The 72,089-nt window shown below is 35.9% G+C and overlaps 1 protein-coding gene and 2 pseudogenes across 1 annotated transcript; 1 reads left to right on the top strand and 2 right to left on the bottom strand.

The window, feature by feature from the left end:
• Positions 1-5,573: 5,573 nt before the first annotated feature.
• LOC106824873 (olfactory receptor 2T27-like) lies at positions 5,574-6,509 on the bottom strand (annotated as a pseudogene).
• A 21,946-nt stretch (positions 6,510-28,455) lies between these two features.
• On the bottom strand, positions 28,456-29,417 carry LOC123289500 (olfactory receptor 14A16-like; annotated as a pseudogene).
• A 27,180-nt stretch (positions 29,418-56,597) lies between these two features.
• LOC106824874 (olfactory receptor 11L1-like) lies at positions 56,598-57,569 on the top strand. The gene has a single exon (XM_014831394.1). It carries the CDS (start codon positions 56,598-56,600, stop codon positions 57,567-57,569), a length of 972 nt encoding a protein of 323 aa, XP_014686880.1.
• Positions 57,570-72,089: the final 14,520 nt, after the last annotated feature.

Genomic DNA, 72,089 nt, shown 5'->3' with positions numbered 1-72,089 from the left:
TTGCTAGTGATTCTTTCTCCAATGGAGACTGAATTTGAGAATGACTTATATCATCATCTTGATGATGTCAGTCTTCTCTAACACATAATTATCTCTAGTTTCTTAGAAAAACTAAATTTATTTGAATGATTAAACCTTTAAATACTCTTACTTTATCCCTGTCGATAGTCTCTTGTGGTATTAATCAAGGTGTTAAGCATGCCTATCACAAAGGTCATGTTTTTCAATGAATCAGAAATGCATATTAATTAATATTTCTCTTATATTTGTGTTATAAGTAATTATCACTTTAATGTACTATTCATACATTCATTACTCAAGAGGATAATGAAAGCATTATACTTTATTATTTTTGTTGAAAGTTTATCTTATTAAGGAACATTTTAACAAGACAATATAAAAAGTCATATGAGTTTTGCAATGATTCTAAGATGTGGCAGATTACACTTTCCAAGTGCAAGTACAAAATTATTTTCCATCCTACATGCTGTATTAGAGTCGGCTACTTTTCCAAGAAGAGGTGAAGCCTATGTTCTCACAATTAAAGTAGAATTGATTTTATGACTGTCTTGACTATTAAAGTATGGCAAAAATTATTCTGAAACTAGTATTTCTGATTTGTATTCTTAGGATAATTGCACTTTTAACCCAACCACCATTCTGTGAGGAAGCCCAACTAGTCCAAAGGGAGACCCAAATGGAGAGGTATTAACATCCCAAGCCTCCAGCTCCAACTGAGCTTCAAGTCAACAGCCAGCACCAACCTGCCAGCCATGTGAGTGAGCCGTCTTGTAACTGGAACTTCTAGACTCCAGTCAAGTTGTCCCATCTGATATCAGGTCACATCTGACACGAGCCACCTACGCTAAGCCCTGTTCAAATTTCTCATTTATAAACAAAATAAATAATTATTGTTTTACTTCACCAATTTTTATTAGTTTGTTTCACAGCAATAGATAACTGAATCTAATTTTGTACCAGAAATGGGAAGATGCTGAGATAAGACTAAAACCTGTATCACTGGCTATTGAATTGGGTTGTGGGAAGAACCTGTCAGAGCCCCAAGGAAACTGTTAGTTAAAGCTTAAAAATCTTGAGAAAAGTATTAATATTAGCTCAAAGGGTCTCAAGGAGATTTTTGATTAGAGCCTAAAGAAAAACAAAGTCAAAGTTACTGGAAGCCGGAAGAAAGTAGACTCCTATTATGTAGTGATGCACTATACTTTTTATGTGGTAACACAGAAAACAGGGGTTATACTGAGTAAAATTAATGATCAAGCTAATGGAACTTTCATGCACAATATTGAGAGTGCTACCTGACTTCTCGCTACCTCTGATGAACCAATGGCGAGAGAATTTGAAAATAAACTATTAAATATGTGAGTCAAGGTTTTACAGGTTCAAAAATAAGTTTCTTGCCTCTCAAGATGGCAAACAATTCTCAAATAAGAAAAGATCTCAAACCAAAAAACAAATACATAGGCCAATTGGAACATAGAAACATATATAAGCAAAGGCCCTCTAGAGAGTTATGCCTTTCAGATCTTCTCTTTAGGAGAATTTCTATAAATCTTAAGGGCATATTTTCCATAGCAGCTTCACAGGGAGCCCAAGCTAAAGACGAGTTTATCTTAAAGAGATTTGTCATTGTATTCTTGATATAATGGAGTGGATCCCTATGATATTAGTAGAAAATCCACCTAAATTTTAAGAGAATAGTTATAGTTCCCAGGTTGGTCCAAAAATGACAGAGAGAACACTAAATTAAGAGAAATCTTTGGATTTCAACATTTTGTGTGCAAGAAGACTGAGGAAGCTATGTAGTTGCAAACTGTGTTATTATGAAAAAAGGAAGGAAGATCTTGGCTGGGACCAAAATCACAGAAGCTGAACCAAGAGTTAAATCGATGGAGCCAAGAGTTTTGGAAAAATTTTCCTGAGAGCAGTACTAGACCCTAATAAGAAGACTAGCAATTTATGCTAAGTTGGATTGCAGAATTTATATATGTATTAACCATATGTTTTCTTTTTCTATCTTCTGATGCTTTGACATCTAGGCCCTCCCTGACCATGGAACCCCTCCCAGGGTTTGCTAATTTCCAAAGACAGAAAACAGCTCACCTGTGAATGCATCACTTATATGCAAACAAACAAATAAAGAACCCATACACCCAGCCACCTTCTTTATTGGGCTTTCATACTCCAGGCCACTACTCACTTGCCCTAAATACCCCAGGCCCAGTTACCAGACAACTAAAAACAATGTTACATCTTGGAGCTTACTGAAATTATCCAAATTAGACAATGCTAAGCCTACTTAGCCTCACTTGTCCTTTCCTTTCCAATGAAACACAATAAAGGCTTTTGCCCATGTTTTCTCCTCATTCCCTCTGCCACCTAATTGACTTTGCTACTTCCTCATGTGACCCTCATGGAATGTCATATCCCTTTCTCTTGTTGTCTGTGAGCATAACACATTACCTTTTCCATGGCAGACATCTCCTGATCTTTGCTTCACCATACCTGAATAATAATAAATCCATATTTTAAAATACTGTGGACCAAACTACCACTTTGCCTCTTGTTTACCCTCTTTTTGAATAGGAGTGTCTATTGTGGTCACCCTACAACCACTCTCACTGTGGGTTAAATATGTGTGTCAAGAGAGGGGATGGGTCACCTTCCCACTCTCTAATTTTCAGCGAATATAGCTAGAAGTTTATCAATTTGATTGACATTTTCAACAACCAACTTTTAGTTTTATTGACATTTTTGTCTATTTTTCCATGTTAAGTTCTGCCTTTCTATGAATGAGACTATAAAATTCAATTACCTTGTTCACAGTCAAAGCCTGTTGTTAAAATTCCTTTTCTTCCAAAGATGATAAAATAGGGTAAAACAAAATTACAAAATAATATATAAATCATCATAAGATAGATTGATGTCCAGAGCAAAAATAAATAAAACTCACCTAAACAAAAGGAAAGGGGTGAATATGAATGACTTCAGTGAATTTCCATAATTAGCTATAAGAGTCATAAAGAATCACTTTCCATCTGCATTATTTTACTCATGGATGAAATTTTTTTAATGTCTGCAGAAAAAATGTGCAGTACATTGGGGCCAGCCTGGTGTTGCATCAGTTAAGTTCATTCTCCTTTGGCAGATGAGGGTTCGCTGGTTAGGATACTAGTCATGGACCTAGACATTGCTTAACAAGCCATGCTATGGCAAGTGTCCCACATACAATGTAGAGGAAGATGGGCATGGATATTAGCTCAGGGTCAATCTTTGTCAGCAAAAAAGAGGAGGTTGGGTGGTGGATGTTAGCTCAGGGCTAATCTTCCTCCAAAAAAAAAAAAAAAAAGTGCTGGTCGTTTAGGAACAGTGGCCCACATAAGGGTTCTATGAGGGTTATTATCCTAAAAACTCCATATGCATTCCCTTTGTATTCAACCTCTTAGTCCTCTTCAAATCCCAGGAAATTGCTGATATGTTATCAATGGCTGTCAATTTGACTTTCCTATGTCATATAAGTGGAACCATGCAATATACACTTTTTTGAGTCTGGCTTTTTTACTTTGCATAATGCATTCAACATTCATGCTTCTTGTTACATGAATGAATAGCTCATTTTTTTGTTGTTGATGAATGTTATTCCATCTTATGACTGCAGTAAAGTCTGTCTACCCATGCATCTGTTGGAAGACAATTTGGTCACTTCCAACTATGGACAATTATGAATAAAGCTACAATAAACATTTGTGTCAAAGTTGAAATTTAGTTATTTGATTTAAGAGCTTAGTTTTAATAGCCTGCTTGTTTGAGTAATTGATGTCTAGGTTCATATGATGGACTAGATGGGCCAGCTGAAAAGTCTATTCAGCAAATAAAAGGATAAATTATTTGGAGAAAGATTAAATTCTGTGGATTCTCTATGGGTTTTGGTAAACAATAACCAGAATTCAACTGTAAATTATTACATATACCAAGTCATATATGATTTAAAACTAAGGAAACAACAGACGTTAGAAACTAGATCACGGGTAACTCAGATATTGAAGTGAAAAATATAAGAACTTCAAAAACCTTCCAATCAGTAATAATTTCAAGAAAACGGAGACAGAAATACTCTTAAACAAAGAAAAATTTCATTAAAGAATGAGCTTCTATAAAAATAAATAAATTGATGTTCTAAAATTGTAAACTACAATATCGGAAATTGAGTTCTTTGGGTGTGTTTAAGGAAACATGCAAACTTCTGTACAGTATTTTCTATGGGATGGAAATAATCTGTTGCTTTGAGGTTTATTAGAACTTAATGTAAGCTAATATGAATATCATGCCATTCCAATTTAAGATTTTTTAATACCAAATCAATATTCTTTATAATTATTTATAAATGTAATGTCTGTTACCTCAAAACACAGTTTACATTAAACTACTCACACAGTAAAAGCCGTGACCTTGTGTGTATAATCTGGTAAATGATTACTTGTTGTCATACACCATTGTAACAACATATAAGCAACCTTAAGCATGATGCATTATGAATCCAGGAAAGTGATGAGTGCTGGAGAATAGGGAAAGGAATGAGATAAGCAGGGTTCTCTTCAGCTTTTCAATTCTATCAGTTGGATTTTCCCTTACAAAAAAATAGTACCTCAAGCATGGTAAGATGTTAATATTTTATAAACTGCTTTATACTATTTTTATATTTATGAACAAAATAACGTTTAATTTTTAAATTGCTAAATTTATAAGTATTTTCAGGAAGGCATCAGCTAACTGTAATTATATAAAATTACAGTCTCAGAAGCCACACTGAATAGACTTATAAAATTATAATGTTGGGCTAATTCATTAGCTTGAAAAATATAAATATTAATGTACCAAAAATTAAAAATGGTAAAAATTACTAGGAACAAAGAAAAATATTTATCTTATATCTTAAAAATTATATGAATTCTTCTTATTTCTATTCACCTATGGCTATCTATAGTCTTTAATTTAGAAGAAAAAATAATATAGCTACATAAATTGTATGTACTAAATATAAAAATAATATATGAGATTGGACACAGGAGGATTATACGTTAAGATTTCCTGGAACAAGTCATCTTTGATCCTTTGGCCAATTGAGATTTAGTAAGGGACATTAAGAGTAAATAGACAAATGAAAGCAAATGCAGATATGATGATTTTTAAAGAAGAAACATCTATCAAGGTGTTAGCTGTAGGATGACAATAAGTTTTGTACCATACCCCAATACACTGGAGTTGTCCAAGAAGATGGAGATCATTTATGTCTGTACAGATGTTATCATCAAAATCCATGTAATTTCTCTAAAGACTAATGATAAGTAAAATGTTATTGTTGTACTCAACTGAAGTCACCACTATGGAAGAACGACTCCATTCCAACAAACAAATGTCAATCGACGTCAGTCCTAATACCTACCTGCTCTCTTATGAGGTTACATTTTCAGTACAGCAGTCCAGTGACCATGGCAGCTTTTAATATAGAGGATGGAGCATTTCAGAAAGTGACAGCATAGAAACAGGGCATTTTCTCACTTGCAACACCTTCCCATGCACTTCCTCAGAGCCCCTACCACTTCTTTGTTCCTCAGGCTGTAGATGAGTGGATTAAGCATAGGAGTCACTATGGTGCCAAGCACAGTTCCAATCTGGTCTTGCTCAGGTGTATGGGAAGAGGTGGGTGTCATGTATATAAAGATGGCCTGACCAAAGTAGAGACTCACCACTGTCAGGTGGGAGGAACATGTGGCCAGGGCTTTGTTCTTGCCTTTGCAAGTGTTCATTCTGAGGACACAGAGGAAGATGAGAGTGTAGGAGGCCAGGATGAGAATAAATGGGACCAGGAGAAATACAATGGTTGACAAAAATTTCACCATCTCATAGGCTGATATGTCCACACAAGACATTCTCAGGATGGCTGGCATCTCACAAAAGTAATGATTAATCTCCCTAGAGCCACAGATAGGAAAATTCATTGGATAGATAGTGTGTACAAGGGCAGCAAGGGCTCCCCCAATTCAAGCTGCAGCAGCCATCTGGAGACAGACCTTTGGGCTCATGAGGACTGTGTAACTCAGGGGATTACAGATAGCCACATAGCGGTCATAAGCCATGAGAGTCAGCAGGATGCATTCAGCAGGGCCAAGGGTCAGGAAGAAAAAGAGATGAGTGGCACAGGCAAAATAAGAAATGTTCTTCCTCCCTGTGAAATAGTTGGTGACCATCTTGGGGACTGTGCTAGAGATGTAAGCCAGGTCTATGAGGGAGAGCTGGCTGAGCAGGAAGTACATGGGGGTGTGGAAGCGAGAGTCCAGCCAGATGAGGATGATTAGTATGGAGTTTCCAGTAAAGGCAATAGTGTAGATGAAGAGGATGATCAGGATGAGGAGATAAGGATATCTGAACCAGGGAAAGAGCCCTAGGAGGATGAAGTCTGTTGCTGTTTCATTCTTCTGGTCCAGGTCCATATTTTTATTCAAATGCTCTATTCATACTGAAATATTTGCAGAAGGAAAATAATATAACAAGGGTTGTAATGCTTTGATAAAATAATTTAATCTCTTGGTCAGCATCATTATCTCTGTATATGTATGGCTAGGTCTCTATAACAGTATATTCTCATGAAAGAGAAATTAAAAACTCCATCAAATCAAAATTCCTTTACCTAGGAATTATCAATGTCATATCCTACAGTTGGTTTGATTTGGGTAAATAAGTATTTAGTCCCTTTTACAGCTAGTGATAACTAACTTGACCATTAGTTTCCTCATATATTTGAATTTTTTAATGAACTCTGGGCTGTTGACATTCTTATGTCTTGCATGTTGCTTTTCTTAAATTCCTATTCTACCCACCTCCACCCCAGAGGATCTCTTGAACTTCTCCTGAGGCCCTCTCACAGCTGTACTCAAGAAGTTATAGTTGTCAACCAAATGAAATAGGCTGTTCATTCTATTTTACTTACTCACCTTGATAATTCTTATTTTATTCAATTTTTCCTTTTGTTCTTCCTTCTTATCTTAGTTTTAAACTTTATATTTGCATTTCAATAATTTTCTTATTTAATTAACAACCTAAAAGACATCACTCATATTCCTCTATCCATTAATCTTTCAGTTACTGTTCATTATCTGTGGAATAAAAACTCCTTCAAAATACACTTAACATGTTTATTAAAGTCCTGCAAATCAATTCTAAGGTCTCACGTTTGTAGGAGAGGTATCTTTCCACTGATGACAAATGAAGACATGTATTTTCATTTATGTGATGACAAATATCTCATAGTAACTCAGTCTTGAGATCATTGAGTTGATTTCCGTTGTGAACCCTGATGATTCACATGCAATGCTTCCTCTCTTTTCAAGCAACAGCAACCAGAAATTTTGCTTTCATTATCAATTATATACGTGAAATACTATGTTGTATCAAATCATATATCCTCATGCCTTACTTTATTTAAGATAATGAAATCTAAGAACCACTCTAAAATAATTTTTCTAAGAATGGAAAAAGGCTGACCCTGGTAAAAGAGTGTGAACAGATTGCTTCCATCCATAACTCACTCTATTCTTATAAATGCCTTTACATACTTCTTCTGGAGAAAATTTTCAAGGAAAGGAGCACAGTTTTCATGATTCAGGATCCATGTAATGCTTCTCCCAGCCTAGCATGAAGTAATCCCAAAAGATGTACTGCTGGAGGACAAGACTGTCTCCCCTCATGTCTGTGTAGTGGAGGAAATACTAACAATAATGATAATTACAATAACAGTAGTTAACACTTATGGTGGGCTTACTAAATGCCAGAGTGATTTGCATGCACTAACTAAGTGGCACTTCATATGGGCCCTATGTGCAATCTTGAGGAACTGAGACAGAGAGGGATGTAACAATGTGCCCTCACTATGTCCCTTGTCAGGCAATGGCTGAAGATATGAGGACTCAGGCAGTTTAAAACAGAGCTTCCCTCCATCAAGACGTTATTCTACCTCTCTAGTGATTTATATATTTATCTAAACTACTGAAAATTTATTGTTTAATTCCTACCTCTTCTAATTGTCAAGTAAATGTACTCACTGTGAGAAGCAATCTTCCTTTTCATGTGGTCTAAACTTACCTGTTCTTTCTTTTCAAAGATTTCTGTCTGAATTTTTGATGTGGAGGCTGGATGAAAACAAGATTTAACTTCCTGCATGCAAGCCAATTGTTTTATTAATGGATAAAATCATTTTCCCTCCCCTGCCTCCAGTTCCCTAGTCACTGCTGCCTGGAGAACTTCAAGTATCTCTGCCACTCCTTTTGCCCCATGGCTCTTTTGCATTCAGTTAGTCAGTTCTTGTCCTGAGAAACCTAATTTCTGACATTTCAAGGTCCCCCAAAATGGATTAATTACATTTCTTCTCCTTTCCTGGGTTAGGCCTGAGGGGAGCATGTGAGGACTCAGCATGGTTTTCTGGACGGATCAGGTCTTTCTAAAGCTCAGTGTACCGCAGAACTGGGGACGCCTTGAAAGGTGTCTCATGAGACACTGTCCCCAGACTGCAATTAATTATAGACCGGGAATAAGAGCAGGGCTTTGAAATCTCCTATAATTGATAATCACTGTCCAGTATTCTGTGCTTTTTATTTAAGCAATGAAACAGTTGGGAGGTTTCTCAAAAAATTAAAAAATATAGCTACCATAGGATCTATCAATTCAATTTCTGGGTAATAAATCTGTAGGATATGAGATCATTATTTATAAGAGATATATTTATTTCCATGTTTGATACAGTAGTATTCACAATAGAGAAGATATGGAAACAAACTGTCAGTCAATGGTGAAATTGATAAAGAAAATGCTTATATATATTATTTTATATTCAGGTATAAACCAGTGATTCAATATTTGTATTTACTGAGAAATAATCACTACAATAACTCTAGTTAACATCAGTCAACATACAAACTTACAATTTTCTGTGATAAGAACTTTTCAAATCAACTCTCTTTGCACCGTTCAAATATGCAATCCAGTATTATTAATTACAGTCCCCATGCTGCACGTTACATCCCCATGACTTGTTTATTTTATAATTGGAAATTTGCACATTTTGGTCCCCTTTACCCACTTCACCAGCCCCTCACAACCAGCCTCTAGCAACCAGAAATTTTTTTATGTATCTAGGACCTTCATTTTTCAAACATTAAGTGAGATCATACAATATTTGCCTTTGTCTAATATATCTTGCTTAGCATAATGCCCTCAAAGTCCACTCGTGTTGTCATAAATGGCAAGATTCACTTATTATGGCTGAATAATATTCCGTCCTATATAAACTATATGTTCTTTATCCATTCATCCATTGGTGAAAACTTCAGCTGTTTCTATGCTTTGGCTGTTGTAAATAATACTCCAAAGATCATGGAGGTGCATATACCTTTTTGGGTTAATATTTTTGGGGTTTTTGAACAAATAACAAAAATTACAATTGCTGGATCATAAGGTTATTCGATTTTTAATTTTTTGAGGAACCTCCATTCTGTTTTCTGTAGTAGCTGCACCAATTTGCATTCTCCCCAATAGTGCACAAAAGTTCCCTTTTCTCCACATCCATGCCAACACTTGTTATTTCTTGTATTTTTGATTCTAACAGGTGTCGGTTGATATCTCATTGTGGTTTCTATTTGCAATTCCCTGATGATTAAAGATGTTTAGCATCTTTTCACATACTTTATTTCTTCATTGGTAAAATGTCTTTTTAGAAATGCCAATTTTTAATTGAGTTGTTTAATTTTTGTCATTGAGTTGTATGTAGTTTTATATATTTTGTATGTTAATCCTTTTTCATATATATAATTTGCAAATATTTTCTACCATTTGGCATGTTGCTTTTTATTTTGTTGTTGGTTTCCTTTGCTATGCAGGTTTTTAGTTTGATGTAGTCCACCTGTTTGTTTTCGCTTTGATTGCCTCTTCTTTTGATGTCAAATACAGAAAATTATCATGAAGACTGACGTCAAGAAGCTTCCTAGATCTATTTTTTTTAGGAATTTTAAGACTTCAGGTATTACATTTAAGTCCATAATTCAAGTTATGTTTTTCTTTGGTATGGTGAAAGCCCAGGTCCAGTTTTATTCTTCTGCATGTAGGTGTCTAGATTTTCCAACACCTTTTACTAAAGAGACTTTCTCTATATATTCTAGTCTGTTTGTCATAAATTAATTGACATTAAGTGTATAGGTTTATTTCTGAGCTGTCTATTCTGGTCCATTGATCAGTGTGTCTGTTTTAATAACAATGCCATATTGTTTTGAATACTACAGCTTTGTAACATGGCTTAAAACAGATAGCATAAAGACCACAGCTTTATTATTTTTTCTTACAGTTGCTTTGGCTTTTTGAAGTCTTGTGTAAATTCTTACAAATTTTAGGATTGATTTTCCTATTTCCGTGAAAATGCCATTTGGATTTTGATGGAGATTGTATTGAATCTGAAGATTGCTTAGTGTAATATTTTGCCACTACTTTTTTTTCCAATCCATGAGCACATTTATTTGTATCTTCTTCAATTTCTTTAATTAATGTCTTATAGATTTCAGTGTACATATGTTTCACCTCCTTGGTTAAATTTATCCCTAGGCATTTTACTATTTTTGATGCAATTGTAAATGAAATTTTTTTCTTAATTTTTTGCTGATATCTCCTTTTTGTTTGTTTCATTTTGTTTTCAAGGTAGATTATCCCTGGGCTAACATCTGCTGCCAATCCTCCTCTTGTTGCTGAGGAAGACTGGTCTTGAGCTACCACCTGTGCCCATCTTCCTGTACTTTATATTTGGGATGCCTCCCACAGCATGGCTTGCCATGCGGTGCCATGTTGGGTACCCGGGATCCCAATGGGTGAACCCCAGGCTGCCAAAGCAGAACGTGCACACTTGACAACTGCGCCACCATGCTGGCCTGTGATATCTTCTAATTGGTGTATAGAAAAGCAACAGATTTTTGTATATTGATGGAATTTTTGCTGAGGAAGATTCTCCCTGAGGTAACAACTGTTTCAAGCTTCCTGTATTTTTGTGTAGGGGTCACTGCCACAGCATGGCTGATGAGTGGTGTAGGTCTGCACCTGGGATCCAAACCTACAAACCTGGGCCACCAAAGGAGAGCACATAAAACTCAACCACTATGCGATGGGGCTGCCCCTTACTGATTTTTTATTTTACAACTTTGCTATGTTTGTTTATTAGTTCTAATAGATTTTTTTGTAGAGTATTTATGTTTTTTCTCCATGTAATATAGTGCCATCTGCAGGTAGAGACAACTTTGTTTCATTTTTATTTGGATACCTTTTTAATTGTCTCCTTCACTGGCTAGGATTTCTAATACTATGTTGAGTAACTATGTATCCCCTTATTTTATTTCTGATCATAGAGGAAAATTGTTTAGCTTTTAACCATTGAGTATGGTGTTAGCTGTGGGCTTGTCATAAATGGCCTTTATTATGTTGAAGTATATTTCCTCTATCCCACTTTGCTGAGAGTCATTATCAAAAAAGGATGTTGGATATTGTCAAATGCTTTTCTGCATCTTGACATGATTATATGATTTTTATCCTTCATTTCGCTAATGTAGTGTATCACATTCTTTGATTTCTGATGCTGAATGATATTTGCATCCCTGGAATAAATCCCACGTGATCAGGGGTACAATACTTTTAATGTATTGTTGAATTGACTGTGCTAATATTTTCTGGAGGATTTTTGCACTTACATTCATCAGGGATATTGGCCTGTAGTTTTCTTTCCTTGTGATATCCTCACTGATTTGGGGATCAGAGTAATGCTTCCTTCATAAAATGAGCTGGGAACTATTGCTTCCTCTTCTAGTTTTGACTTCGAGAAGGATTGCTATTTATTCTTCTTTGAATGTTTGGTAGAATTCACCAGTGAATCTGCCTGTTCCTTGATTTTATGTGTTGGGAAGTTTTTGATTACTGATTCAATTTCCTTACCAGTCATCAGTCTTTCACATTTTCTGTTTCTTCATAACTTTGTCTTAGTAAGTTGTATGTTTCCTGAAATTTATTAATTTCTTCTAGGTTGTCTACCTTGTTGGTGTAGAAATGTCAGCATCATGATGGCATAAGAGAATTCTTTTTTCTTTCCTTTTTAGTCCATAGTGAGTAAAATATCTACAACCCAACAAATGCTACAATCAACCAAGGTGCCAAGAACATACAATGGAAAAAGGAAAGCCTTTAAACGGTACTGGGAAAACTGGAAAGCCACATGCAAAAGAGTGAAAGCAGACTATTATCTTAGACCATACACAAACATTAACTCAAAATGGATTACATACTTGTATCTAAGACCTGAAACCATAAAACTTCTAGAAAAAGAATCAGTCTTAGAAGCATCTTTTTGTATATGTCTCCTCAAGCAAGAGAAACAAAAGAAAAAAGAAATGAATGGCACTACATCAAACTAAAAAGCTGCTGCACAGCAAAGGAAACCATCAAGAAAACAAAAAGATAGTTTAGCAGTGGGGAGAATATATTTTCAAATTATATATTCAATAAAGGATTATTATCCAAAATATTTAAAGAACTCATACAACTTGTCCAAAAAAAGAATGAACAACCCAATTAAAAAATGGTTAGAGGATCTAAACAGATTTTTTTTCCAAGGAAGACATATTTATATACAGATGGTCCTATGCACATGAAAAAATCTTCAACATCAGTAATTATTAAAAATAAAAATCAAAACCACAATGTGATATTACCTCACACCCATCAGAATGACTATTATTAAAAAGAGAAGAAACAAGTTGTGGAGAGGATGAGGAGAAAAGGGAGTTCTCATACACTGCTGGTGGGAATGTAAATTGATGCAGCCACTGTGAAGAGAATTTTGGAGTATACTTAAAGAATTAAACATAGAAGTACGATATAATCCAATTTTTCCATTTCTGGGTATTTATCCAAAGAACACAAACACTAATTCTAAAGATATATGCATCCCTATGAGCATTGCAGCACTGTTTACAATAGCCAAGAACTTGGAATCCATCTAAGTACCTATCAAAGGATGAACAGATAAGATACAATATATATATTGCATGTATATACAAACATATTCATGTAACATATAAACACAATGAGATACTACTCAGCCACTCATAAGATGAAATGTTGCCATTTGCAACGTGTATGAACCTTGAGAATATTATGCTAAGCTAAATAAATAAGAAGGAGAAAGACAAACACCATATGATTTCACTCATATGTGGAAGAGAAAAAAAAATAACAAACAATAGATACAGAGAAAACATTGGTGGTTACCAAAGGAGAAATCGGATAGGAGGAAGGTGAAAGGAGTAAAGGGGGGCATTTTTATGGTGACAAATTAAAACTATACTTTTGGTAGTGAACACAATATACAGAAGTAGAAATATAACGATGTATACCTTAAATGTATATCATGTTGTAAGCAAATGTTACATCAATGAAAAATAAAGTTTGTTGGCATGTGATTATTTGTAGTAGTCTCTTATGATACATTGTATTTCTGTGGTATCAGTGATAATGTCTACTCTTTCATTTCTGATTTTATTTACTTGAGTCCTCTCTTTTTGTTCTGGTGAATCTAGCTAAGTGTTTGTCAACTTTATCTTTGCAAAAACCAACTCTTAATTTCATTGATCTTTTGTATATTCTTTTTTATTCTCTATTTCATTAATTTCCACTCTGATATTTGTTATTTTCTTCCTTGTACTAAAATTGGGATCCATATTTTTCTTCTATTTCTAATTCCTTCAGTGGTGAAGTTAGGTTATTTGAGGTTTTGGTTCTTTCTTTCTTTTTTTTTCAGGAAGATTAGCCCTGAGCTAACTTCTGCCAGTCCTCCTATTTTTGCTGAAAAGCCTGGCCCTGAGCTAACATCTGTGCCCATCTTCCTCTACTTTATATGTGGCACGCCTGCCACAGCATGACGTGCCAAGGGGTGCATGTCCACACCCAGGATCAGAACTGGCGAACCCCAGGCCGCTGAGAAGCAGAACGTGGGAACTTAACCGCTGCACCACGGGGCCAGTCCCCGAGGTTTCGTTTCTTCAGGTAGGCATTTATCACTAAATGTTATTCTTCAGACTGATTTTGCTGCATCTCATAAGTTTTGGTGTATTTTGGTTTCATTTTTCTTAAGGTATTTTTTTTTTTGCATTTTATTTTACTTTTTCATGCAGTAACATTGGATTATAACATTATATAACTTCAAGGTGTGCATCGTAATATATTGAATTCTGTGTAGATTACATCTTGTTCACCACCCAAAGACCAATTACAACCCATCACCACACACATGTGCCCACTCACACCTTTCACCCTCCTCTCTCACCCCTTCCCCCTCTGGTAACCACTAATCCAATCTCTGTTGCTATGCATTTGTTTGCCATTGCTTTTACCTTCTATTTATGAGAGAGATCATACCATATTTGACTTTTTCCCTCTGACTTATTTCATTTAGCATAATACCCTCAAAGTCCATCTGTGTTGTCACAAATGGCCATATTTCATAATTTCTTATGGCTGAGTAGGATTACATTGGGTATATATACCACACATTATTTATCCATTCATCCCCTAATGGGCACCTATGTTACTTCCAAGTCTTGAGTATTGTGAACAATGCTGCAATGGACATAGGGATGCATGTGTCTTTATGCATTTGTGTTTTTGTTTTTGTTTCTTTAGATAAATACCCAGCAGTGGAATAGCTGGATCATATTGTAGACCTATTCTTAATTTACTGAGGAAACTCCATACTGTTTTCCATAATGGCGGTACCAGTTTGCACTCCCACCAGCAGTCTACAAGAGTTCCCTTCTCTCCACATCCTATCCAACACTTGTTTCCCATCTTGTTAATTAGAGCTATTCTGACAGGAGTGAGATGATGTCTTGTTGTAGTTTTGATTTCGTTTCCCTGACAGTGAATGATGAACATCTTTTCATGTGCCTATTAGCCATCTCTATATCTTCTTTGGAGAAATGTCTGTTCATATCTTTTGCACATTTTTTAATTGGGTTGTTAGGATTTTTGGTGTTGGCGTATATGAGTTTGTTTATTTTGGATACTAACCCCTTATCTGATATATGTATGGTCTGCAAATATCTTCTCCCAATTGTCAGATTGCCTTTTCATTTTTTTGATAGTTTTCTTTGCTGTGCAGAAGATTTTTGGTTTGATATAGTCCCATTTGTTAATTTTTTCTATTGTTTCCCTTGCCCAGATTTCTTCTTATTCCATTGGTTGTTCAGCATCCTGTTGTTTAATCTCCAAATATTTGCAATTTTCCAGGGTTCTTCTTGTAATTGATTTCTATTTTCATATCAGTGTAAATAGAAAAGGTACTTGATAAGATTTCAATCTTCTTATATATGCTAAGACTTCTTTTGTGATCTAACATATGGCCTATCCTGGATAATGCTTCATACACACTTGAGAAAAAATGTATATTTTGTTGCTTTTGGAGGGAATGTTCTGTATATATGTTATGTACATCTGGTCTAACATGTGCTTTAAGGCCAATCTGTTCTTATGAGTTATCTGTTGGATGATTTACCCTTTGAAGAAATGGAGTTATTAAAGTCTCTCACTATTAGATTGCTGTCTATTTTCCCATTCAGTCTGTTAATACTTGCTTCATGTACTTAGGTCTTCCTATGTTGTGTGTGTATATATTTACAAATGTTATAACCTCTTTTTGGAATGATCTGTTTATTATTATGTAACACATTTATTTGTCTCATTACAGTCTTTGTTTTAAAGTCAATTTTTTCTGAAATTATTGTATCTACCTATACGTTTTTGTTATTATTTTCCATCCTTTCACTTACAGCATATATGTGTGCTCACATCTGAAGAAAATCTCTTGTAGGCTGCATCTAGGCTGATGTTCTCTTTTTATTTATTCAATGACTGTATGTCACTATGTGGAAAATTTAGTCCATTTACATTTAAAGTAATGATTGATATGTATGTACTTATTGCCATTTTATTAATTTTTATGGCTATTTTGTAGTTCCTCTGTTTTCTTTCTTCTTTTTTGTGGTTTGATGACTCTCTTTAGTGGTAGGCTTAGATTTCTTTCTCTTTGTCTTTTGTTTATCTTCTATAGATTTTTGCTTTGTGGTTACCACCGGGCTCACATATAACAACCTATTTTTGTAATAGACAATTTTAAATTCAGAGCAACTTAAATTTTAACACACCTTAAAGATTAAAATTTACTTGCCCCTCTCCGCATTTTGTTTCTGATGTCACAGTTTACATATTTTCATCTTGTGCATCCCTTAACAAATTTTTGTAGTTACAGTTAATTTTACTACTCTTATATTTTAACATTTATAATAGCTTAATAAGTGATAAATCCATCACATTTACAACTTTAGATTATTTTGTATTTTACTGTATATTTACCTTTACCAGTGACATACACTTTCATATATTTTTTTCTGTTACTAATTAGTGATCTTTCATTTCAGGGTTAAAAATTCCCTTTAACATTTCTTGAATGGCTAGTTTAGTGGTGATGAACTCTTTTAAGGTTTATTTGTATGGAAAAGTCTTTACCCCTCCTTCAATTCTAAATTTCAACTTTGCCAGGTAGAGTATTCTTGGTTGGAAGTTTCTTTTCCTTTCAGCGCTTTGAATATATTGTGCCACACACTTCTGGCCTGCAAACTTTCTTCTAAAAATTCTGCTCATTGCCTTATGGGGGTTCCTGTGTACATAACAAGATGGGTTTCTTTTGCTGCTTTTAATGGTTTCTCCTGGTTTGTAACTTGTGACATTTTAATTATGATATGTCTTGGTGTGAGTCTCTTTGGGTTCTTGGATCCCTGTAATGTGAATGTTAGTCCACTTGATGCTGCCCTTTAAGTTTCTTAAGCTACCTTCACTGTTTTGGTTCTTTTCTTTTTGCTGCTCTGATTGTGTAAGTACCACTGCCTTGTCTTTCAATTCACTGATCCAGCTTTCTGCAATTTCTAGTCTACAAAATTTCTGCTGAGAAATCTGCTGATACCCATTTGGAGCTTCCTTTGTATGTAACAAGTCTCTTTTCTTTTGCTTCTTTCAAAATTATCTCTTTGTCTTTGATTTTATGCATGCATTATAATTATCTCAGTAAAGGTCCTCTTTCAGTTGAATCTGCGTGAAGATCTATGAGCTGCATGTACCTGAATGTCTATACCTCTTTTCAGATTTTGAAAGTTTTCAGCCATTACTTATTTAAATAAACTTTCTTCCTCTTTCTTTTTCTCTTCTCCTTCAGGGACTCCTGTAACACAAATATTATTTCAGTTGGTGGCATTCTTAAATCATATAGGCTTTCTTAACTCTTTTTCAAACTTTTCTCTTTTCTTTTTTCTTCTGACTAGGTGATTTCAAATGACTTGCCTTGAGTTCATAGATTTTTTTCTTAGGACTTTCTTTTCATAAAGAGTTCCCAGAGAACTTTCTTTTTTAGGAAGATTAGCCCTGAGCTAACTGCTGACAATCCTGCTGAGGAAGACTGGTCCTGAGCTAACATCTGTGCCCATCTTCCTCTACTTTATATGTGGGACACCTACCACAGCATGGCTTGCCAACTGGTGCCATGTCTGCACCCGGGATCCACACCAGCAAACCCTGGGCCACCGAAGCGGAACATGCAAACTTAAATGCTGTGCCACTGTGCCGGCCCCCATAGATTTTTTCTTATGCGTGATCTAGTCAATGTTGGTGCTTTCTATTTCATTTTACATGTCATTCATTGTATTATTTAGCTCGAGAATTTATTTTTTTAATTATTTTGAACTCTCTGTTGAACTCATTTTGTGTACTGTTTTCCTCATTTTACTATGTTGTCTGTCTGTGTTTTCTTATAGCTCACTGATGTTATTTAAAGCAATTATTTTGAAGGCTTTGTTTTGTAATCCATAGATCTCCATTTCTTTGGGGTCATTACTCGGAAAATTACCTTGCTCTTTTGTTGATAGGATGTTCCCACACTTCTTCATATTCCTTATAACCTTGCATGGACATCTGCAGATTCATCGTGGATTCACCTCTTCCAGACTGTACAGACTAGCTTTTTTCGGGAAAAACACTTACTTATGAGTGGGTATGATGGCTCCAGCTCTGGGAAACTGCCAGCGGCATAATCACCGTGTAGCTCTGTCACCTGAGGTCACCGTCAGCAAAGATTGCAAGAGTCCTCAAAGTTCAAGGCAGCAGCTGTTTTTCAGCAGCTGCAAGGACTGTTGGAATCATCAGTGGTGAAAGCTGCCAAGAACCTCCTGATCTCTTTTTCTCCCACAGATGCTGTCATGGTAGAGAAGATCCCTCTTGGCACTGAATCCAACTTGCAGTGCCCTCACAATTGTGGTGACACTCGTGTCTGATGCATAGATGCATGGGCATCTAGAGCATGAATGCTGAAAAAGTGAGAGCAGCTCCATGGTCCAGGGCATGGGTAGCCTGTAGCACTGTGGCTCCAGTGCTTGAAGCATGGCTGCACATTGAGCATCCATGAAGCCAGGAACAGAAGCATGGGTGCTCATGGAACAACAGTGACACCAGGGCCTAAGGAGCTAGATAACAACAGTGACTTTGCTGATTCATACATAAACATTCATATAGCAGCCATCATATCAGGGTTTGGAAAATAGTTGTGCATAGAGTGGTTGCAGGGCCAAGATCTGGAACACAGTTGCATATGGAGTGACAGTGGCTGTGGAGTTTGGGACATGCATGGAGTTGAGTGGATTGACAATTCTGGTCCAAGAACAAACAATAGAAGCTCCTTTGGGGGGGCACACAATAGTGGCTCCCTCTCTGAGGGACCTGTGGAGGCACTAGCTATCAGTAACCTCAGTGGTAAAAGTTTCTCATGTCCTCTGTGGAGCAGGACGCTGGGGCCCATGTCAATGAATGCTACAGTGCCCTCTTCTGTGAAAGCTACAGAAAGACTCTTGTGGAGGCTGTTGTGGTCCTCTGAGGCAAAGGCTGATGAGGTCCTTTCTACAGCAAGCCACTAGGGACTACAATGGCTCTTGCTTTATGTCTGATACTGATAGCACCTGTTACTTTACTTTGTTCCTAGATGTCTCCAGACATCTCAACTGAGTTTGTCTTGCCGGAAATTGTATGTGTGTGGTTATTCTGTTTGTTTTTTTCTCCACTATGTTGCTATAGATTCTTAATTCTACTCTTTAGCCCTGCCAGGGCTATTTTCATTTCAGGATGGCTGATAATTGTGGAGTTTTTTTTTTTTTTTGTGATGAGATAAAGGCTGGTCTCTTTTCTGACATCACTTCCTATAGTAGCTACATTCTATAAAGTCATTGGAAAACTAAATTAGTGGATATTGAATCATGGCTCCTAGGAAAAACACAGTTAGTTTTCTGAGAGCCTCTGGGCCACAAACATTTTGTAAATTGATCAATATATAATCTTTTATCATATGTGTTTTTGTTAAAAGACACATTATTTAATGTATCTTGTTTTATTAACATTAAAATCATAGCTTATAGCACTATAAGTCATACTTGAATGAAGCTTATTTAAAACACATTTTTTTTCAATAAGTAATATTCAGCCTTCTTGTGCTTAGGAACACTAGATAACACTGCAGCGCTATGCTAGGGGCTATTTTAAAGAGCTAAATTATCAATAAAAAGCAAAAATACAATGTGAAAAATTATCACGCTAAATAGACCACAGACAAAACACTTGTTCATTGTATAAGAGCTGAATTAAGATGGCAGAGCATCATCGTGTTTGACATCGGCTAGGAATGTGCATATTGGGCACTTAAAATTTTCACTGTTCTGCACATCTATGAGTGACTGTAAAAATGCCATGAGAATTGATTTTAAGTTTTAGTATGTAGGAAATACATGCTTAATGAACTTTCACCTAATGAGGATCAACTGTGAATACAATTGATCTTCCACATGCAGCTTCCACTTTAAAATAAGAAATTATTTTTAAATACAAAATTAATTTTCAAATAATTAATAATCAAAATTAAATTTCAAATTTTCAAACATAATTTCCTTCATAAACTCTATGTCTTCTTCGGAAAAACATCTACTCAGACCCTCTGCCCATTTTTTAATAGGATTGTTCATTTTTTTTAATATTGAGTTGTATGAGATTTTAAAATTATTTGGATGTTAATCCTTTATCACATATATGTTTTACGAATATTTTCTCTCATTCACTAGATTGCCTTTTCATTCTGTTCATGATTTTCTTTGCTGTTCAGAAGGGTTTTTTTTTAATGTAGTACTAGTTGTTTATTTTTGCTTTGGTTGTCTTTCCTTTTGGTTCTCAAATTCAAAACATCATCACCAAGACCAAAATCAAATAGCTTACCATGTATTTTTTTTCTAAGAGTTTTATAGTTTCAGGTCTTACATTCAAGTCTTTCATCCAGTTTGAGTTAAATTTTGTGTATGGTGTAAGATGGTGATCCAGTTTCATTGTTTTGCATGTGTCTGTCCAGTTTTCCTAGTAGCATTTATTGAAAAGACTGTGCTATCCTCATCATGTATTCTTAGCTCCTTCTCACAGATTAATTTACTATATATGTGTAAGATGATTTCTGGACTCTCTATCCTGTTCTATGGATGTGTCTGTCTTTATGCCAGTATCATACTGCTTTTGTTACTATAGTTTTGTAATATAGTTTGATATCAGGGAGCATAATGTCTCCAGATTTGTTCTTCTTCCTCAAGATTGCTTTGGCTATTTGGGATCTTCTGTGGTTCCATACAAATTTTAGAATCATTTGTTCTATTTCTGTTAAAAGATGGAATTTTTATAGGGATTGCAGTGAATCTGTAGACTTCTTTTTATGGATATTTTACCAAATATTGATTATTCCAGTCCATGAACAGGGGATATTTTTACATTTATTTTTGTCTTTATCAATTTTGTTCATTATCATCTTATAGTTTTCAATGTATAAGTCTTTCACCTCTTTGGTGAAGTTTATTTCCAGGCTTTGTTCTTTTGTTGCAATTGTAAATGAGATTGGTGTCTTAATTTCTCTTTCTGGTAGTGTATTAGTGTAAAGAATTGCAAAACATTTTTGTATATTGATTTTGTGTTCTGCAAATTTACTGAATTTATTAGTTCAAATAGTTTTTGGCAGAGTCTTTAGAGTTTTCTGTATATAATACATTATCTGAAAATAGCCACAATTTTTGTTTTTCCTTCCCAATTTGGATGCCTTTTATTTCTTTTCATGTCTAATTGCTCTGTCCAGGAATTCCAATACTATGTCAAATAAAAGTGGCAACAATGGGCATTCTTGTCTTGGTGCTGATCTTAGAGGAAAAACTTTCATCTTTTCATCATTGTATATATGTTAGCTATGGGCTTGTCATCTATGACCTTCATTATGTTGAGATATTTTCCTCTATACCCACTTTGTTGAGTTTTTCCTCATAAATATATGTTGAATTTTGTGAAATGGTTTTTCTGAATCTATTGAAATAATCTTATGACTTTAATTTTATTAATGTGACATATCAAATTGATTGATTTATGGACATTAAGCCATCCTTGGAATAAATTTCACTTTATCATGATGTGTGATCTTTTTTATATGTTCTTGAATTTTGTTTGCTAATATTTTGTTGAGGATTCTTGCATCTAGGTTTATCAGGGATATTGGCCTATAATTATATTTCTTGTTGCTTCCTTTTCTGGTTGTGGTATAAAGGTAATGCTGGTCTCATTAAATGAGTTTGGAACTATTCTTTTCTCTTTTATTTTTTGGTAGAGTTTGAGAAAGATTGATTGTAATTCTTTAGATATTTGGTTGAATTTAGCACTGAAGCTGCTAGATTCTGGACTTTTATTTCTTTGGATGTTTTTGATTTCTGATCCTATCACCTTACTAGTTATCAATCTACTCATATTTTCTATTTCTTTATGATGCAATCTTGGTAGTGTGCATGTTTCCAGGAATTTGTATATTTCTTCTAGATTGTCAAATTTAACATATAATTATTCATAGTAGTTTCCTATGTCCCTTTTATTTTTGTGGTATCAGTTTTAATCACTCTTTAATTTCTGAATTTGTTTATTTGAACCCTCTCTCTTTCGTTCATTGTGACTCTAGCCAAAGGTTTCTCAATTTTCTTTCTCTTTTCAAAGAACCAGCTCCGACTTTCATCACTTTTTTCTGTTTTTTTTAGTCTGTACTTCATTTACTTCTTTCTGATATTTCTTGTATCTTTCCTTCTCTAACTTTGGGTTTTGTTTCTTCTTTTTCTAGTCTTTGAGGTGCAAATTTAGGTTGTTTATATTAGACTTGTAGCCTGCAGCTTTGCCTCCAAGTGGGATTGTTACCCTGTTCTTAAAAGCTGTGAAACCTCACATTGCCTTGGCCATCTTATGGGTGGCAGTCCTTTCAGGCATATGTTTGCTGAATATAGAAGTCTTATCCATATTGAGTATTTGTCTGGAAAGCAATTTTCCTCCACAATCAGCTAATCTAGAGCTATTATATGTGACAGAAAGGATAAGAGGAACAGATTGGTTTTATCTGCATCATCCCTTCCTGAAGGCAGCTCTGCTCACTGCCAATATAGCACATGGTGGCCTGTGGCTCCTCACGTGAAGGAAAGTGAGAGCATGTGAATGAGTGCCTGCATTCCTCAGATGTGCAAGACATTGCTAAAGAGGCTCATTTTTTTTTTACCTCATTCAGAGTGTTGAGTCATTAGTTGCATTATTAGGTGGCAGTGAGTGGCTGAGAGAACAAGCAGGACTCAGAATGGCAGATATCAAAGGGATACACATCCTTTCAACTACACAGCAGACTCCATTGGAAGGCTATCACACGAGCTTCCCAGGAACCTGCCATGAAAATCTCATCACTAACCTACAGGGGCCATTGATGGAACATGAACACGCTTGATGCTCCATGTGGCTCGTGCACACACACTCCCACCCCATGGCCAGCTCCTGCACACCCATGATGATGGTGAGAGTGAGCTTATTCAGATGGTGAGTTATTGCATGCTGAAAGCTGGCCTAAATCTGTCAGCCTGTAATGCACCACAAACTCAAGCATGTAGCATCATACTTCGAAAAGCAAAAGTGAGGCTGTCAACACCCAGACTGAATTGACAGAATTGAGAGAGGATATACAAGCTTAAGAATTCTGTCACAAGTGGAGTGAAAAGTATGGAGCAGGAATATCCATAGAAGTCTGAGAAAGCCTCAGAATCCTAAAAAGGGCTGCTGGAAAGTATTTCTGTCCTGAAGTAGTCAATAAAGATTAGAAGAGGTAATTCCTACTTCAAATGAAAAGACAGAAATGCAAGATATCAAGTAGCATAAAAAAATCAAATAAACATAGGACATCAAGGAGCAAAATAATTTTCCACTGACTAAAAAGACATGGAAATCTCATTTTGTTTTATTATTGATTTTCTGATTTTGTTGATTTTTCTTTCTGAGTTTTCTTGGATCTCACTGAGCTTTCTTAAAACATCTATCTTGATTTCTTTATTATGTAAATAACAGAAGTTGTACAAAGAGATAGAAATCATTTAAAAAGACCAAACAAATGTTAAAGCTGAACTAAATAATGAAAGAAATTTTTTAAAAAAACTATAAAGAGCATCAACAGCAGAATGGATTCTGCAGAAGAAATAATCTATGAGTTAGGAGGAGACAGGACCTTAGAAATTACCCAGTCAGAGGAGAATGCAATAAAAAAGAATGAAAAAAAAGAAATGAGCAAAGTCTGTGTGAACTATGTGATACCATGAAAAGAAAAAAATTGTGAGTCACTGGAGTACCATAGGAGAAGAGGAGAAACTGTAGGAAAGCTCATTTAAAGAAAGAATGGCTGAGAACTTCCCAAATCTAGAGAGAGATTTGGACATCCAAGTTCATGTGCTCACATGTCCACAAACAAATTCAACTGACATTGATCTTATCAAAGACACATAATAAGAAAACTATCAAATGTATAAGACAAAGAGAATCGTAAAAGTAGCAAGATAAAAGAAACTTGTAACTTACAAGTATAAACACATGAAGCTATCAGTGGATTTCTCAGCAAAAATCTTACAAGCCAGGAGAGAGATGATATATTCAAAATGATGAAAGAAAAAAAACCCAGCCAATCAAGATTACTTTATCTAGCAAAGTTGTATTTCAGAAATGAAGGAGAAAGAACGACTTTCTTAGACAAACAAAAACTGAGTGATTTCATCACCTTTAGACCTGCCTTACAAGAAATGCTGAAAAGAGTTCTTCTAGCTAAACTAAACTGATGTCAATTTGTGGCTTGAGGACATATTACAATATATAACACATTGGTAAAGGCAGTTATGTCATATTTAATTCAACTTTATGTTTGTGATTCCATGATGACTATTTATGTTGAACATTACTTTTCAGAAGATCAGAGTGAAGAAATTACAATGAATACATTCTCCTCACCCAATGGCACAATCACATTCAAGGCACAAGCTAATATTTGTCATACCCAGATCAGGATATGATTCAAAAAATGAGATATCAATTTGCTAGCTTCAAGTGGTGGGAGAAATGCCACCACTGATTACCTAGAAATAGAGAATCTCTCATTCAGACATTCTTTATCGATTATTTTGTTTTGAGAAAGTAATTCCTCTAATTTTGAAGTTTTGATTCATAATCAGGATGCAGCTAGTTGAACCGTGAACACTCCTTCTTATTAATCATAACTTACAGTCTTTAGATAGCCTCTACTTTCCTAAATTTATAATGTGAACCAATCATAGCAACACTTACTGCAGTTCCTTACATCATAAAAATGTTTGGGGCTGGCCCTGTGGCCGAGTGGTTAAGTTCACACGCTCTGCTGCAGGCGGCCCAGTGTTTCATTTGTTAGCAGTGCGTGGACATGGCACTGCTCACCAAACCACATTGAGGCAGCGTACCACATGACACAAATAGAAGGACCCACAACAAAGAATATACAACCATGTACTGGGGAGCTTTGGAGAGAAAAAGGAAAAAAATAAAATCTTAAATAAAGTTTACAAAACTTACTGGGTAATAGAATCTAACTCTTATACAGTTGAGAGTGTGTCTGTGCAAAGGGATAAAGATAGTATTCCACAACAGATTTCCACGAAGTGAATAAATATGGAAAATTTTTCAAATTCACTAACAATGAAATAATTACAACTTAAAATGTCAAGCAGCAATATTTATTCAATAAATAAATACTGATTTTAATGATGGTCTCCATGAAGCTGAGGAAGAAGAGAGAAAGACTTTCCTTCCCACAGCTGATGCATCATAACATAATGGGAGGTTATAAGAAATCAATTTGCAGTAGATATCAAGGACTATACAATCTTTATATGCATTGAAATGGAGATATTAATTGAAATTAAATATCCTTAAACTAACTAGAATATAGATGATTATTTGAGAAGAGTACAAGATTTAAATGTTTATGTGTTTTTCTGTTGTAACAAGCTATTTCAAAGAATAGGGAAATATCTATAAAATTATTGTAGGTTGACAGAATAGCATTACATGGTGACAGAATTATATTTTCTAAAAAGTTTTACTGACTTATTGCCTTAGCTTGTCTTTCTCAAAGTAAAACCTAGGAAAAGGACATTTCACAGTTTATGAAGTAGACAAAGTTATTCCTAGGAACATGAGTAGTCACTAAGGCGAGTGAGACAATTTAGGGTGGAATGTCAATGCAAGGGTGTGTCATTGATCTGATTACTGCTGTGGGCAACTGGAGCTCAATATTACTGAGAATCATTTCAGGAACAGTGCAAGAAGAGCCTCAGAAGTGTCTGTTGAAGATAGGCAGAGCAGAGATTTCCAGCTGCTCTTATGTCACATTGGTTTTCCAAGGCAGCAGTTAACTCTCTCCAAAACAAATATTAATTTCTTCCTGCAGGCATCCCATGATGCAATATCCCAGAAACTCTAGAACTGAAAGCTAGTGCTATAAGATGCGGTCAAGAGGCACTATCAAGTCTCAACTATGCTCAGCTGTCCCTGCAGTGATAGCACAGAAAACTGAGCCATGAAGATGTGGGAATGGGCATGAAAAATGTCCACACACCTGAAATTTTGTTGTTGCTCATTGTATTTTTTGGCTGACTCCCAAAGACATAAAATTTACTTTATTTTCGTGTTTATTTACATTAACTGTAATGCACACATACAATGAGGTAATCACTACCACAATCAAGACACAGTACAGTTCTAACACCACAAATGCTTCCTCAGGTTGCATCTCTATAATCAACCACTCCCTCAAATCTTGCCTTTGCATTCCACAGTTCTGCTCTACATCCCTATAGTCATGCCATTGCAGCATATCATACGTGGAATTTTATAGTATGCACCCTGTGTAGACTCACTTTTTCACTCATCGTTATGCCTTTGAGATTTACCCACCTTTTTGCATTAATCAATAGTTTATTATTTTTATTGCCAAATTGTGTTTCAGTATATGAATGAACCACAAAATTTTTATTTAAATCCATTTACTCAAAAAGGACAATATTTTAAAACAAACACAAGTGTTAGTTAGATATTTATTAAAGGACTTAGATAATCATATTTTATACTTATGTAAAAATAGTGAAAAAAATGCATTAACCAGCAGAAGAGAACCTATTTGATAATTGGATGATGTGAGCATGATATGTAAGGGTGTTTTCATAAATACAGAATAACATCTTAATTAAGATTACATGGTGACAGAGTCAGTTTTTATTTCTTTGACTTAGGATACACTCCTTAGTCCTTGTGTGTCTCAGTTTTTCACATAAAAATAAATTAGTAGTAGTTATCTTGGAGGGTTTTTTTTTAAAGATTTTATTTTTCTCCCCAAAGCCCCCCGGTACATAGTTGTACATTTCGTTGTGGGTCCTTCTAGTTGTGGCATGTGGGACGCTGCCTCAGCATGGTCTGAGGAGCAGTGCCATGTCCGCGCCCAGGATTCGAACCAACGAAACACTGGGCCGCCTGCAGCGGAGCGCGCGAACCCAACCACTCGGCCACGGGGCCAGCCCCATTGGAGGGGTTTTTTTTGCGCAGAAATAATGGGTAAATTCATGCAAAATGCTCAGAAAAGGCAGTTGTCCCATCACCATTATCATCACCATGAACAACAAAAATAGTATTATAATCATCATGATTACTGTTTCAAGACCTGGACGAATTGTTATTGTTTCACTTCCAATTTTACCAGAAAGAGAGAAAGGGAAAAGGCATTTTGGGGGTAAAGGATTGTGAGTGGACACAGAAGTAAACAGTCAAATAATGGAGAAAATATGTGATAACTGATGTGGAATATGGAATACATATCTCTACTTAAGAAATAAAGAAAAGAAATGTAAGGGAAATAAGTAGGAGAGAAAAAAGTTAGAGAACAGAAGTAAGTAGAAAGAAGAATGAAGTAAGGGATGATGGAATAAACACCTACATACATACAAAGAAAATTGTTTTCCATGCAAATGTATTAAAATTCAGAAACCAGGAGTCCATCTAAATTGGTAAAATGTCAATTTAATGTTTTACACTACATTTAAACTGAAAAGAAGTTAAATTTAGAAGTAAATATAAAAGAAGATAATCTCAGAAAAAATAAATTTCAATTTATTGCTAGATATATTTAAATTTATACATTTATGTGAAACAAACTCTAGAAATACAAAAAATAAGGATACAAAATTGTGCTTTCTCTTAAATGTTCTGCTCCTGAATATGCTTCTTAACTTGTACTCTGTAGTGAGAATTGCCCATTTGCAAAGCAATATCACTACTCTTAAAATGTCACTACATGATTGCCAATGGAAATTTTTACCAATATACTATACTCATAAATTCTATCAAAGACTGTTATGAGTATAGTATCTGCAAGTCCATATGAAAAATTAATCGTTTAGGTAATCAATTAAACTGAGTTCATAAAAATATCCTTCCCAATTCAAACTCATAAAAGAAAAAATAAATTTGAAATTACTCATTATCATTAAAACTTTTGAAAGAATAAATTGGGAAAAGTTCATGGCGAGGAATTATAATAAAGATTTACATTTTGAAATTATCTTAAAATTATCTTAAGGAGGAATGAGACTGATGTTAAAGATGAAAAAAAAGAAAAATATTATTACTCTGAACATGCATCCTTTGATGTGACATTAAGGAGTGGGAGATTTCCACTGGATTGGAAATTGCCAAGACACTCATCTGACTGACTGACCCATGTAATAATATAAAAAGTAGCATCTTTTGTAGCAGCAACAATGACCTAATAGGTATATAATAATTTTAAGACATATTTGCATTAACCAAATATTTTATATAATTTATTATGTATAAAATTCATTGATATTTCAGACATTTACAACTTTGGGAATATTTCCCCCCAAAAAAATTGTTAAGAGCCACCTTAATGTCTCTGTTTCTCAGACTGTAAATGACAATATTCAGGCTGGAAGTTAAAAGAGAATATTACACAGACATAAAGAGGTTCAGCGAAGATGGTGATTTTGAGGTTGAACCTAAATATGCAATAAATCCAGAAGAGAGGAATAAGGTCACCACGGTGATATGTGGAATACAAGTGGAGAAAGGTTTGGACCTGCTTTGTGCAGAAGGAATTCTTAGGACAGTGGAGAAAATTTGAACATAAGAAACAACCATGAAAATGAAACATACAAAAGCAAAACAACAGCCAGCAATAATAAATGCATATTCTAGAATTGGATCCCCAGAACAAGCAATTTGAAGCAGTGATGGGACATCACAGAAGAACTGATGTACTGTGTTGGGTCCACAGAAACGAACAGAGAATGTACCTGCAACATGAAGGGATCCATAAACACACCCACTGAACCACGATGCAGTCACCATCTTCACACAGCTGCCCCTACTCATGATAGCCTCATAGTGCAGAGGGTGGCAGATGGCAGCATAGCAATCATAGGACATCACTATGAGGAGAGCATACTCTGTGCAACCAAAACCATAAGAAGGAAAACCTGTGAGGAGCATCCCAAAAAGGAGATTGAATAGCTGTTGGTCAAAGAGTTTATGATGGATTTGGGGATAGTGACAGAAATAAAACAATCAATCAAAGACAAATTTTTCAGGAAGAAATACATGGGGGATTGTAGATGCTGGTCAATGGTGGTAAGGGTGGTAATGAGGATGTTCCCTCTCAGTGATGCCAAGTAAATGAGGAAGAACAACACGGCACAGAGTCTCTGTAGAACCTGGTCATCAGGGAATTGCATGAGCAAGAATTCCGTTATGATGGTCACATTGGTTAATTTCTCAGTCATGATGGTTCTTTCCTGTGAAAAAAAGAAGAAAAATTATAATTGTTTATTCACTTGTACCTTTAAGATCTGTCTCTTTTCGTTGCTTCCAATATTTGTTGATTCAACTCTTTTCTCAGGGATATTTTCATGGTTATGTGGTTAGTCTCAAACTAAATCATATATCACACTCCGTAATGTATTTATTCAATTAATACAGAATAAATTATATTAAGATAGACACTAAGAGCAGGCTAAATTAATTTACCAAATTATGGCTTGGAATTCATGCATAAATATAAAATGTTTGCCTCATCCTTCCGTAAATGAAGATTGTCTCACTTTTTACTTTGATGGAATAGGTTAACAGAAGTAGAAAAATTTTGAACAGAATGGAATAGTTAACTGTTTCAGTCATACTTGGAAATCTACTTTAATTCCCTGTGCATTGTTTTACTGATACATTTGAAGAAGTAGTATAAAGAATTTCTGATATCATTTATTTTTCCACCTTTCTCTATCCCATTAGTATATAAGAAGTGAGAAAAGTCAGAACTAAATATTCTCCTTGCAATCTTTGTCTGTACAATAGAGACTAAGGCAATGATATACATCATTTACAAGGTGAAGATTATAATGAGTACACTGATATTTTTACAGAGGTTTCAAGTTAAGGAGATAATATATGAGCTATCTTGAGCAGTCAATAGAGTCCTAGAAGTAGACAAAAATTCTACTGTCGGTATCAATTGTTCAGAAACAAGTTTATTATGCAATAGTTTCCTTCAATAAAGGTTCATGGCTCTCATGCATCTAATAAACAATGAAATAAATGTACCTACTTTGACACATCAAAAGAGATAGAGTGGCTTTGGGAAGCTTATATTAGATGCATAAAGGTTTAGGGGAAATCCACTCACCTAATAGAAATTCAGCTTCTCTAATTCTGGCAGTCTGTTCTTTAAAATATTGTCGAAGTGAAAGCCGAAAATGAGGCCAATAAAGGATATTTTCTCTCATAGAAAGTAAACTTGGATGAGTTGGATCTTTCGTCCAACAGAATGAACATTCCTGTTTAAATACTGCTATTATTCTGATTGCTAGTGCATTTAGTGTTCAAAGTGTCTTGCATTTTTGTGGGTGGTTAAAATTGACTAATGAGAACAAAAGCTAATTATGTATATTGGACATGAGTTCTGCCACAGACTTGAGTTGTCATCACCGACACTAAGGATTGTAAATGCAAATACTTAGGTCCAATTTTGGACAGTTTTTATACCCAAGGGGCTTTCCTGTCTGAGACTTATCTCATTAATGACAGGAATTATGTTAATAAGCTGTTGTGAAACTTTACATTGTCAGGTAATGGAATGATTTGAATTCACGAGCTCATATCTGGACAAAATGATCAGCTGTGTTATTTTCCTTTACTAATTATTTTGATTTTATTTAATATTTGTCATAGGCACATTATAATTCACCTCACCATACAACATGTCCAAGATACAAGAAAATGAAGGAACAAATATCCTTTTTCACTGTATACTTTAATTTTCTTTCCCAGGAAGAAACTCTTAATTTTTTTTCTGTATTTACTTATTTTCATTTTCACGTGAACTTGCAATACACAAATGCAAAAACATTTACTTAAACATACATGATTTCTTACCATGGTTTGTTCAACCTGTTTATTTTTTACTTAACATATTTTCCAGAAACATCTATTAATACTGTTACAAATTTGTAGTCTTTGCTTTTAATGTTTGCATATATTTCTGAATATGGATGTGAAAAGAATTGAAAACTTCTGATATTTTTTAACTTATGAGTAGGTTGTAAATAAAATATTATGTCTATATTTTGTACATATGTGCAAATATTTTTCTAAAATAATTTTAATGTTATTAGTTGATCAAATAGCTCTTAAATTTTTAGAAATGCCACCAAATACTCCTTCAACAATGTGTGGCAAATTTATACTCCTATCAACAGCATTGTACTTATGCATATGCTTGCCTGTAGAATATGTTTTCATTTATTGTAACTCTACTTATTTTTCTTATTTTTAGTACTTTTGTGGATGGGCCTGTTACCAAGGATATGGGTGGGCTTGAATCCTGTCTGGTTTCTGGGTCAGAGAGATGGCTTCCAGAACCTTGGTCAGTAAGATTGCAACTGGGACGAGGGTCTGCTTCAAGGTCTATAGTTGGGTCACAGAAGGCACACCTGTTACTAGGTTTGTGGATGAGAGTTGCTCCCACCAGGTCTCTGGGAGGTGTCCTGCCAGGTCACTGAGTAGGTCCTACATCAGGCAAGAGTGGCCCTGTACCAAGGCTGAGCAGAGTGGGAATTAAGTCACAGGGCTGCTTCAATGTCCACAATTGGGAGCAAAGTCTGAAACTTGTCACCAGGCATAGAGATTATTGTGACTTCTGCCCAGTTTTGGGGCAGGCAGAACTGTCCCTGGACCACAGCTGAGTGGGGCTAGAGCTGGGTCTTAGGACTGCTTCAGGATCCACAGTCAGATCAAGCTCAGTGGGCCTGCATCTAGGGGCAAGAATAGGTGTGTTTCTCTTTGGATCACTTGGCACATTGTGTTTGAGGTGGGACCAATGCCAAACAGTACTGAGCTGAACCTGCAGAGGGATGAGGTGTCAGGGGCACTGCTAAGTCTGTAAGCAGGACCACATGGATGCGGGAAGGCATGCCTTGGATAAAATGCCACTAGCAAGTTTGGGCTAGACCTGAGTTTCACAACTTTTTACCTGGATCCCAAAGCTTACCCAAAAGCACATTTACCAGCTGATGGCTACCACATTGTTCTCTCTGTGGGGTAGAAATGGGGAAACATCCACCGTCTTGCTCAGTCATATATTCTTGATGAAATTGAAAGTATGTTATGTTATGGAAGAAAGAAATTTATGAATGAGAATAATTTTGGAGAAGAGAGGGGTCTTGTGGATACTCTGAGGGAGGCTGAAAAATACGTGCAGTGTTGCATAATTCACTACATTAGGTGATAACGTCTTGCCACCTATGAGGATTTTATTGAGAACAGGCAGAGATAACACAGATTAAGTTCTAAGCTTACTTTGATATACTCACTATTTTTAAAATCTGGAAATATAAAATGTGTTTACCCTTCAAGTCAATATTTTAATACTAAGATATAATAGATTGACAGAGACCTTAATGAAATATTCAATTTTTCAAATTTCTTTTCTATCCTTACACTCTTAAGTAATTCAGAAAAATGTTACAATGGCGGTGGATTTCTTTTTATTCCCCTATGTCATTTTCCATCATATTCCTCTTGAGTATGTTTGAAGATTATGTGTCAGAGTCAATGTCTCAATTTGTAAAAAAAAAAAACAATTACTATTACATAATTTTATTTTTAGTGCTTAAATTATCTAGCCAGGTGTTACATAGGCCTCTTTCACTGATGTTTCATAGTTTACCCTATACTCCAAAGATAAAAGAAGTGCAATATGATCTTTAGTCAAGAAGTAAGAAGACCAGATTATTAACCAACAACATTAATCAATGAGTTCACCTTTCTGGTTACCAAATGTTTGGTTCTCTCATACAAAATAAGCTCAACCACTTTGCAAAGAAAAAAAATCAAAGGTCTCATTTAGTCATGAGTGCTGAGCAGATAACAAGCAAATCTAGAAATGCTTTTTTCTTATTTGATGACCTGTGAAATGCAAGTCACTGAAAAATCCAAAACATTTGGTGAATCAGGGTCCTGACCACAGCAATAAACAAACTTATAAGGAAAAAAAGAATGAGAGAATATACAGAAATTTGTTCTTAGATATTCTCAAATCTCACTAGGCAGGTATTTGTGCATTTCTACATTTTCAATGAAGAAATTCATAAATAAAGTAATTTTTTTTCTTGCACCAATTTCTCAGGGTTTTTTTTTTTTCCTTTTGGTCATTGTTCCTGGCTTATTCCTCTAGAATGTTCTTCATTTTCCAATATCTTTATCACTCATCTACCATGATAATTGTGGAAAATGATCTTCTTGTGGCTAAGTGGTTTTCTCAATTGCCTTCTTGTGAATGTATAATTGAAGTCTGAGGGTAATAGAATATTGCTTTACAGATATTCACTGGATTCTCCTGATCTCCAATGGAGAAATGAACTTCTCACCCAATACACATGGGCCTAGCCATGTGCTTATTTGCTTTGCTCAATGCCGTATGGCTGAAAGTGTCTGTTTACCAATTCCAGGCTGAAGACTTCAGAGACATCATGTTTTTCTCATTCTTCTGTTGCTTCCTTCATCAGTATGAGAAGAAAATGCTTGAGTAGCTTGTCTCTTCCAATACCTTATTTTCTTTGTGCCTGATTTCTAGCTGTCTCATGGGAACTGGAACAATGGAAAGTCTTAGCTACTGCCAGAGACCCCAATTAAAACAGAGAAAGAGGTAAATAAAGGAAATATATGTTGGATTATGTCCTACAGAACTTTGAAACTTTCACTACAGCTGCCATTGGGATTTCCTACAAAAGCCATCTGTCAGTGGATCATGAGAATAATAGTATCCTCAGCTACAGAACACTGCAGAGTAAAGGCAGTGAAAGTATCTGAAAATAAATAATGACCTGTATTATACTATTTGTGAGTATTTTTCTATCTCTTGATGTTTTTTCCATAAAATTTATTTTGCTTATTATCACAGAAGCTAAATCCATTTACTATTGACTTAATATTTGCCTGATGAAACATGTCTCATTCCTTATTTATCACACATTCTGTATGTTTTCATTTTATATATGCCCAGTTTAAACAATATTTTTTCTCCAGTCTAGATTATTTCCTTTTTACTTGTAGCATTAAGTATGTTTACATTTGCTGAAAGAAATGACATAGTTGGATTCATTTCTACCATTTTTTTTAGTGCTTTCCAATTATCTGCCTTCTCTATGTCCACATTTATCTCATCCTTGTCTTCAGATGGATTATTTTCCTCATTTCATGCTTGCTTTGTGTTGCTTAAGACAAAATGTACTATGATTCTATATTTGTTAATGATTATCTAAGACATTTTTCTGTGCAATTTATCTATCAATACTAATTTTATTTCACCTTTATAATGTCAACCATTATAAATATATTATATAATTTAACTCAGGTCATCACATTGTGGCTGTGTAACAAACCACACAAAATTTACTGATTTAAAACAATAACATATTATACAAAACAATAATATAATGTTTTTCTCATTATTTCTCAAATATTATTGTTTTCTCCCCAGTGTTTTGAAATGGCTGGGTTCAGTACAGTTCCTCTCTTTTGGGGAACTTTCACTAGAAGTGGCAGTTAGAAGCTGGTTGGAGTCATCTGAAATGTCTACTGAGCTGAGTATCTAAGAAGATTTCTTCCCTTATATGTGCGGTGGCTCAGTGATGATCCACATGGCCTCTACCTCCAGCAAAGAAGCTTGGACCTTTAAATGACTGACAAAGTCTCAACTGAGTTCTCAGCACTCAACTCAGTGCTCTTCATTGAAACAGACCATTTTCTCCAGTGTTCCTGGACTTACTGTTGGAAGGGGAGATTCTTTCTAGTCTACCCTAACACTGAGGGTGTAGGAGGGATCTTCTATCTGATTATCGTCCTTCGTGTGCCTTGTAGTGTCTCTCCTTTGTACTGTGCCACACAAGGCAGTGGAACAGATAGCATTTTGTTTATTTCCTGTGCCTAACATCCTTGGTGAGGAGACTCACTGATGCTTAATTTTTCTGGGTTTCTGCTTTCACATAAATTTCTGCTTCTGATAGGAATAACTTTAGGTATGGTTAAGATTTATATTTGTGTGTATATTTGTGTATGTATATACCTGTGGGAAGAGAGAAAGAGAGAGATCCAATATAGATGTAGATACCTATTTCTCTATCAGTCTGTCTATTCATCTAACTCTGTAGATTGGTCATGTAACTAGTCTGCCACACGTCATGACAGTGAATCATTCTCATTTCATTTTCATGATATTCAAATGAAATTAAATTTTATTTTTTTCAGACTGCAGGGAAGTTATTTTCATGAACTTAGTAGCTATGCCTTGGACAGTCTACCTTACAAGGGCACGTGTTCCTAGGTGAATATCCAAAGATAATAACTCCTGTTTATCTCATACTAAATTCTAAATGTTTTTTCCTGAATTACGTTTAAAAAATTTGTTTGTAAAACATCTAAGAAAGTGTTAATAAAGATGAAGTTTTAAGATATTTCTATTATTGTAAAATACCTCCAAACAGACAGTATAACTGTATTCTCTCAGTACAATAGTTCCAGATTTTGTGAAGTAATTTAAAAATGATGTTGACATCTTTCTCATGGATTCAAGGGAAAACATATGTTGTTTGAATTACTGGTATAGTTACTATTTCTGTATCTCATCCTGCTTATGCCTAACACCAAGCTTGAGGTGTTTATGCCAAAAAAAATTGCATACACACAGTGAATTTTCTATGAACCTTACTTGAGTTCACTCCCTGAGACAAAAGCCACAGCTACAAACCCCTTTGAAACATTCCCTTTTGCTATCATGAGATTCCTGTGAAGCTGCAGCATTACAATGCCCTAAAGATTTATTAGAAGTGCTTCTTTTTACTGAAAAGATTCTAAAAGGCATAATCTTAAGATTCTAACAGGGCTTATTGTTTTCCTATGGGGACTTATAAGGTCTTAGGTTTTTCTGAATTTTTGTTTTGTTTCATTTCATTGGATTTTTTTTTTTTGAGGAAGATTGACTCTGAGCTAATGTATGTTGCCCATCTTCTTCTTTTTGCTTGAGGAAGATTGTTGGTGAGCTAACATCTGTGCTAATCCTCCTCAACTTTTTTGGATGTGAGATGCTGCCACAGCCTGGCTTAATGATCAATGTGTAGGTCCCTGTCTGGCATCTGAACTGGTGAACACCCAGCTGCCAAAGTGGAGCATGTGAACCTAATTACTATGCCACGGGACTAGCTCCTGGATTGTCCTGAAGTTTTAACAAGTGATTTTACAGCCCCAATCTCTATTTAATCTTTGGTCTGAGCCCCATTCTTGAAGAGACTTTGCTGAGAGAAGCTATTTATTTTGGAACCCAGAACTTCCTAACTGCCTGTATTAACATTTTTTTTTCTTTAGCATATCTAAATCCTCTCATATTATCTCCTGGGCCATGTGTAGACAGGTGGAATTTTCAATATTCCCTCTGGAAATCTTTTTAGCAAGGCCACTGAGTTCTTTATGTTCCTTTCAATGTTTTACTTATTACTATAGATTTTCTTTCACTTTATGAAAATGGTTCCCTTTTCCTCCAGGTTTTAAGGATATCTTTCCAACTTCTCTTGAAGGCCTCAGCAATGGTCCCCTCAAGGCTCTTACATGTCTGAGGTCATTTTGTACTCAGCCTGCCTCATAATCCTATGACAACATTACATGGTTTTACTGTTAGTGTTGGAGACACCCCTCTTCCAAGTACAAAAATGTGTTCTAGTTACTATTGTTGCATATCAAGCCAGTCCAACTCTTAGTGATTTAATACAACAGCAGTAATTATTTTTCCCCTGAAATGGCTGTATTTACAATGTAGTTCTTTCATTTCTTTCCTTTTTTAAAATAAATTATCCTACAGTGATGTCAGCATCATGGCAGAGTGAGCTTGCCTGGGACTCTCTCCCCTCCAACATACAACAAGAAGCAACTATATTCCAACAAAAAGTATCATAATAGTACAGGAATCCTTGGAGACACATAGGAGGCAAATGATGGAAGACAGAGAGGCTGGAGCCCCCATCAGAGGATCTGGAATGGGGTAAGAGAGAACTTTGCTCCCTCCCCTAAATGCTGTGATTGCTGCCAAGGGAGGCTCCATGAGGTAAGCTGAAGGTGGAGGGCTCAGAATATGTGGCTCTTAATGCCCATCTAGTGGCAATAAGCTGTAACTGCTACCGAATAATATTACAATGGGGAAAAATCATACTTCCAGTATGAGGCAGTTCATAAAAGCTGCAGACCAGAGGGAAAACAATAATTACACAGAATTATGTCCTGCAGACTCAGAAATAAGTAAACTAAATGACAATGAATTCAGAATAACTATCATCAAAAACGTCAATGAGGTAAAAGAAAATATAGAGAAACACTTCAACGACTTCTGGGGCTACTTCACAAAGGAGATTGAAACTATAAAGAAGAATCTATCAGAAATATGAGAGATGAAAAATACAATGGAAGAAATCAAACATAATATGGATTCCTTGAATGCTCGTGTGGACATCTTAATGGAGCAAATCAGCATAATCAAAGATAGACATGTTGAAAGGCTCCAGAAAGGGAAGAAGAGAGAACTAAGACTAAAAAAGTTGTGAAGAAAATCGAGAAACAGCCAACTCAATGAGCAAATGCAAGATAAGAATTTTAGGTGTACAAGAAGGTGAAGAGAAGGACAATGGAGCAGAAAATGTGCTCAAAGAAGTAATAGGAGAGAACTTCTTAAATCTAGGGAATGAGAGAGAAATGCGTGTGGAGGAAGCTTTCAGGTCTCCTAGATATGTCAATGTAAAAAGACCTACTGCAAGGCATATAGTAGTAAAACTGGCAAAAATGAATGACAAGGAAAAAGTACTCATGGTAGCAAGGCAGAAGAAAATAACCTACAAAGGAACCCCTATCAGACTTTCAGCAGATTTCTCTGCAGAAATTTTACAAGCTAGGCAAGATTGGAAGGTCATATTCAAAACTTTAAAAAATAAAAATCTTCAGCCAAGAATATTCTATCCATCAAAAATATCCTTCAGATATGAGGGAGAAATTAAATCTTTCCCAGACAAAAAAAAGCTAAGGGAGTTCATAGCCATGAGACTCCCCCCTCCCACAAGAAAGCCTCAAGAAGGCCTTATACCTGAAAAAAGAAAAAAAGGGAGAAAGGGGTCACAAAACACACAGTAAGGAGACAAATAGATAGAATCAGAACAGGATAGCAAAGAGTCAGTTATAGCATTATGATAAAGAGAAGGAAAACACAAAAAACAAAGACAATCTTTTCACTTCAACCACAAACTCAACACAAGTTGGAATAAAATATGAAAATAATAACTTAGGAGGGGAGGAGTAAAGGGATTGAATCAGTTTAGGCTAAGGAAATAAGAGGCCATCAGATATTGGACTATCTTATGCATGAGATTCTGAATACAAAGTTCAGGTTAGCCACTAAACTAAAAAGCAGAACAGAAACACAAAGAATAAATAAGGAAAAAACTAAGAAACACAGCATAAAGAACTGAAGAAGTCAATGGGTAGACCAGAACACACAGGACGACAAACAAAGGCAATTCAGGAAAACTGGAAAATGAGTGACAGAATGACAGCATTGAGCCTTCATACACCTATAATCACTCTCAATGTAAATGGATTGAACTCTCCAATAAAAAAGACACAGAGTGCCAAGATGGATTAAAGAACAAGATCCAACAATTTGTTGCCTCCACAAAAGACATCTCACCTCCAATGACAAATACAGGCTCAGAGTGAAGGGGTGAAAGATGATACTCCAAGCTAATGGCAAACAAAATAAAGCAGGCATCACAATAGTTATATTGGACAAAGTAGATTTCAAGATAAGGTACGTAAAGAGAGAAAATGGGGGCAGTATATAATGATCCAAGGAACACTACATCAAGAAGAAATAACGCTTATAAATTTCTATGCACCCAACACAGAGGCACAAAAGTTCATAAAGCAACTATTAACAACCTAAAAGAAGATATCAAAAAGAACAAAATGATATTAGGGAACCTCCACACCCCACTCAGATCATTGGGCAAGTCACCCACACAGAAAATCAAAAAGGAAACCGTGGAATTAAAGGACGAGCTAAAACAGTTGGAATTAATAGACATATATAGAACACTCCATCCAAAAACAGCAGAATACGCATTCTTGTCAAGTGTGCACAGAACATTCTCAAGGCTAGACCATAAGTTGGGAAACAAGGCAAGCCTCTATAAATTTTCAAAAATTGAAATAATAACAAGCATCTTCTCTGATCATAATCCTATGAAGCTAGAAATTAGTTACCAGAAGAGAGCTGAGAAAGGGACAAAGATGTTGAGACTAAGCAATATGCTATTGAACAAGCAATGGATGATGGAGGAAATTAAAGAAGAAATAAAAAAATATCTGGAGACAAATGAAAATGGTAACAAGCTTTACCAGCTCATATGGGATAGAGCAAAAGCTGTATTAAGAGGGGAAGTCATCACAATACAGGCACAGCTTAACAAACAAGAAATATCCCAAATAAGCAATCCCAAATTACAGCTAACTGAATTAGAGAAAGAAGAGCAAACAAAGCCAAAAGTCAGCAGAAGGAGAGAAATAATAAAAACCAGAGCAGAAATAAATGGTATTGAAACAAAAAAGGCAGTAGAAAGGATAAATGAAACAAAAGAGCTGGTTCTTTGAGAAGATAAACAAAATTGACAAACCCCTAGGCAGATTTACAAAGAAAAAAGAGTGAAAGCTGAAATAAACAAAACCAGAAATGAAAGAGGAGAAATAACAATAGACTCCACAGAAATACAACGGCTTATAAGAGAATACTACAAAAAACTATATGCCAACAAAAGATAATCTAGAGGAAATGAATAAATGCTTAGACTCTTACAACATCCCAAATCTGAGTCCAGAAGAAGCAGACAATCTAAACAGATCAATCACAAGGAAATAGATTGAAACAGCAATCAAAAGCATCTCAAGGAATAAAACCCCAGGACCAGATGGCTTTCCTGGGGAATTTTACCAAACTTTTAGACAGGATTTAATACGTATCCTTTTCAAGCTATTCCAAAATATTAGGGAGGATGGAACACTTTCTAACACATTCTATGAGGCCAACATCACTCTGATACCAAAGCATGACAAGGACAGCACGAAAAAGGAGACCTACAGGCCAATGTAGCTGATGAACATAGATGCAAAGATTCTCAACAAAATTTTGGCAACCCAAATTCAGCAATACATCAAAAAGATCATACATCATGATCAAATGGGAATCATACCAGGAACACAAGGATGGTTCAACATCTGCAAATCAATCAACGTGATACACCACATCAACAAACTGAGAAATAAAGCCCACATGATCATCCCAATAGATGCAGAGAAAAAATTTGACAAGATCCAACCATTTATGATAAAAACTCTGAAAAAAATGGGGATAGAAGGAAATTACCTCAAAATAATAAAGGTAATATATGACTAACCCACAGCCAACATCATACTCAATGAGGAACAACTGAGCACCATCCCCCTGAGAACAGGAACGAGACAAGGATTACCTCTACCACAACTCCTAAGCAACATATTGCTGGAGGTTTTGGGCAGAGCAATTATGCAAGAGAAAGGAATAAAAGGAATCCAAATAGGGAGGGAAGACGTCAAACTCTTGCTGTTTACAGAGGACATGATGTTATATATAGAAAACCCCAAAGAATCCATGGAAAACTTTTAGGAGTAATCAACAACTACAGCAAAGTAGCAGGGTACAAAATCAACTTACATCAATCAGTAGCATTTCTATACTCTAACAACAAACTAGCAGAAAAAGAACTCAAGAACACAATACTATTCACAATTGCAACAAAAAGAATAAAATACCTCGGGTTGAATTTAACTAAGGAACTGAAAGATCTATACAATGAAAATTACAATGCTTTTCTGAAAGAAACGGATGACGACATAAAGAGATGGAAAGACATTCCATGTACATGCATTGGAAGAATAAACATAGCTAAAATGTCCGTTCTACCTAAAGCAATCTACTGATTCAACGCCATCCCAATCAGAAGCCCAATGACATTCTTTACAGAAATAGAACAAAGAATCCTAAAATTCATATGGGGCAACAAAAGACCCCGAATTGCTAAAGCAATCCTGAGAAAAAAGAATAAAATTGGAGGCATCACAATACCTGACTTCAAAACATATTACAAAGCTAGAGTAATCAAAACAGCATGTTACTGGTACAAAAACAGGTGCACAGATCAATGTAACAGAATTGAAAGCCCAGAAATAAAACCACACATCTATGGACAGCTAATCTTCGACAAAGGAGCTGAGGGCCTACATTGGAGAAAAGAAAGTCTTTTCAAAATTGGTGCTGGGAAAACTGGAAAGCCACATGTAAAAGAATGAAAATTGACCACTCTTTCTTACCATTCAGCAAAATAAATTCAAAATGGATCAAAGACCTAAAGGTGAGACCTGAAACCATAAGGCTTCTAGAAGAAAATGTAGGCAGTACACTCTTTGACATCAGTATTTAAAGGATTTTTTGAGACACCATGTCTTCCCAGTGAATGGAAACAATAGAAAAAATAAACAAATGGGACTTCATCAGACTAAAGTGTTTCTTCAAGGCAAATGAAAACAGGATTGAAACAAAAAAACAACCCACTAAAGGGGAAAAAAATATTTTCAAGTCATACATCTGACAAAGGCTTAATATTCATAATATATAAAGAGCTCACACAACTCAACAACAAAAAATCAAACAACCCGATCAAAAAATGGGCAGGAGACATGAACACACATTTCTCCAAAGAAGATATCCAGATGGACAATAGGCACATGAAAAGATGTTCATCATTTCTGATCATCAGGGAAATGCAAATCAAAACTGCACTAAATATAACCTTACACCCATTAGAATGACAAAAATATCTAAAACTAATTGCAGCAAAGGTTGGAGAGGTTGTGGAGAAAAAGGAACCCTCATACACTGCTGCTGGGAAGGCAAACCGGTGCAGCCACTATGGAAAACAGTATGGAGATTCCTCAAAAGATTAAAAATAGAACTACCATACGACCCAGGAATCCCACTACTGGTATCTATGTAAAAAACTTAATGTCAGCAATTCTAAAAGTCCTATGCACCCCAATGTTCATTGCAGCATTATTTACAATAGCCACGATGTGGAAGCAACCTAAGTGCACATCAAAAGACTATTGGACGAAGAAGATGTGGTATATATATATATATATATACACACACAATGGAATACTACTCAGCCATAAAAAAGAATCAAATCCTCCCATTTGCAACAACATGGATGGACATTTAGGGAATCATGTTATGTGAAATAAGCCAGATAGAGAAGGAGAGTCTCTGTATGACTGCGCTTATATGAGGATTTTAAAAGTGTACACCAAGAGAACAGATTTGTGGCTACCAGGGGAAAGGTGGGGTGGGAGGTGGGCACAAAGGGTGAAGGGGTTCACATACAACACGACTGACAAACAATAATGTACAACTGAAATTTCACAAGATTGTAACTTCTCATTAACTCAATAAACATTAAAAAGTTTAAAAAATTATATTATTGAAGTTATATTGGCTTATAACATTGTGTAAATTTCAGGTGTACACTGTTATATTTCAGTTTCTGTATACACTGCATCTTGTTCACCATCAATAGTCTAGTTTTTATCCATCACTATATATATGTGCCCCTTTACTACTTTCACCCACCCCTCACCACTTTCTCCTCTGGTAACCATTGGTCTGTTCTCCTTATCCATGTGTTTATCTTCCCCATATGAGTGAAATCATATGATGTTTGAAATTGTCTGACTCATTTTGATTAACATAATACCCTCAAGGTCCATTCATGTTGTCACAAATGAGACGATTTTTTCCTCTTTTATGGCTGAGTAGTATTCCATTGTATGTATATACCACATCTTCTTTATCTTTTCGTCCATTGATGGGCACTTCGGTTGCTTCCACATCTTGGCTATGATGAACAATTCTGTGATGAATATTGGGGTATGTAAGCATTTTTGAATTATTGATTTCATGTTCTTTGGATAAATCCCCAGTAGTGGATTAGCTGGATCAGACAGTGTTTGTATTTTTAATTTTTTGAGAAACCTCCATACTGTTTTCCATACCAATTGTACAAGATTACATTCCCAGTAGTTGATTGCCAGCTTGCCTCCATAGTTTTAACAGAATTCAGTCAGAGAAAACAGCACACACAAAATCCAGAAGAGGATGAAAAAATATTTGTTTCTTGGAACTTCCCAAAGTTTGAAGTGGCCCCTGCTTTGATTGTGATTGGGGCAAGAACAGATAATCACCAATTTTACATGCTACTCAAAAATATTTAGATTTTTATTCATAGGTAATGGGTATCAATGACAGATTTTCAATGATCATCACTGGATGTAATTTCTAGGCCATGCTGTTGTCTTTCCATTGGTTTGGGGGTGAAAGCCCTACAGGCCGCTGAATAGAGGCTTTGCGGAGCCCCAGGGGTGCTGTAATGTGGCTGAGGGCATGGGGGCAAATGAGACAGCAATGTCGTGGGGTTTTCTGCAAACTTTTAGAGGCAGCCCAAACTCAATTGCATTTTCAGAGATACCATTATTATATCTGATAAATATAAAAACAGGCATTCTAGACCCTTCTGGCCACTCTTCCAAGCAAGGCCTATGACAGGTTCTCCAATGAGTTTGCAGCAATATCTCAACAATAATTCTACCTCTATTCCTTGTAAAATTCATAGAAGAAAGGCACAGAATCTTTTTGCCATGTAAATAGACTTTCACACATCCACAATGAAGGGCATAGTATGGAATCCAGTGTTTCATATTGTGCTGTTGTTGTAAATCAGTTTTGTACAAAAATTTGCATTGCACTCAGTGCTAGTATGCATGTTCATGCTAAGAAGGTCTGTGAATTCAAAGGTCTTCTACAAACACACCACTGTAGCATAAGGAGGAACAAAAGTGTCATACAAGGGGATTTTTTTCTGCTCTCTATAAGATTTAAAGGAAGAGAAGGGACATAGTTATTGTACTAATTAGTGGCAGGGTGGGAGGCAAATCAGGAAGAATCCATGATGATATTTGAAGAGGGTTTCTTAGGAGTGCAAACAGCATGAGGCAAAGCACTCTATAAATAATTAGAAAGTTTAGCCTTATTTTGTTTTAGAAATGAACGTTTTCAAAGCTTATAAGTAAAGAAGTTAATATGGTAAAACTGAGTTCTTTATAAATAAAACTTTAAATTATGTAAAATTTGCTGAAAAGCAGATCTTCCCAGATGAATGTGATGGTATCAGTCACAGGTGCCACATCCAACACCCTCCCCAGCCCTGCTGAGGTGGGCTTTCCTTACCACTCCATCACCCTCAGACTCAATCTCATCACTTTGCTGGTGGGAATTCTTTTCAATCCAGGTATTAGATCTCTTCCCCATTTGTTTCTCTTGCTAGCTCCTGCATTACTCCAGTAGCATCTTAAACCTGACATCCCTTGTATAAACATATACTCATTTTCTCTGCTGCCTCTTTGAGCTTGATTTTGTTAATGCAGTACCTGCAATTCCTAGAATTACCCTGAACAAAGTGCATTTTGGTGAAAGAAAAACAGATTTGAAGCTGAAAGAGATCTCTGTTCAAACACTTATGCTCTGATATAACACTGATGTGAAGCTGGTGACCCATGTGAGCCTGTCTGCCTATGTTCTTGTGAGTGAGATGGGTCCCTCATCAAGCTTATATGAGATATTGTACTTGGAGAGTCTGGCATCTAATATGTACTCAAGAAATGTTTGTCCAAATCCTTCACACCCCAATCACATAATGCTCTTGAGAGAAAGAAATTGTAAATCTTTGGAGACATATACAGTTCAGTCGTGTGCAGGTGCTAATTATTGTGATGTTACCTTATCTCCACTATGCATTCAATATGGAGATGTTCATAAGTAAAGATTTTCCTTCTAATTATGTGCCAGGAGATTTATGAAGATAATCACAAATTATCTGCTGTATTCAAAATGAGGCTGTCTGAGGAAGAATAATTATTGATTCCTAGATTGGTTATTTATCTTCTGTGGCTGGTTGTTTCAATTACTTCACCAGCATTGTTCAGTTACTTAATAGTAGAGAGAGATTTCAAGTTATAAAGACCTACCTTGCCAAAGTTTGCCAAGGACATTAAAAAATTCTAAAAAATACAGTATCATCAGTCACTATTGCAAAGGTAATAGAAAGCATGCCTTATAATGGCCCCACCACATTGTATAAATACATAGACAATGCAGCAAACAATGAGATATAATATTTGGATAATCTTCCTCCTTTCTTGTTTTTTATTTCTTTTTATTTTTTTGAGACAGTTTAGACCTGATCTAACATCTGCCATTAATCCTTCTCATTTTGCTGAGGAAAAGTGGCCCTGAGCTAACATCTGTGCCCATCTTCCTTAACTTTATATGTAGTATGCTTGCCACAGCATGGCCTGACAGGTGGTGGACAGGTCCACAACCGGGATCCAAACCGGTGAACCCCGGACCGCAGAAGCCAAGTGTGTGAACTCAAATGCTCCGCCACTGAGCCTGCCCAATCCTCCTTCTTTCTTTATGAGAAAATTAAAATAAAGATAAGATATTTGAAAGTAACTCTAGACATCATTTAAATTGCTGGAATTAGAATTGTGTCTCTATCCATCATACATCAAGTCCCCTCCAGTGTAAGCAATGATAAGGCATTAGAATGGGTTTTGAGAATAGTAGTGACTCTTCTTTGAAAGCAAAGACTATGATTAATGCATCCTTGAAAATCCTCTCCTCTCTGTCCCTCTGCAGGTGACATCTATACTGACAAATGTGAATTTAGATTTTGTCAAAAAAGTATGCCCCTAAGTCAATTCACTATAACTTTTGTCTATGAGCTCGTAGAATTAAATCTTTGAAAACACTTGGGAGTCTACCCTATCTATCAAATAATTATTTCCTTATCTAATACCTAACCAAGTGATAATTTTCCCTCTGTCTCAACAACATCAAACATAAGTTTTAGAATGTCTTCTTTATATTGAACCCAGACATATTTTCCTAAAGCTTCCATCTACTAATAGTATTTCTACTTTAATTGTGAACTGTAAAATTGTTTAATTCTGCCCATAAAATCATCCATGTTTAGCTTCTCTAAATCAGGTGAGATGTCCCCACTTGTTTTTCATTACTTTCTCTTGGAATAACTCTAGAACCTTACCACATTCTCCATTGAGCTTATGCCACGTTATCCAGGAGCTTCTCAAACAAAGCCCTCAAATTGAAGGCACTGTGCTTCAGGATAGAGGCAGGTAAAGCACTCTGTTCCCATGCTTACCATGGGAGACTTCCATCAATTTAAATACACTTCCTTCCCCTTAACTATTTTGTAAACAAGTACATTTGGTAGGGCAAGTCTTTACCACTCTCTGTGCCTAGAGCAGCATGAAAGAACCGTATATACATGTCTGGCCTCCATATCCAGACCTTCTGGGTGAAGCCGATGCTGTCACAGTGACCTTAAGCTAGGTGATCTTGAGTGAATCATTTACTTTCCAGGCCTCAGCTTTCATATTTGTAGGTTCACTCCCAACACGTAGAGCTCTTGTGCAGGTAAGATAAAGTAATGCATGTGAAACATAAAACGCTGTGATTCCAACTAAAGAAATGTTAAACAGTTGTAAGCTCTATTATAATAAAATCATTATTTTGCATTTACAGTGAAGTTAGGCTGTTCTTACAATGAGATATTATCACTTCTCTTAAATTGAAATGACTTTTAGCAACATTTGGTTTGACTTAAAATTACCATTAAATATTTCTATTTTTCAAATAATCCATAATATAATTGTGACAAATAATTAAAAAATTTCAAATTTCTCTAAGTACTGATAAATAAATTAGTCATAAGCCTATGAAGAAAACTTGAAAGCTAACTCTACTGTGAAATGCAAAAGAGGAATTTTAAAATATTTCTGAATGAAAGTTTGAATATTTAAAATTATCTGTGAATTGTTCTGGTGTGATACACATAAATGGATCTTAATTTTTAATGCAACAACATAACTGTAAATTAATATGCAATAAGTTTTTGTAAAATTATTTTTATAATATTTTAAATGAGAACAAAATTTTTGCTATACTGTGAAATAAAATACACAGCAAATGGCCATAATTGAATATTCTTAGAATATTTTGCATATTGTACTTCAAGAAGTCATGCTGTTTGTGAGAGATAAAAGGCTATTGGAAAAAATACCAAGTTATGGTGCATTTGAAGGTTCTAAGTGTTTATGTCATTGATACCATATGAAACTTACAACTGTATACAATGTTTTGTAATTTATGTATTTCATTATATATGTTTTTAATCAGCATTAGCCACTCCACCCTTAGAGAGGATATTTATCTATCTTTCCTGTAGCATCTTCTTACCACAGAGATGAAACATACATCCCTGTCATCACATGGCTATTAGAGGAAGTTTCCTGGTGTACCCTATCTGCCATAGCTTGCTCTTGTGGGGTAGCCTAGCTAACTTGTGAAGCCTGACACTTTCAGGTTCTGGGTATCCAGGTTGCTCATGCTCCCTGGGCTCTTTGGCTGGCTCTTCATCATGTGTAGGCAGTTATGGTCTTTGTAGGCCTGGGTACCATCTCATCTCCATAAATCCAGCTATGGTTGATGTGTTCAGAAGTTCTATTATTTAATTTCTGCAGCTGTCAGAGAAAGTGGATATATAATCTGCTTTACGGGCCTTATAGTTCCTCTTGTTTTCTTTCTGCAAACTTGCAAGAATTGTAAGATCTAGATTTTGATCAGGTATGAAGAGATTACATCAAACAATAGACTGTAATGTGGTCAATAAATGGTGTTTATTTTCAAAATTTAACAAGAGAAAAGATCTATGATAGAAATTAGCTGTAAAGTAACAGCAAAAAAAGCCGAGACATAAGCTATATAAATTTAGCTGTAAAAAAAAGCCAAGTTATTGCCAACAAATTGAACAACCTGGAAGAAATGGACAAATTCCTAGACTCCTACAATCTCCCCAAACTGAATCAGGAAGAAATGGAGAATCTGAATAGTCCAGTCACAAGCAAGGAAATAGAAATGGTAATCAAAAACCTCCCCAAAAATAAGAGTCCAGGACCAGACGGCTTCTCTGGAGAATTCTACCAAACATTCAAAGAAGACTTAATACCTATTCTTCTCAAACTGTTCCAGAAAATTGAGAATGATGGAGTACTCCCTAACACATTCTATGAAGCCAACATCACTGTGATCCCCAAACCTGACAAGGACAACACAAAGAAGGAGAACTACAGGCCGATATCACTGATGAACATAGATGCAAAAATCCTCAACAAAATTTTGGCAAACCGAATATAACAATACATCAAAAAGATTATAGACCATGATCAAGTGGGATTTATACCAGGGACACAGGGATGGTTCAACATCTGCAAGTCAATCAATGTGATACACTACATCAACAAAATGAAACACAAAACCAAATGATCATCTCAATAGATGCAGAGAAAGCATTTGACAAGATCCAACACCCATTTATGATAAAAACCCTCAATAAAATGGGTATAGAAGGAAAGTACCTCAACATAATAAAGGCCATATATGACAGACCCACAGCCAACATCATACTCAATGGACAAAAACTGAAAGCCATCCCTCTGAGGACAGGAACAAGACAAGGGTGCCCACTTTCACCACTCCTATTCAACATAGTACTGGAGGTGCTGGCCAGAGCAATTCAGCAGGAAAAAGAAATAAAAGGAATCCAAATAGGTAATGAAGAAGTAAAACTCTCGCTGTTTGCAGACGACATGATCTTATATATAGAAAACCCCAAAGAATCCATAGAAAAAATTTAGAAATAATCAACTACAGCAAAGTAGCAGGGTATAAAATTAACGTGCATAAATCAGTAGCATTTCTATACACTAACAATGAACTAACAGAAAAAGAACTCAAGAACTCAATCCCATTCACAATCGCAACGAAAAGAATAAAATACCTTGGGATAAACTTAACCAAGCAAGTGAAGGATCTATACAATGAAAACTACAAGACTTTCTTGAAAGAAATTGACGATGACATAAAGAGAAGGAAAGACATTCCATGCACATGGATTGGAAGAATAAACATAGTTAAAATGTCCATACTACCTAAAGCAATCTACAGATTCAATGCTATCCCAATCAGAATCCCAAGAACATTCTTCGCAGAAATTGAACAAACAATCCTAAAATTCATATGGGGCAACAAAAGACCGCGAATTGCTAAAGCAATCCTGAGCAAGCAAAACAAAGCCGGCAGAATCACAATCCCCGATTTCAAAACATACTACAAAGCTACAGTGATCAAAACAGCATGGTACTGGTACAAAAACAGGTTTACAGATCAATGGAACAGAATTGAAAGCCCAGAGATAAAACCACACATCTATGGACAGCTAATCTTCGACAAAGGAGCAGAGGGCCTACAATGGAGCAAAGAAAGTCTCTTCAACAAATGGGGCTGGGAAAACTGGACAGCCACATGCAAAAGATTGAAAATTGACCATTCTTTTTCACCACACACCAAAATAAACTCAAAATGGATCAAAGACCTAAAGATTAGGCCTGAGACAATAAGTCTTTTGGAAGAGAATATAGGCAGTACACTCTTTGACATCAGTTTCAAAAGAATCTTTTCGGACTCTATAACTCCCCAGTTGAGGGAAACAATAGAAAGAATAAACAAATGGGACTTCATCAGACTAAAGAGCTTCTTCAAGGCAAGGGAAAACAGGATTGAAACAAAAAAACAGCTCACTAATTGGGAAAAAATTATCCGACAAAAAAATTATCCACTTATCTGACAAAGGGTTAATCTCCATAATATACAAAGAACTCACACTGCTTAACAACAACAAAAAAAAACAACCCGATCAAAAAATGGGCAGAGGACACTAACAGACATTTCTCAAAAGAAGATATGAATATGGCCCATAGACACATGAAAAGATGTTCATCATCGCTAATCATCAGGGAAATGCAAATCAAAACTACAGTAAGATATCACCTTACACCCGTTAGATTGGCAAAAACATCCAAAACCAAGAGCGACAAATGTTGGAGAGGTTGTGGAGAAAAAGGAACCCTCATACACTGTTGGTGGGAATGCAAACTGGTACAGCCACTATGGAAAACAGTATGGAGATTTCTCAAAAAGTTAAAAAGAGAAATACCCTATGACCCAGCCATCTCATTACTGGGTATCTATCCTAAGAACCTGAAATCAGAAATCTCAAGAGTCCGTTGCACCCCTATGTTCATCGCAGCATTATTTACAATAGCCAAGACGTGGAACCAACCTACATGCCCAGAAACTGATGATTGGATAAAGAAGATGTGGTATATATACACAATGGAATACTACTCAGCCATAAAAAAGACAAAATTGGCCCATTCACAACAACGTGGATGGACCTCGAGGGTATTATGTTAAGCGAAATAAGCCAGTCAGAGAAAGACGAACTCTATATGACTCCACTCATAGGTGGAAGTTAGTATATTGATAAGGAGATCTGATCGGTGGTTACCAGGGGAAAGGGGGGGTGGGGGGAGGGCACAAAGGGGGAAGTGGTGTACCCACAACATGACTAACAAAAATGTACAACTGAAATCTCACAAGGTTGTAATCTATCATAACATTAATAAAAAAAAAAAGCCAAGTTATAAGCTATAAAATAGTCTATATTGCACCATCCCATATGGGAGACACACAAAAAATGTTTGCATGGCAAGATATCAGGTGTCTAAGTCTGGGAAAGAGTAAAATGATTTCCACCCCTAAGTACCTTGGACATTCTTTCCAGTAGCCTTTTACTTCCCGTAAGCACCAGGGCTTCTGACAGCACAATATGCAATGTATTCTAAGGAATGTTCAATTATGATCATTTGCTGCGCATCTTATTTCATGGTGGTTTCTCACTTAAAACAATACCGACTTATTTTAGGCTATAATTTACTGCATATTAATTAAGATTACGTTATTGAGTTAAGAACAAACAGCCATGCATGTGCATCACATTGAAGCAAGTTTACTGATAGTTTTATTTTTCTTTCTGTTTCCAAGCTTTCTGTAAAATACACACATAAATCATATTATTTTGAAAAAACGTATATCAAGTAAATCAAACACCAATAAAGGAGGTTTTAATGAAATTCCATACACTTGGTTCCATACACTGGATTTTTTTTTTAAAAATCCTGTTATATTTGAGATGGGTTGAAAACTTTTCTTTTCCAACTCATGTTCTGAAACTCATGTTATGGCAGCCTCTCAGACCAATTCAGATATTGCATTTTCTTTGTTAAACTGAAATAGTCACACTTAGAATCAGTTTTTTACAGATTGATTTCATTGCATGAATTAATTTTCAGTTATGAATTATGCTCCTTTTTTTATTTAACCACACCCATAATTAAAGTGTGATGGAGAAATGGCATTCAACAAAAAGCAGCTGTCATACATTCAGTCCTCAAGATAGGGTATTCACTAATGTCCTGCTTGCTACATTTTACACAAAGACTCTTTTGTTTGATTCAATTTTTAATTGAACATTATTGAGACTGATCTTAATTTCAATAAAAAAATACACTTCTAAAAGAAAATGACAATTGCATCTATCCTGCTTGTGTTATCAACATCTAAGGCTCAATGGGCAGAGTCAAATCTCAGAAGATTGTTTACATTATTTACTAACTTGATTGGCAAATTACAGAAGAATATCTGGGGAACAGGATTCTCAGAAGGGTCAGGTACCCAAGAAATCCAGAGTCATTGAAAAGAGAAATCAGCTTCACTCAGCATCAAACCCCAGCAGAAGATGGCAAATCCCCACTCACATCAAGAAAGCACAGCCCAAATTTGGGTTAGAAGAGGGCCTGAGAGATCTTGGAGCAGGAAGGATTTAGGACTCTCTATGCTGGGGAGATAGACAGGTAGGGGAGGCTCATGCAGACAGGCCTCAAGGTTTGCAGAAGGAAATCAACATGGTTTGTGTTTTAATGCCAGATGACATAAAATTTGTTGTATTAGTTGTTGTGGTTGTGGATGTTGAATTCTAAAATTACACAGATTTCATTAAATTGTTGCTCATTAGCAAGGCAATTTTAGCTTTTGCTGAAGCTCTATCTATATGAAAACAAACTAAAGGATCATGCCTAAATTTTCTGTTATTTCAAACTGTAATAGCTTAAAAAGTAGCCAAGACAGAATTCTCCAGAAGTCAAAAGGCCATTCAGTTGACTCTAGACGAGATTGCATATAAGAACAATAACATTATTGGTTATGTTTATTTTCACATAATTTCAAAGAAAGTTACAAAATTAGATGTGAAGTTACACTGGTTTCTCTAATACTGAAGTGGACTCAGCATTATGGGAGGCAGAATTTTTCTTTTTTCTTAAGTTCAATGTAATTAACACAATTCTAGCACTTAAAAATGATCACTATTTAAGTAATAAGCATTTCAATAGGTAGTGAGTTCTTCATTACTGAAAGTATTTAAGTAAAGAGTGGTGATTAACAAAGTCCAGTTGCCTTGTGCACTTGCATGTTCATTGTGGGCAGTACTTTAGATGACTAGGAGATTGAGCCAGATGCCTTGAAATCTTTGTCTAGTGTAATACAATGTCATTTTGCTTTCACTGTGGTCTCCCAAACTAGGCCTCCATTGTTCACAACATTTAAATTATTTTTTATCTATTCACTGGTCATTTATATTGAGTCCGATGGAAATACAGTAACAGAAAATGAGATAAGGAAGTTAAAAAAGACCATATTCCAAAGTAGAATTGTTACTTTGCTAAGACAATTTTTAAGCATTACTGTGTCTCCAAAATCCTCCATCACATCTCCCTCTTTCTGAACCAATCAATCAACAAAATGATCAAAGTCCCCGCTGCAATGCACATTCAAGTCCACAAGACAACTGAACTTTGTGAATCATCTGTCTTTGCTGGGATACTTTAAGTAATGAGGAACTCATCACCTATTGAAATACTAATCGCTTAATAATAATTATTTCAAGTGTTAGAATTAACAACTACACTGAGCTTTAAAAAACTGATTAATCTATTATCATTAAATAATATTTTAGCTTCCTTTAGTTGTTCATTCAATGGCTTCAAGTCATAAATGTTGGAATATTCTGTCTTCAAACCAAGATACACACAGCACTTGTATCTTTTTTTTCCCACAACACTTGTATCTTGAGTCAATGTCATAAGCTCCTAGAATGGCAGTAGAGTGGTCAGATAAAATATCATAGAAAAAGTGAGCAGACTACAAGGACACGAGAAACGAGCTATATGGAAATATTCAGGGACAATATTCCAGGATGCTGAGTATGTTGAGTAGAAAAGGAGTCAAGTCTTGAGTAGTTTGAAGAGTACTAAGGAAGCTGGAGTGCTGGGAGCAGAATCTCCAAAGAGAAAAGTAACAAAGAAATTGAAGAAGCAATAGCAGCAGAGAACAAGGAGGACCTGGTAAACTGTGAAGGTTTTGGCCTTTCTTCCCTGTCTTAAGCTTTAAGAAAACACATACCACACAGTTTAATATATATATAAGAAACATCCAGTATTCTGTTTCTGATGACAATTGCATGGATTTTGCAAAGATATTATTTTCACTCCATATGAATTTTTTACGTTCAAATGAAGATAATATTCCCAGTAATTTTACCCAAATATGAGAGGAGAAAACAGAGAATAGCAAAAATAGTGAATGAAAATAAAAACAACAAATTAGCACAACAGTCATTCTTGACGTGTAAATAAGCTAATTGATCACTTTGTTTTATTCACTTAACAGGAAGGATTCATGGTACATTGTGTTCCCAGTACACCCATGAAGCTGGATACCACTGTGACGATTGAGCAGAGGAGTGACATGCTCTGTCTTCTGTTTTAAAAGGTTTATACTGGCTGCTTTATTATTTACAGAAAAAGTGCAGGTGGGCGCAAAGGGATTGCAAGGAGATTATTGAACCCTCCAGGTGAGAAGATGTGGCACTTTTTCCAAAGAGTGTGCAATGTTGGTGGTTAATGGTGATGAGCTTCAAATATATTTTCAGTGGAGCCAGGTGATTTTGGTGAGAGAATAGGTGTTGGGTCTAAGAGGAATGAGAATCAAATTCAAGGTTTCTAGCCTGAGCAAGTGGGAGGATGGAGTTATCATTAAGGAGGTAGGGGAGACTCACAAAGGGGTGACCACGGAGTGAGGCAGGAATGCAGGTTAATTTGTGTTAAGTTTCAGTTGCTGATTCAACATGTGAGTGTGAATTTCAAATAGGTTAGTTGTTTATGTGAAGCTTATATTGAAGCTTGATGCACACATTTGGGTGTTGAGGGCCAAATGACAGCATTTAAAGTCAAGAGACTGCTTAAACCATCAGAGAAGTGAGTCTGAACTGAAAAGTGTTCATCCCTGAGGTCATATATTAGCAAATTGGAAGATGCAGAGATGCTTGAAAAATAAATGGATAAAGTATGAAAAGACAGAGCTGTAGGTGAACTCAGATCACATAGTCAAGCATGTAAAGTGACAAGAGTAGATCCAAGAAGAAGGAGAGATCAACTATGTGATGCTGAAGACAGATCAAGATGATTAGGAATGAGAATGGATAAATGGAGAGTGATGTTGCCGTAGAAGGATTGTGATGTAGCAGTAAGGGAAAAGCCCTGACTGCACCGCATTCAAATGGGGATCCAGGCAGCTGGGAGAGATGACACCCTCACGAAGGAAAAGAGTAAAAGTGAACAGACAAATGCAAGCAGTGCTTGGAAAACAGAGTAGCATTGACATATTTTCTTCTCAGTTTTGTCTTTTAATTTAAAAGGGATAGAAACACCAGCCTGTTGACATGCTGAGGAAATGATGCAGCAGAGATGGGGTCATTATTGATTCAGGGAGTAAGAGGATGTAATGCCTGCAATACCTTCCACTAACTGGAAGAGTGCAGCTCCCAAAGCACATGTGGAGGGATTTACCTTAACCTGGACATAGACTGTTTCTTCAGAGGACAGTGTAGGAAGCAGGTGCACAGAAACAGAAGGTGGCAGGTGGGGAACTTAGTGGCCTGAGCATCTGATATTCCAATTAGAGGATTTCAGTACTTTTTTCAGTACAATAGGTCTTTTGCTTATGGTATAGATAGACAAGGAAGTTTTGTACATTTTAAAAGAGACGAACATATGTGAAATATTCACTGAAGAGAATGGAAAATTAAATAGGTGAAGTTCGTGTAGAATGGTTAACCCACAGTGCTAAGGACACATCGGAGTTTACTGGTTGTGAATGTGAAGGTGGCAAAGTTATGTGTTGCCTCTCACCTCCATTATTTTATGGAAGCTCATGCATGGCAGGTGGATGTTGGATTTAATCAGAACTCAGTTTGACAATGAACCAAGTGAAAGCGAGGGAAATGTGACATGTTGAATGTGTACAGGAAGGAGTAGTTACTGTGGCTGAGTGTGATATTCAATGGCGCAAGAAAGGATATAGATGGAGGTACACATTAGCTCAGCACAAGACTTCATGAACACACACACACATACATACACAACAGAGTATCTACAAATACTGTCTGAGGGAGGGGAGAATGTATCAATTTTCCCAAGATACTTTTATTCTTTTTTTTTTTTGAGGAAGATTAGCCCTGAGCTAACTACTGCCAGTCCTCTTCTTTTTGCTGAGGAAGGCTGGCCCTGAGCTAACATCCATGCTCATCTTCCTCTACTTTACATGTGGGATGCCTATGACAGCATGGCTTGCCATGTGGTGCCATATCCGCACCTGGGATCCAAACCAGTGAATCCTGGGCTGCCAAACCGGAACGTGTGAACTTAACCGCTGTGCCACCAGGTCATCCTCCTGACTTCTTTTTTAGACAAAGCTCACATGTGAGAAAAGAAAGGAATTTCCTTACACATGCACCTTAATTTTTTTAAACTTTGTTGTTATCAGTTTGAGTTTGGTTTCAATCAATGTCCTTTTTGCTTATATCTTTGGATCTCAGACTTTTTCCAGGTTTCAGAGAACCATACAAATGGAATTTGCAGAGATTCATTCCAAGATCTAATATTCACATTCAGCTTGTGATATGAAAATGTATTTTTATAAAAGTTAGATTAAATTATGCATTTGTTCTTACAAAATGCTGTGCATAAAAATTCAAACTATTTAAAAAAATTATTTCTGAAGTTCAAAATATCAATTGTTACACATATTTTTATTCCTTGTTTATACTACTTTTCCAAAATGTTTCCCCTCTCCACAGGAAATGGAGCCCCAAAATATATCCACTGTCACTGAGTTTCAGCTGCTAGGATTCCAGGACCTTCTTGAGTGGCAGACCATCCTGTTTGCCATTTTCTTGCTCATCTACTTCCTCACAGTAACAGGGAATGTTGTCATTATTGTAGTGGTGAGCCAGGACCAGCGACTGCACTCACCTATGTACATGTTCCTCAAACACCTCTCCTTGCTGGAGATCTGGTATACATCCACCATTGTTCCCCTTCTCCTAGCCAACCTGCTTTCCTGGGGCCAGTTCATCTCTTTCCCTGCCTGTATGGCCCAGCTCTACTTTTTTGTGTTCTTTGGGGCTACTGAGTGCTTTCTTCTGGCCATGATGGCCTATGATCGATATCTGGCCATCTGCAGCCCATTACACTACACTTTCCTGATGAGTCCTGAGATGTGCAGCAAGTTGGTGGCAAGCTCCTGGTTGACACGGTTCAGCACAGGATTTTTGCCCTCCCTGATGATTTCCAAGTTGGATTTCTGTGGGCCCAATCAGATCAATCGTTTATTCTGTGACCTCCCTCCCCTCATGCAGCTCTCGTGTTCCAGCATTTATATCACAGAGATGGTCATCTTTATCCTGTCAATTGCTGTGCTATGCATTTGCTTTTTTCTTACACTTGTTTCCTATGTTTTCATTGTGTCCTCCATATTGAGAATTCCTTCAGCCTCTGGCCAGATGAAGACTTTTGCCACATGTGGCTCCCATTTGCTTGTTGTCACTATCTACTATGGATCCATGATCTCCATGTATGTTTTCCCCAATACCCATCTGTCACCTGAAATCAACAAGATCATTTCTGTCTTCTACACCGTGGTCACCCCATTGCTGAACCCTGTTATCTACAGCTTGAGGAACAAAGACTTCAAAGTGGCCGTTAAAAAAGTTGTGGCAAATAAATGTGGCATCTGTGGAGTAAGAATGAAGGAAATTTTCTTTATTAGTTAAGGAATATCACTACAGGATATCCAGTGGATTAAGTTCAGGGATAAGTGAATAGCCAGTTAGAGCCTTCAGAACTAAACACCATCATCGGCATTATGTCAAATTCCACAAGCTGTAATGAAATAGCTCTTCATGACCCCTTTCCAACAACTAGTCAGAAGATAAATTGGCCCTATGAAACTATTTTGGGGGTAATTTTGCCTTTATAAACTTTCTTTCATCTTCTGACTTGAATCTGATTGTATAATTCCATTGCATGATGATGACACATACATACCTTTCAGATTCTGCAATATGATTAATCTTGTGTTCATAAAGCCTAAGTACATAAATTTATACACTTTTAAAGTACTGTTAGGACACTGGACTTGCAGACTTAGCATCGTGTGCTATTGGTTCGTGTTAAATATCTGCAGAATGAATGAATTATAAAAGAAAAGAAATAATATGTGAATTGTGAGTTGACCTAAATTATCTGCTAATGACAAGAAAGAACAAAGAAGGATTTTTGAGACACCAAAGATTTATCCATAATAACTTAGAACTTTAATATTTTTTACCAGAATTTTAGGAAAATAAGGAAGGGCCACAGGTTGAGGGGAGGGATGAGTGGAAAAGGATGGAGTGGGAGAGGGAGAAGGAGAAAGACAAAGAAGCGGAAAGAAAGACAGACAGATAAAAATGAAAAAGAAATAAAGAAAGAGGGACAGAGAAGGAAGGAAGGGAAGAGATCAAGGGAAATGGGAAGGGAAGGGAAAAGATGGCAAGAGAGGAAGGAAGGAGGGAAAATGGGAAGCAAGGAAGGGGAGAGTAGGGAAGGGAAGGGAAAGGAGCAAACGGAAAAGGGAGGGAACAAAAAACCCAAAGTGTTATATGCTATCGTGAGCCCTGGGACTCAAAGACCATACATTAACAGGCTTAAATCACTCTCAAATATTCTTTTGTTCAGCCAATATTTAGAAGACCTCTACTAATCCTGCCCATTATTTTATTCATCAATTCCACAAATATTTTCAATCCCCTGGTATATTCTAGTCCTCTTGCTGTAGTCTGGGTTGATATAGAAACAACCAAGGAAGACTTTGCCTTAGTGGAGCATGCAGTCTTCAGAGGGAGAGAAAATTGTAATGAATCATCAAAGGAAAAATTGATTTATTTCTATCTGTGATGATTGTTATGAAACAATAAAGTTCAACCTGGTGTATACACATTGAACAAGAAGGTCTGAATGAACACAGAGGGTTAGGAAAGTTCTCTATGCTTAAGTAGTCATTTAACCTACACTTCAAGGATGAGGAGAAGAAGACTAGAAATGATTGTCCAGGTAGGGAATATGGCATGAATTCAGGAGGAGAAGCATGGAGAAGCTGGGGATGGAGGAAAAAAATGATTCTAGAGCAAGAGCTGTTCCATGAAGGTCATTAAAAGCCCTATAGGTCTAATTGATTTTACACTAAGAGAAATAATTGAATATGAAATGGTATCAATTAGGGAATTACATGATATATTTTTTCATTTGTAAATATTATTATTGTTTGGGGAAAAGACTGAAAGAGAGCAAGTCTTGCTGGGACTATTTCCGTAGCCCATATAGGACACGAGGTTGACTTTATTTTAAGTTTGATGATGTAATCTATCATAGGAAGAGCTTCACACATGGAAAAGTCAAGGATGGAAAATCTAGACTCACTCGTCCATTTACTTGCAGCGGCACCAGTTTACAGTCTATTAAACAAATGTGATAGATTCCACAACTACCTTTGAGTTTCAGGGGTAAATGCACTTTGACTGTTTGGCTCATGCAATTTCCTCTCACCACATGTCTTTGTGTTCTCTTGCCTTTCTTCCATCCTTCAAGTTTCCTTTTCTCCCAGGATTTGACTTGTGAGAATCATTTAGTCTGTATTAGGTCCATCTGGTTCAAATGGTACATTGGAATCTGAGATGGGATAGGAAGTGGGTGATATAGGGAGGAAAATATCATTGGACTGGCATTTTGCATGGAATACTAAAAACCGATCTAATATCTTACCTTGTTCATCTCTGATTTGTATATTTATTGTATGTTATATTTAACTAGATATGAATTATCTTAGCAAGAGATTATTTCTAAAGTATCAAACTACATTGGTGCCTGACTCTTCATATGTGCTGAAGGATTATTGATCCTCATATGAGAGACTTCAAGAAATGATGCTAAATGGACATTTATATATATGGATCTGGTGCTCAGTGCTGTTACCTGCCTAAAAGTTTTTAAAATTGTAAGTTTTCACCACATAGATGATATTTTAAAATATGGAAATGGATAAGATTCCCAGGGATAAAGCATAAACCAAGAAAATAAAAGTGAATAGTAAAATGGGGGAATAGAGGAATGTCAAATCATAAATTTTAAGTGAAGAAGAGGGACCTGAAAAGGAACTAAGAAGGAATAACTGCAGAGTTGCGAGTGCATTTGTGAGGTGGTTGTACAGACTCTTCTAAGGGAGTAAGTGTTCTGAGAAGGAAGACAAGATGAGCACAAAAGGTGATAATTATGAGGCTTTCATTAAAGTGCTCAACACAGAGGCTGCTATTGTTCCTGGGGAAGGCAATAAAGGCTAGATTTGTACTTCATTGACTGGACTGGGGAGGGTGTATGCAAGACTGGTGTTAGTGAGAGAGGGAATGGCTTGTACAGAAATGGAAGAAGTTGTGTGTGTAAACAATTACCTTGAAAACGCAATTGTAAAAGTGTCATAAAAATGCTGATGTTGGAGGTGTAGCTGCATTTTTTTTTAAGATGTGATCATCTGAATTAGTATGAACACTTGCAGTGAGGATCCATTAGTTAGTAAAAATTTAAGGAATCAATACAGAGAGTGAAAGCTGACAGCCTGAGTTTGAAAAGGAAGGGATCTAGGGCAAATGTGTAGATATCAGCATTTAATCGGGAAAGCATTTTATATATTGTGGGAGGCAGAAGGGAGGGGATCATTGCAATATGATGAGGGTTTAAGGAAATAGCGCTGTGACTTGTACAAATTTTCACCAGAGGAATCATATGGCTTATGTTTCTGAGACAAAGTCAACAGCTCTTATCCACCATAGAGAAAGTAAGTAGAGGCTTGAATGAAGTGGCAAGAACATTCTATATTTGTATTGTAAAATGAAATTGATAGCTGACTGAAGACATACAGGTGGATTTGAGAGCAAAAATGAGTACCTCGTTGAAGTAGGATATCAGATTTATTGTCATCTTGAGCTGCCAGTTTGCTTACTGCTTTAAACCATGTCAGCTGTTTGGGCTCTGTCGAATATGGTGAAAGGCAGGATTCATTTTGAGTTGAGGCTTAGCTCTGTTGGTAGTGTAAGAGATAGAGGCAAAGAAATGATGGATGTTAATTTGAGAAGAGAAATCAATATATATGTGACAAGTGGAAGAAAAAATGACTAGAAATCCAGAATTTTTATAAAATGTAATTATAATAGGGTTATTTGAGTTCTGTGGATTGATGGGAAGTAATACTTAGAGGTTTAGTGGCTCAAAATAATGATTTAAGAAATGGTTTAGTTTGGGGTAACAACAAAGCCAAACGTATAGCTAAGAATAAGTGAGATAATCATGTCATGAGAAGAAAGATGAATTGGTCACAAAGTTGAGGACAATAATTCCATTAGGAAAGAAAGTCGTGACTGTGGTGTTATCTCTAAATGAGTGGGTGTGGCTAGTAGTTACGTGGATCATCTCAATGAGGAGATAATGAGTTGTTCACTTCCTTACCATGAGTCTCAAAGGAAGATGTTTTTAAAGGGAATGGGTGAACAATATCCAGTGCAAAGCAGTAAAGAGCAAGGAGTTTATCATGCCCACAGAATGACCATAAAATATAAGGTGAGAGAGAGATATTAAGCAATTCCACTTGAAGAATTAGTGCTCAGTTTCCATTCAAGCTAGGAGATGAGGTAAGATTTATAAAGAAGTGATGACTGAACAAGAAATATTAGTTCCAAATGAGCCAACTCTCTGTGATTGACTCAGGGCTATCAGAGCTTTCCAAGACATCCCCTAGGAGATGGTTGTCAATTTTCTCTACAGGGGTCACTCCAGCCTTGAGTTGACTACACCAATTGAAATATTTCAGGGTCCCTACCTTTGATGGAGGTGGATTTAACATGTTTTAAGTTAAACACAACCTAATCTTTAGTTCCTTTTAAAAGAGTCTCTAGAGCTCTGTCTTATGGTGCTGCGTCAATATTATATGTCTTGTTGATTATTTTTATTTTCAGTTGTTCAAGAACTAGGTGTATCGTGGTTTTTTGTTTGTTTTGTTTTTTTTGAGAAAGATTAGCCCTGAGCTAACTACTGCCAATCCTCCTCTTTTTGCTGAGGAAGACTGGCCCTGAACTAAAATCCATGCCCATCTTCCTCTACTTTATACGTGGGATGCCTACCACAGCATGGCTTTTGCCAAGTGGTGCCATGTCCAGACCCAGGATACAAACTGGCAAACCCCAGGGTGCCCAGAAGTGGAATGTGTGCAGTTAACTGCTGTGCCACCGGGCTGGCCCATGTATCGTTTTTTAAGAACACATTTCAGACATTAGCAGTTTTTGTTGCAGCAATGTCAACCTACAAAAACAGAAACCAATTTAAGAGGCAAAGTGTTTATTTGGGATCAAAGAATCATAATTCAGGGAACACAGAGTCAAGTGGAAACCCAAATAGTGTCCTCATTACAGGAGAAGAGCTCAGTGTTTTTATGAAAAAAGGGATAAAGATGAGGTAAGTTGTATTAAGAAGTGTTAATTGGTGCTAGATGAGTTAAGGCTAGGTTTGTACTTCACAGACTAACTTGAGATTTGGTTACCAAGCAGAAGGCTAGATTTGTACTTCATTGATTAATTAGTAGTTCAGTCATCAGCAAAGTCCGATTTTCTCAGTCCTAACAAGCTGGATATTCTTGACCTTGTTGACTTCTTTGAATGTCCATGGTTTGGTACAGTGTGGAAGATAAAGAAAACACGATATGTAAGGCAATTGCTCTGAAATGGCTGCTCTGACTCCATTTCAATATGGCTCCACTCATTTCATCTTTCACAGCAAAGGCCAGGAAAATTTTATGGAAGTTTGAACAAAGTTCATCCCCATTACTGTGCATCATTTCTGCAACTGCATGTTTTACCACTGGAACCAATAGAACATAATGTTTATGGTTGTTAAAAGATTGAGTGATGTGTCTGATTTGTCTGTTAAGTCTACAAAATAAAAAATAGCATATTTATTATGATTCAACTGTCATTTGTTTTTGTGAAATATATCACCTTACCAACAATTAAATGATGGTAGAGAAAAGAGAAATTAACATGTAACTGCCATAGAAATAGACAAAACCATCTATTTTTATAAAAATGGTGGGAAATAGATGTTATTAACTTCTCTTTTGCATTTACTCTTCTTAACCACAAAGCAACATGACTTTTATTACAAAGATAAGGAAAATGAATGTGATGTAAGCCCAAATTCTCTCTTGAAAATCTAATATTCTATTCTATTTGTAAATTAGTTTGTTTAACTAATTAGATCCAAGATATATAATTTAAAATCTATTTCATGTCCCATTTATAAGCTCTTTCTGTCTTTAAGGTTTTAGTCTATGCTTCAAAAGAAACTGTCCAATTCTGTGTGTTTTTAATTTTAATCCAGTTCATTAAAAACATTTTCTTATAGTTGAAAATCGTCTCCTATAAAACCCTATTCATACATGCATAGCAAAACCAAAACAATAAAAGCACATCAGTAGGAAACAGATCTTGTTGGCTTTCAAAGGTATAATTTACCAAATTGCTGCGTCATCCTTAGCTTGAGAGAAAAGAGAAAGAAATTTCCTTAAATCTGAAGAAAATAAAACATTAAAACCATCAGAAATAGTTTAGACAAAGAGTGATAGGATTTCTAATCATCTTCACCAGTTCACTTTGTCATGGGTAATCTTCTGTTAGCAGTTTCATGAAGTCATAAGTTTCTCCATTAGATTTCAGTAATTTCTTACCCAGTTCAGTTTTATAATCTGGAAGTTTCTCAGAAACCTGCATTCTAGAGCAAATGTTAGAGTCCTTTCCATGAATTTCTGGGAAGATGAAACATATTTTTCAGGAGCAACAGAGCAAAACAAAAACTGTCTGTAAATAACAAAGGGCCTCAAAAAGGCAATTGGCAAAGAAATTTGATTAATTCTATGACATACAGCACTTCAAGATAATAACTACAATTATTGCTGACAACCAGAACAAATCAGAATTTAGGAATGTTATAAAGTTTTTAAAACCTTTATATCAATAGCATTTACCCACATACTAACACCTAGGAGGGTTCATCATCAGTTACTTGACAATGCTTCCCAAGTAATTTGACATAGCAAATAAGCCTAATTAGTTTAGTATCTTCTTTATAGGAAGAGAGCGAACAAGTTTCTTTAGGTAGTCCCAGAGCTAATTGGAGATTCTTAAAGTTTCCTTTTTCTAAATCAAAAGAAAGACTTTAATTTTGGGGAAAGTTCATCAAAAATATCAAAAAGTATTGGGGCCGGCCCAGTGGCATAGTGGTTGGGTTTGTGTATTCTGTTTCAGCAGCCCAGGTTCACCAGTTTGGATCCCAGGCATGGAACTATGCACCACTTATCAAGCCATGCTGTGGCAGGCATCCTCTATATAAAGTAGAGGAAGATGGGCATGGATATTAGCTCAGGGCCAATTTTCCTCAGCAAAAAGAAGAGGATTGATGGTGGATGTTAGCTCAGGGATAATCTTCATCAAAAAGAAATTAATTAATCAAATAATTAATTGATTAATTAATTTAAAAATAAAAAAATTTTTAACAGTTGGTCAAATAGGAAAAAATGCTTATTATGCATTTAATCAAAATGACAACAGAAAGTTAGAAAAAGATTAACAGACCTCAGTCTTTTTGAATATAGGAAATTATTTTAAGAAAATATAGCTTTTCTTTCTTTTAGGTAAACTTACTCTTATAACCTCTTTATCAAGGGCAGACGAAAAGCTCAAGAAAATTATCTCTTTAAGAGACAGAAGATCAAATTCTAATTTTTCACTAACTTATTTTAGACATTAAAAATCTTTTACTTAGAATTACTTTAATCTTAGTCTACTTGATCATTCATAAACTCCTCAGGATTTCACTTTTACGAACATTTTACATTCAGAATTTAACCAAATTTTGTCCTTTTCTCTTATTTAGTATTTTAAGACAAATTTATCTTTCTTAACAAGACAAAGAAAAATAATCTATTCTTTATATCTTCTTTACTGAAAACATACATTTTAATTTCCCTGTAGACAAACTTTCTAGAAGTATATTCTTTCTCACAGAAAACTCCTCAGCATGGAAAAAACATGCCTGTCAAGAACAAATCTATGCTTAATAATTAATTTCTTTTTTTATTGTGGTAACGTTGGTTTATAACACTATATAAACTTCAGGTATACATCATCATATTCTGATTTCTGTGTAGTCTACATCGTGCTCACCATCCAAAGACCAATTACAATCCATCACCATACACAAGTGCCTAATAACCTTTCATCCTCCTACCTTCCCGCTTCCTCTCCGGTAACCACCAATCCAATCTCTGTCTCTATGTGTTTGTTTATTGTTATTTTTATCTTCTATTTATGAGTGAGATCATACATTATTTTACTTTCTTCCTATGATTTATTTTGTTCAGCACAATACCATCAAGGTCCATCCATGTTGTCACAAATGACAAGATTTCAACCTTTTAATGGCTGAGTAGTATCCCATTGTGTCTGTATACCACATCTTCTTTATCTATTCCTCCCTCGATGGGCACATAGGTTGTTTCCCAGTCTTGGCTATTGTGAATGATGCTACAAAGAACATAGGGGTGCATATATCTTTAGGTATTCATGATTTCATGTTCTTTGGATATATACCAGGCAGTGGAATAGCTGGATTATATAGAAGTCTTAGTCTTAATTTTTTGAGGAACCTCCATATTCTGTTCCATAGTGACTGCATCAGGTTGCACTACCACTAGCAGTGTATGAAAGGTTCCTTTTCTCCACATCCTTTCCAACAGTGGTTATTTTCTGTCTTGCTAATTATAGCCATTCTGATGAGCGTGAGGTGATATCTCATTATAATTTTGATTTACATTTGCCTGACAATTAGTCGTGTTGAACATCTTTTCTTGTGCCTGTTGGCCATGTGTATATCTTCTTTGGAGAAGTGCCCGTTCATATCGTTTGCTCCTTTTTTAATTGGGATTTTACTTTTGTTGTTGTTGAGATGTATGAGTTCTTTATACACTTTGAATATTAACCCCTTATCAGATATATAGTTTGCTTATATCTTCTCCCAATTGTTAGGTTGTCTTTTTGTTTTGTTGATGGTTTCCTTTGCTGTGAAGAGGCTTTTTAGTTTGGTGTAGTACCATTTGTTTATTTTTTCTATTGTTTACCTTGAACCATCAGGCATGGAACTTGAAAATGAGTAGCTAAGACTCATGTTGAAGAGCATACTGCTTATTTTTTTCCTACAAATTTCATGGTTTCAGGTCTTACATTCAAGTCTTTATTCCACTTTGAGTTAATTTTTGTGTATAGTATAAGATATTGGTCTACTTTCCTTCTTTTCAATGTGGCTGTCTCACTTTCTCAACACCATTTATTGAAGAGACTTTCTCCATGGTATTTTCTTGGCTCCCTTATCAAATATTAGCTGTCCATACATGTGTGGCTCTATTTCTGGCCTCTTGAATCTGTTCCATTGATCTTCGTGCCTGTTTTTGTGCCAGTACCATGCTGTTTTGGTTACTGTGGCTTTGAAGTATATTTTAAAATCAGGGAGTGTGATACCTCTGGCTTTGTTCTTTCTCAGGATTCTTTTGGCTATTCAGGGTCTTATGTTGTTCCATATAAATTTTAGGATTCTTTTTCCTCTTTCTGTGAAAAATATAATTTGAACTTTGATAGGGATTGCATTGAATCTTTAGATTGCTCTAGGAAGTATAGAAACTTTTAAATACGTTAATTTTTCCAATCAATGAACATGTAATATCTTTTCATTTGTTTGTCTCTTTTCCTATTTCTACAGTGTTTTATAGTTTTCAGTGTACAGGACTTGCACCTCTTTCGTTAAATTTATTCCTAGGTATTCCATTCTTTCTGTCACAGTTGTAAATGGGATTGTATTCTTTATTTCTCACTTTGTTGTGTGGTTAATGGATAGAAAGGCAACTGACTTTTGCATGTTGATATTGTATCCTATAACTTCTCCATATTCCTTTATTATTTCTAAAAGATTTTTGGTGGACTTTTAGGGTTTCCTGTATATAAAATCATGACATCTGCAAATTGTGACAGTTTAACTTATTCCTTTTACAAATTACTTTTTTCTATCCTGATTGCTCTGACTAGGACTTCCAATACTATGCAAAATAAGAGTGGTGAAAATGAGCATCCTTATCAGGTTCCTGTTCTTAGAGGGATAGCTTTCAGTTTTTCTCCAATGAGAGTTTTAGCTGTGGGTGTTTCATATATGGTCTTTATTATTTTGAGATACTTTCCTTCCATACCTATTATATTCGGAGTTTTTATTACAAATGAGTGGTGTATATTGTCAAATGGTTTTTCTGCCTCTGTTGAGGGGATCATGTGATTTTTATCCTTCATTTTGTTAATGTGCTTACCATGTTGATTCATTTTTGGATGTTGAACCATCCCTCCATCACTGTAGAGACTTCAAGTTCATCATGGTGTGTGATCTTTTTAATGTGTTGTGTGTGATTTGTTAGTATTTTGTTGAGGATTTTTGCATCAATGTTCATCAATGATATTGGCCTGTGATTTTCTTTCTTTGTGTTGTCCTTGTTTGGTTTTGGCACCAGGGTAATGTTGGCTTTGTAGAATGAGTTAGGAATCTTCCCTTGCTCTTCAATTTTTTGGAAGAGTTTGATAAGAGTAGACATTAAGTCTTATTTGAATGCTTTGTAGAATTCACCAGGGAATCTACTTGGTCCTGGACTTTTGTGTTTTGGGAGGTTTTTGGTTACTGTTTTAATCTCCTTACTGGTCATTAGTCTACTCAAATTCTTTATTTCTTTTTGATTCAGTTTTGGAAGATGTCTGATTCTAGGAATTCATCCATTTCTTTTAGATTATCCAATTTGCTGGTGTATAGCTTTTTATAATATTATCTTATAATCTTTTATATTTCTGAGGTGTCCATTTTAATTTGCCCTGTTTCATTTCTTGTTTTATTTATTTAAGGCTTCTTGATTTTTTCTTTGTGAATCTACCTAAAACTTTGCCAGTTTTGCTTATCTTTTCCAATAGCCAGCTCTTCATTTCATTGAGTTTTTTTCTATTTTTGGGTCTCTATTTAATTTAATTTTGCTTTGATTTGTATAATTTCCCTTCTTCTACTGATTTTGGACTTTGTTATTCTTTTCCCAGTTCCTTTAGATGCACAGTTAGATTGTTTATTTGAGATTTTTATTTGTGGATGTAGGCCTATATTGCTACAGACTTGACTTTTAGATCTGATTTTTCTGTATCTCATAAATTTTGGCATGTTGTATTTTCATTTGTCTCTAGGCACTTTTTAATTTGTCCTTTGATTTCTTTATTGACCCACTTGTTTCTCAGTAACGTTTTGTTTAATCTCCACATATTTGTGGCTTTTCTGATTTTCTTCCTGTAGTTGATTTCTAGTTTTATACCACTGTGATCACAAAAGTTACTTGGTATTATTTCAATCTTCTTAAATTTATTGAGACTTTTTTGTGGCCTATGATCTATCCTGAGCAATGTTCAATGTGCATTTGAAAAGAATGTGTATTATGCAGTCTTTGGATGGAATGTTCTGTATATATCTACTAAGTCCATCTGGTTTAATGTGTCATTTAAGGCCAGTGTTGCCTTCTTCATATTCTGTTTGGTTGATATATCCAATGGTTTAGGTGGAGTGTTAAAGTCCCTTACAATTATTGTGTTGCTGTCTATTCCTTCTTTTATATCTGTTAACAATAGCTTTATATATATAGGTGCTCCTATGTTGGGTACATACATATTTACATGTGTTGTATCCTCCTGTTGGATCATTTCCTTTATCATTATGAAGTGCCTTTCTTTGTTTCTTGTTACAGTTTTTGTTGTAAAGTGTATTTTGTCTGATATAAATATTGTTACTCAGCTTTCTTTTCATTGCCATTTGCATGGTGTGTCTTATTCTATCCCTTCCCTTGCAGTGTGTGAGTGTCTTTAGGTCTGAAATGAGTCTCATATGCAGCATATATCTGGGTCTTGTATTTTATCCAATTGGCCACCCTATGCCTTTTGATTGAAGCATTTAGTCTATTGACATTAAAACAACTATTGATAAGAAGGTACTTATTGCCATTTTGTTATTTTTTTCTGAGTGTTTTAGGAATTCTTCTCTTTTCCTTTCTTCTTCTGAGACACTCTCTTCCCCTGTGGTTTGATGGCTTTCTTTAGTATTATGTTTGGGTTCCTTTCTATTATTGTTTTGTGTATTTATTATAGGTTTCTGGTTTGTGATTACCATGAGGTTCATATATAATAACCTAAGTTTATAGCAATCTATATTAAATGCATGGCCTCTTTAGTTTGATTTATTGATAAAAGCTCTACACTTTTACTTCCCTCCTCCCACATTTTATGTTTTTGATATCATATCTAACCTCTTTTTTGTGCATGTGCATAGGTTACCCTATTGTCATGGAAGTAGATAATTTTAGTACTTTTATCTTTTGACCTTCATATTATCTTCATAGATGGTCATGCTGCTACCTTTACTGTATATTTGCCTTTACCAGCTGTTTTATTGATTTTTCTTTGATAATTTTCTTCTTCATATCTGTGGTCTTCTCTTTTCTACTTAAATAAGTCCCTTTAGCATTACTCCTAGGGCTGGTTTCTTGGTGGTAAACTCCTTTATTTTTTGCTTGTCTGGGTAACTCTTTATCTCTTCTTCAATTCAGGGTGATAATTTTCCCAGGTAGGGTATTTTTGGCTGTAAGTTTTTTTTTTCCTTTCACCCCTTTAAATATATCATGCCTCTCCCTTCTAGCCTTTAACTTTTCTGCTGAGAAGTTAGCTGATAGCCTTGTGACATTTTCTTTGTGTGTAATTTGTTGCTTTTCTCTTACAGCTTTTAGGATTCTCCCTTTATATTCTTGACATTTCAATTATAATGTGTCTTGGTTTTGGCCTCTTTGAGTTTATCTTGTTTGGTGCTCTCTGTGCTTCCTGTACCGGATGTCTGTTTCCTTCATGTGGTAGGACAGTTTTCAGCTATTATTTCTTCAACTAGATTATCTGTATCTTTGTTCTCTCTCTTCATCTTCTTAGACACTGATAGTAAGGGTGTTAGTGCACTTGATGTTGTCACAGGGGTCCCTTAGACTGTCCTCATTCTTTTTAATTCCTTTTTCTTTTATCTGTTCAGTTTGAGTGATTTCCTCTATCCTTTTGTCCAGTTCACTGATCTGTTCCTCTGTATCATCTATTCTGCCATTGAGTCCCTTTAGTGAATTTTTCATTTACAGTATTTTATTCTTCATTTCTGATTTCTTCTTTTTGATATTTTCCAATTCTTGGTTGAATTTCTCCCTGAGTTTATCCATTCTTCTCCCAAAATTTGTGAACATTCTTATGACTATTTGTAGTATTTGGCAGGTAGATTGTTTATCTAATTTTTTGTTATTTTTCTGAAGTTTTGTCCTGTTCCCTTGTTGCAATGTATTCTTTCGTCTCCTTGATTTGCCTCTTTCTCTGTGTTTATATCTATGTATTAGGTAGATCAGCTACATCTCCTGATGTTGGAGATGTGACATTATGTAAGAGATGCCTTATGAAACCCAGCAGTGTCCTTTCCACTCATCATCAGTTCCAAATGTTCCAGGAGGGTCCCCTGTGTGGGCTATATGTGTCTTCCTGTTCTGGCAGGGTTGCTTTTGCTGCAAGTGTCTGGGGAAGCTTGGCTGTTTCCCTGGCAAGCTGGTTGTAATGCTTAGCTGCATGTAGCTGCTATGGTCTCTTTAGTAACTTTATCAGGCATGGGGAGCCCCAGCATAGTTGACTGCAAGGTCTAACAGCACATTCCTCTTGTAGTTTCTCTAAGTGAGTAGCCCCCCAGCATAACTGGTTGCTAGGCTCAGAGGCTTACAATTGCTGTAGGCCTCTGACCTGCGAGGCTGTTTTCAAATCTCTCATGATTGCAGCTGGGTGAGGCTGGCCCCAGGCATGGGAGCACCCAATTTTTACAGGAGTTATAATATGGGAATGTTCCAATATGTGGCTGTTTAAGAAGCATAAGTCAGCTGCAGCTGTCAAGCCCCACTTCCTGCAGGGCCACACACCTCATTAACAAAGTCCTGCCCTGTGTGCCTGCCCCAACCCACTGAAGCAGACTCACTTGCCCAGCAGCAAAGATTCTAGGCACCATGCCTAAGCAGACTCACAAACTGCCTGAGGGCTTGGTGTTGAGTGGAGCCAGCCCTTAGTGCAGACTGCCTGACCAGGCTGAGGTGGATTAAATCAATGCTCTATTAGATGGGGCAGACCCCTGGGCTAACAGGTTAGGGGAAGGACTTCAATTGCATCTGCTGGAATGTGTGTAAGCATGCTTGTCTCATTCCCTGAGGAGGGCTCTTCTCTCACCAAGATGTGCCCAGAGCCTATGAAGTGAATCTCTTTCCACCAAAAGACTGTGCGCCTTTGTTCCTGGTGATTTTAGGTTGCTTTCCAAAATGGGTGAATTTGGGTGTGAGCCATTTAAGAGTAGGCTTTTTTCCCCCTTATGTCTGTTAGCTTTTCTGAAGATTCCTAGTTCTTGTTAATTGCTGGCAAAGCCAGGTATTATAACACTTGTTCTGGTTGTGCTGAGTCCAAAAGCTGCTTATTATGATAATACTCCCCTGCTCAGATCCCCTACTCCTCCAGGGGAGGCTTTATACCTTAAGATTGCTCTCAGCCAGCTGTGGTGCAGCTAGAACGTGGCTTTTTCCTATCCAGAAATGAATTTCTGCCTCTTCCACTGCAGTCAGTACTTTCCCTTGTTTTGGGTGTTCTTTTTATCCAGTTTTCAGTTCTCTCTCAAGGGTAAATATTCAAGAGTGGTTGTAAATTTGTTGTGCCCATGGGAGAAAGTGAATCCAGAGTCTTCCTACACCACCGTCTTGACACTGGACACTCTAACATTTTATGTTATGTTGAAATGACCTAGGTACTCAACACATTTTTATCACTGAACTTAATTTAGTGAAGCTCTAAACTTTGAAGTTACCAAAAACATTTGTAAGCTGTTTTTTCAAATATACAGACCATAAAACATAAATACTGTGCCCCAAACCTCTTACCCACTTTCATCTATCTAAATCATTTGTTTCCAAGAATTATGTTTACATTACCCAAAAAAACATCATGAGACATTAGATAAAATTATCATTTAAAGCTTTTTTTGCTACAAATTTGTAA

The sequence above is a fragment of the Equus asinus genome, chromosome 3 (assembly GCF_041296235.1).
Source record: "Equus asinus isolate D_3611 breed Donkey chromosome 3, EquAss-T2T_v2, whole genome shotgun sequence".
In the NCBI taxonomy this organism is placed as follows: Eukaryota; Metazoa; Chordata; class Mammalia; order Perissodactyla; family Equidae; genus Equus; species Equus asinus.
The sequence above is the reverse complement of the archived record's forward strand: the minus strand, read 5'-3'. Positions and strand labels throughout refer to the sequence as shown.

Coding starts and splice junctions, on each gene's coding strand:
- LOC106824874 (XM_014831394.1), top strand. CDS start 56,598: ATGGAGCCCCAAAATATATCCACTGTCACTGAGTTTCAGCTGCTAGGA.